Source organism: Sinohyriopsis cumingii, unplaced genomic scaffold, assembly GCF_028554795.1.
Source record: "Sinohyriopsis cumingii isolate HCF-2022 unplaced genomic scaffold, ASM2855479v2 utg001621l, whole genome shotgun sequence".
Classification (NCBI taxonomy): domain Eukaryota; kingdom Metazoa; phylum Mollusca; class Bivalvia; order Unionida; family Unionidae; genus Sinohyriopsis; species Sinohyriopsis cumingii.
In genome coordinates, this window is record NW_028316027.1 from 193,406 (window position 1) to 265,494 (window position 72,089).

General features: G+C 34.9%; 1 long non-coding RNA gene across 1 annotated transcript; it reads right to left on the minus strand.

Moving 5' to 3' along the window:
* Positions 1-4,024: 4,024 nt before the first annotated feature.
* Positions 4,025-29,887, minus strand: LOC149771862 (uncharacterized). Its single transcript, XR_016418156.1, has 7 exons — positions 29,328-29,887; positions 28,693-28,814; positions 23,676-23,790; positions 6,333-6,893; positions 5,285-5,481; positions 4,627-4,784; positions 4,025-4,431 (listed from the first exon to the last, which is right to left on the minus strand). It is a non-coding gene; the product is annotated as an uncharacterized LOC149771862 (long non-coding RNA).
* Between the last annotated feature and the right edge of the window lie 42,202 nt (positions 29,888-72,089).

Consider the following 72,089-nt stretch of genomic DNA (forward strand, 5'->3'; position numbering starts at 1 on the left):
TCTCTCTGAAAACTGTACCATGTGAGAAAGAATTTTATAAAGAAACTGGACATAAGTATTGCTAGACATATACTCAGACCTGAGACTTCATAAAAGACTGCCTACTTGTGAGGCATTATTAGTGCTAGGGTTTGAGGTAATAACTTGCTATATGTTTGGTAAGGCAAAATAAGGGGCCTTATGACTTAAATTGAAACTGTGAAAAAACAAAAGGTTCAAATGCAATAAACTTTTGTTTTTCCTCATTTGTTATATTACAGTGCCATGAAAGGTCATTTCTTTTATCTTTTTAATCCCTTGCCAATTTTAAGTCATCATCACTAACCAAGTCTCTAAATCAATTCTTGGCATATTTAGCTAAAATGGTGTCTACTGTTCCATTATATCATTGATTGTTTAGCTTGCTTGTATGGAGCTTAACACCATTTTTCAGGACATCATAGACTTTACATGGCAGCCAACATATTTATTGGAAGAAATGAACACACATAACGCTACTGGCAAACTTTCCCATATACACACATTGGTTGGACTAGAGAGAGTTGATTAGTGATGTGTATGCCTAGACCATTCTATAATCCAGGGCCCCATGATTGAATACAGCTTAAAGAAATTAACCCTAATTCAATTTCCTTGTTGCATTTAAATCATAACACCCACCATGCAAAGTGACACGTCTCAAGATTTTCAAATTTGTATATGTTTTGCAACTTTTAATTCTGAGTTGATGCATGTGGATGTGGAAATTCAGTTACTGAATACTTAGCTACTTATATAAGGAGCTCTCACACTGGTAAAAGCATGCAGTTGGGATTTTATTTGCAAGAGGGCAATTAATTGTTCAAAATACTGTTTTTGCTAACTACATATGCGAAGGGTTGATGTATAAAAAAGAGGATCAAGAAATCCTAGCTAGTAAAGATAATTGTATCCAACTTGATAGAAAGTCAGAAGGCCTTTTAATTTTGTACAGCAGTTTCATTAAGGAACCAACTATAATACCATTAGAAGTTTATGAGCAGCAAAAACCACATTTAGGACCAACTAGACATCAAAACCATATGCATAGTTCCATTTACGGCCAACCAGACATCAAATAGGTCATCTAGTGAAAGCACAATGTCAAAATGACCAGCCATCTAGGAGAAGTAGCAAGGAAGGGGTTTTCCAGATGCCCATTAAAACAGCCATATTGGAGGTTAGATTGGCACTATTTTCATTTACGTCCAACTAGACATAAGAAGTCTTTCACTGATATGACGATTCATTCAGGAGAAGTAGTTATAACAGGATTTTCAGGATGGCCACATTGGTGGCCTTATAGGATGTCTGTACAGCACCATAATTCTCATTCAGGACCTGCTAGACATCAACATAAGTATTTTGTACACATGTTGACACGCTGACACAATTATCCATTCAGAAGTAGCGATAAAAAGTTTCTTAATATGGCTACTGTGGCAACCACATTGTATGTGTGAGTGGCACCATCTTGTTTTTTCTTCCAGATATTTTCACACAAATATCATATTTAAAGATAACATGAATTCATACAAGATCTTGTCGGTTTATTTCATAACAGATTTTTCCCTCATATTAATATAATCTTTTGAAAACATTTATACATTATAGTTCTAGAAATTTTTCATGCTCTCAGAAACTATTAAAATCACAGCAGAAAGTGTTATGTTATATCTTTATTCAGCACTGAAAAATATTTATGAACTCTTAAAGTTTTTTCCCCTATATTAACTTAATTTAATGAAGATGTTCAGACTATAACCTTTCCATTGGATTTATTTTTTCAAACATGGCGTAAAAAGTATGTTATAGTAACCAATTTTTACATTGCCTTCACCATCGCAGAAATCTCTATAATCAATTTCCTAGTAAAGAAAAGCCAAGAAAATAAATGGACAGTTAATATTCACTTCAGGATCACAGACCTGAGGCAAATATGTCATTGTTAAATCAAACATTTTTATTGTGTTTCCTTAGACCTAAATATATATATATACTTGCTGTTACTCTAAACGAAGGCTGGTGATCCAGTTGATAACCTTTTGGGGATTTTAAGGATGTCTTTAAAATTAAGGCCTTAAAAATGTTGAGATCTTATATTAAAAATGACAATTTGAGCCTTGCAGATTCATGTCCACAGGTGCCCAAATAAAAAAAAAGGGAGGGGGGTGCAAGGGGCAAGCTTGTTGGTGTGTTATAAAATAACTGACTTATCATCGGTGTGCTGACAGGTAATGTGTAATTAAATCACTGTTGTAATATTAATAATGAGCGAGTCTGCACAAAGGAATTTCATACAGCTAAACTAACTCAACAACTAGAGGCAATTAAGAAATATATCCACATTCGTGATTCTGTCAAATGGCAGATACAACAGCATCAGGAAGCTCAAGTGGCATTTACAGAAGGTAAAGAGCCGCTATACTTTTTATCTTTTTAGGGATGTGCTTGGATTTTGCCCTCAAGCTGGAGCAGTCATAGGATATATAATAAATCGCCACGGTCGGAATTTATCCCCAAGCTGGGGTAATCGATGGGTAAAGTCTTATCCACAGTCGGGGATTTATTCAAGCTTCAGGTGCAAGTTTTTGTGCATCTCCATGCCCTTGCATAAAACACAGTTACACGTTTTTTTATATAGATATTTTTCAGTTGTAGACAGGAATAATATGTATTTGCGAGTGTTTGAAATGAATGGGTTCATTATGAATTGAGTGGCACTACATTTCAAAAGCAAAATTGGATTGAAATGCAAGAACTGTAGTACGGAATTAGTGTTGGTTCTGGATCGTAGAATGGAATTGTGTGTGTGTGATTGGATTTTTAAGGTAGCTTGAATAATTTTTCAGTCATATTGCTACGATGTCTGCAGTGTGGCAGTTTATAGTGATGTATAGCACTGGGGCATCATGCTGCAAACATGTAGTATGATGTTGCACCCAGTCACATTATCCTGACACCAGGCCGATCAGTCCTAACACTAACCTCTTAATGCTGAGCGTCTAGCGAGGTAGCTGTTAATACCATTTTTGTAAGTCTTTGGTATGACTTGGCTGGGGTTTGAACCCATGACCTCCCGCTTCTGAGGCGGACACTCTAACCACTAGGACACTGGAGTGGTCAGAATGGAATTGTAACAATTACAATGGAAGCAATTTGTATTATGCTTGTTGGGGCATTCCTCACTGATGGCTGTCAGTGACATCATCATGGGAATGTGTAACAGCCACATTTTGTAAGAACAAGGTGTAGTTGGTGAACAATACAGACACTTTTCTGCCATTTCCACTGGCATCATCTCATATGATGTTATTTAAAAAAACTTCCTACAACATACTCACAACATATAAAACCTTTATGCAAATCTGATGAAAGCTGCTTGTGTTTCTGAAACACATATTCCATACTGGTGGCAAGAATGTCCAAATCTACATTACAAAAATGAAAACATTACCATCCACCTAGGAGTTGCAAATGTATGAAATCCTCTTGTTGGGTAGTTTTACTAACAGGCTTTACAGCAGGGCCTTCCATTAGATTTAAATGTGGCAGGTAAGTTGACAAAGTAGGGTGGGGGGTTGGGGGGACCTACCCCAATGGGGATAATTCATTTTTTTTTTAAAGTAGCATGGTGTAAAGTAAAAGTAGATGGGCTGATAAGGAATCCACTGAATTTACAGACTAAAGGTTCAGACATTTGTTTTTAAGAGAAAAATGAAAGAAGGAAACAATACAACAGATATTATAATATGACTTTAATGTTTATTTTCTAGATTTAATTAAGATTATGAATCAGAATCAGTCTCCAACTCCACTGTAATGTTTATCTATTACTTCTTCTGCTCAGGCACCTGCAAATTAAAACAAAATTGTAATGCTTAAATAAAGTCATATCATCTCAGCACTAGTTACATATGCAGAAGTCATGTTAATCAGCATTATAAAACTGTATGAAATTTTCTTCACTGCACTTGTGCTTCCCTTACTATCCTTAAGCCATGATACAAGATAACTTTGCACTTACTTATCATTTCTGGCAAGTGGATGGTGCAATCAATTTGCACAAAGATGAATTTATTTCATCCAAATATTTCATGTGAATAAAAATTCCAAATGGAGGCACTTGTCCGATCAGACAAGATATATGCATATTGTAGTTAGCTGGACTCTAGCTTTGATAGTCCTGGGCAATAGGATAAGCTGATTTTGTTATCAGTTTAGAAATGCATCCGCTTTGCAAATACTATGCTTTAAAAGACGAAACTGAATCCAATATTGATGAAATAAGAGTCATTTGGATTACCTTGTTTTTTATCATTCTGCGTTGGTTGGATGCATATTTGAGGGTCTCTGATATGGTCTCTTCCATTCCATTTGCCTTTGCTTTGCCATTAGTTTTCAAGCAGGCTTCTGCAAGAGTAATACAATGTTTTAAAAAAGTTTCACAACAAAGGATGCATTGCATTTTTCTAAATGCCAGCAATAATCAATGGAATATTTTTAAAACATGTACTTTGAAATGTGGTCTCAAGTTACTTTATCAATTCATTTAAAAATCTCTGGCAAGTCACATGAAAAACACAATTTAAATCAAGCCATACTTACTTATCAAAACCTGACATATCACAAGCTCTTGAAATGCTTTTTTCCCTTTACGTCCCTTTGGACTATACTCTGGCCAGTCTTTTTGTTTTAAGCTTTTTCATCATCCTGCAGACACTATCCCCAATTGTAAACCTGCCAAGGGAGCTCAAGTAGCATATCTGAAAATAATAATAATAATAATATTACTATTTTTTGATTTTGATATTATTATTAGTAGTAGTATTTCATGATCGATGTGACAAAATATGCTTGTATATAGTTATTTTTTGCCATGGTTTTGCAAGCAAATTTAATTTCTCTAACTTGAAAAAAATTTGATAACATTAACTATGCAACACAATGTACTAATAGCAATTATAAACCAAATTAACCACCGTGAATCTATTAACTTCATAAATGACATTCACTCAAGGATTGAATTAAAGTAGCCACATAATATGTAATAGTGTATATGTAGTAAAATACCTGTTACATGTTCATCTCTAAACATGTTTTGGCCTACATCCGTAAGACAAAACAGCCGACCACTACATGTTCACCCCACCCCCAAAAATAATTATACAGGCACTGCAGAACTTGCATAAATTATTTTGAGGTTCACAACAGCAAATAAAGGTTATAACAGTTTTTTTAAATAGAAAATAAAGCCCCAATTTACCATCTTCTTGGAGAGTTTGGGATTCTCCTCCAACCTCTGGCAAAGGCCCTCTAGTTCCTCCACTGAATCACATGGCATTGCAAGAATTTCTTCTCTATATTCTGTGTCTGGGCCTTTTGTATGAACTTGGAGGGCCAGCTGCTCCAACAAATTCTCAATATTTGTGTCCAGTTTCATAAGTACATTGAACTGGAAATCTGTAACAGATTTGTGATGAAATTAGTTTTGAAAGATCAAGATCATTATTATAAACTCCTTAAAAAGATCTGTACAGTGAACGTGGGTTTAACAATGAAATATATTTATGGAATGAAATACATGGTTTTTGTACAGTTTATATGAAAACTTTTCCCATAATCCTTTATTTTTTTATTCCCTGGATATGTTGTTTCACTGCTGGTATCTTTAAAGTCTGCATTCAATGTAGATGGTTTAGGCGTCTGACTTACACAAGACAATGGTATACATCAGAAAGAAAAATAAAAAAAACCAATGGAATGATGAACAGTCGACACATCAATGAAAAACAATTCATTGTTTATTTGCACAAATAAGTCTTGAACAGTATGTTTTATGACCTATAATTTAATTAATTAACATCTCACAATGTTCTGAAATAACAGTATCTAAGCTACAAGAGCTTGTGCTTTCATGTCATAATCTTCCATTTTGCAAACAAATTTTGATGTTGAATCAATGTATATGACCTTAGCATTGAACACTAACATTCAAAATGTCTGCAAGATGACAAGACTATTATCAACTGAAGTGACAACAAACCAATGAGTTTTACGTGCATTGAACATAAGCATTTTTAAATGCTATAAAATGTGTTTTTAGTGTATGGCCACAAATTACCCAACATTTTGTCAAACATAAAACAGTTCTACTACCTTAGATGAGAATTAAATTCATAAATACAGTGTATAATTGACCTACTCGTATTTAGAGAGCTGTACATGAAATAAGAGATTATATAAAAGTCAACACCTGTAGTATTTGTTTCATTATTCTATAATGTACATTTTTTTCCATCCTCAATACTTACTACTTGCAGAGGAACTGGCAGAGAGAAATCTTTATATTCTCCACTCCAGAGTGGATGGGGATGGTGATGGTGTTGTCCTTCTGGATGCAGCTAAGAGTATAAAGATTATCACTACTCCTTAATTGCAGTAAAAAAGAAACAAAGAAATCAGACTGGATTTTTTGGCATGTAAACAAAATGCATACTGGTTGCAATGACCACTGTATATAAAGCAGTGATACAATATATCACAAAATGCATTCTTTTTTAACAAAACATCTAATCTCATATATACAGCATCATGAGTAAGTAAGTACTCTTAAACACATCTTATTAAACAGACAGAAAAATGATGAAATTTATACATACTTTTGATAAAGAATTTCCAATTGTGGCATGGTATAAAAGCAATTGATAAAAAATAAAAAGAGACCAGATAAACTAAATAGAACATACCAGCAGGATAAGAGGAAATCCTGGAGTCTGCAAAATACTCTCCATTTCAGGAGGTTTTGGATGAGATGGCTGACCAGAAAGGTTTCCACTTGAGATTTTCATCTTTTTTCAGTTCTTCATTTTCATCTGAAATGTCAATGAGAACTTGTAAATACTGTATGAGTCCTTGAATACACTGACTCCTTGTGACATACAGGGTTTGCAGAACAATCGCTAGCAATATTCACCACTTTTAAATCCAGCTGGTGAATTTTCACCATGAAATGCATCCGAATGCAGTGAATAATCCTGGATTAAAGACAAAATAGTGTACAGAAATGTGCAATAAATTAGTCAAGCTCCAGACAAAACAAAGATATGATTTATCTCTGATTCATAATGACTTTTCTTGTGCTACACATTTTACCAATGCAAATTACATTGAATTTTGTAAATTAAATGGTACAATTAAGATATGTATGTCAAAAGATTACTAATCTTCAGCTTTCCAATTAATGCTAAACACAAGTATCAAGTCATGTATTTAGTCTCTCACCACCAATAAATGCATTTTTAAGTAATCATCCTAGAGTGCACCAAAGTCATGTGAACTTGATCCAATTCCAACATTACTGCTGCTTGAGTGCTTAGATCCAGTATTGCCTTCACTAACTGATGTTATTAATACCTCTCTCTCATCAGCATAATTTCCATCATTTTTCAAAACTCCCATTGTAAAACCTCTGCTGAAGAAACTAACACTACACCATAAGGATTTAAAGAACTACTGCCCGGTTTCTAATCTCCAATTCATATAAAAAATCTTACAAAAGGTTGTTCAATCCCAGCTTGCATCTTGTCTGAATTCAAACAGTCTTTTTAGCAATGCACAATCTGCATATCGCCCTTGCCACAGGACACAAATTGTGTCTGCAAATAGATTACACTCCAGCCCAGTTGATCTATGTTGTGGTGTTGCACAGGGGTCTGTTCTTGGACCTGTTCTCTACACTCTATACACTCAGCTGCTCTCAAGTGTCATAGATCATCATCCAGTGTCTCACCAGTTGTACACTGATGACACCCAAATATACAAATCTAGCCACCCAACTGAAGTTGATGCTACCATCCAAGGTGTAGAGATGTGCATTTCTGATGTGAAATCATGGATGACTTGTAACAAGCTGCAGATGAATGATGATAAAACTGAGGCCATTCTGATTACAACACAAAGACTTTCTCATTCACGTCCTTTACCTCACACAATAAATATCAGCAACACCAACATTAAATTCACACAATCAGTACAAAACCTAGGTGTTACTCTGGACAGTACTCTCACATTGCACCAACATGTCATGAACATATGCAAGGCTGCATATCTTGAGCTGAGACGCATCAGCTCCATTCTCAGATATCTTTCAGTTGATGCCACTAAAACACTTGTGTGTTCATTACTACTTTCAAGACTGGACTATGGTAACTCAATTCTGTCTGGTTCATCTTAATATCTACTGCAGAGACTTCAAAAAGTTCAAAACATAGCTGCTTGGATCATACTCAGAGTACCACAATCAGAGCACACCTCCCCGCTGCTCTGTACCCAACACTGGCTATCCATTCGATCCAGAATCAAACACAACATTAGTTCTCTGTGCTACGTTTCACTGACAGACTCTAGTCCAACATATCTATCCGACCTCACCTATGTGTACACACAAGCAAGATACTTACACTCCTCTTCCGACAATCATATACTCATTATTCTCACTATGAAAACAGAGTCACATGGACAGCATTCTTTTGCATACCAGGGCCCAGCAACATGGAATGAATTGCCCACTGAACTTAGACACAAAGACGCAGTGATCCCATTCAAGAGTGCTCTCAAAACTACTTATTCTGACTGCAAAAACAAACTTAATGACTTAATAATGTTAACTACCTTAAATATTCTCAGCATGTTTTTTATGTTTTCTAATTTCATGGTGTTTGTTTTTGTAATCATATCATTGTGTATGTTTTTATGTTGTCTAATGTTGCAAAGCGCTTAGAGCTTCTAAAGATTAGGCGCTATACAAAGTCCTCATTATTATTATTATTATTATATTTAGCTTGGATGAATATTTTTTAAATCAGTGGCCATAACTAAAACAATGGGATTTTGTTTTATGATGATAAAAGTATGTTGGACACCATCCATGATGTACAATGCTGTCTGACATTTCTATGCACCTAAGGTTTCCATCTCAAATATTAAAGCAAAATGCATACCAAATTTGACAGATTGACGAAAATAAAAAAAAGCAATGCTTACCATTTGAAAAGAGGCAATTGTCACTAGAATATTCTATTCAAAATGATATTAATTTTGGACACAGGGGATACCACCCCCATGTTTTCCTGACTCGTGATATGTCGGCCTATTCTGTGCACAGCTTTAAAAGATGTAATGTTTATCCATCGAGCTATAGAAATGAAATACATTTACTGTAGACTGTTTCTGTCAGCAGTTAAGTTGAGTAATTAGGTCAGGTTTATAGCTAGTTTACAAAATTCAATGTAGAATGCCAATAAATGACAAGATATATTTTTGCAAACTAAAGTGATCTTGAAAAAAGATTAGTAAAGTTTAACATTTTATAAAAAATAAGCTATTATATGGAAGAGAAACAACAATGAAATAGGATGCAATGTGTTTGCGTCTTGTTGATGGGGGAAAATTACTAAAGAATTTAGAAACAGACTATACGCTGGGGAATTTTTTGAGAATTTATGTTCTGGCGACAAGTTTACATATTGGGTAGCAGATGATTTTGCATGTGCGGGACAACTTCTTGCAAAATTGGAAACTTGGATTAAAATGCAGTATTGTTTTAAGGTATACATTACCATATTTTATATAATGTATTGTATGATTCTAAAAGATGCATAGTTAATCGGAATTTCTGGGTTACAGATTCAAGAAGGTCATGGAGTGGGTCTACATGTTGACTAATAAATTACTATTTGATCCCCTAGGTGATATTTCAATTCTAAATTAAAACTAATAATACTTAATGTATAACCAAAAATGCGACAACCTGGTGGAGAGGCGAAAATGGATATAAAAAACTTCCATATAGCCTCAGCAAATTTAAACTGAATAAATAGGGAAAAAATAATTAAACTAAACAACAAGACAAATTATGATATGATTTTCATACAAGAAACACATAATAAGTTGACTAAAGAACTAATAACCTCATATGAGGAAAAATTAAATGGGGTTATAATTGTGAATGATTATAAGGAGATGTAAGGGGAGGGGTAGCTACTTTTATTAAGAATAAAATGGGAGTAACTTGGGAGCAAAAAAACAAGGGAAACTTTTTTTGCAGGAAGATTGATACATATTGTGATACAGGACACTCATTTTATAAATGTATAAATACCTGCTAATAAAACAAAAAGCAACAATTCATTGAAAACCTGTTTAAATATGTAGAAACAATTTCAAAGGCCCCCCTCCAATCTGTGTTGATATTGATGGAAATATTGTGGATCTGATGTGCAATCTTACTGCATGCAAATCTTTCCAGAAAGCACCTATGTACTGTTTAGACACCGGTATTTGGTAACAGCCATATCTAGCGCAAAATTCAAAATGGTCATAGGACAGAAGGTTGAGTAGCTACAATGTCATAGCCTCAATGTCTCCACGAAGTAGGGATAGTAATATTTGTGCTAGGGTTGTGCTATTCCATGTCGATTTACAAGTAACCAAACAGGATTTGATTTGGAAATATTTTTCGCAAAAAGATCTCTTCTGCCAATGGTAGCTCAATGGCTGGGAGAAATACTGGCAAGTCAGATGTGTATAAAATGTACAGCAATGTGTGCAGATAAAATTGTCAAAAATGTTTGCAGGTTTTAATGAAAGGGCTATATCAGCCTTGAAAGTGCCAGAAATTATCATTATAGATGTGGCTTGAGTCTACATGTTTTCAGTTAACAAAAACAGAGTATCAAAGCTAGTAACTGGCATCCTTGTTAATTTGACTAATAACTATTTTTAATTAACCATTTCAGATTTATAAATATATACTCAATAGTAGTGAAGTGGGATGATATAGCATCAATGGGACTTACCATTAAAAACCACCCTGGGACGATATAGCGTCAATGGGAAATTTAACATTATGGAAACCCTTGGGACGATATAGCGTCAAGGGGAATTTAACATGGGAATATGGGACTGTTTAGCGTCAAGGGGAATTGAACAGGGTGGGACTGTACAGCGTCAAGGGGAATTTAACATGGGCAAAAAAAAAAAAAAAAAAAATCTTGGGCCTGTTGAGCATCAAGGGGAAATGGAACAGGGTCAGGACCCTATTTTAATAAGGTCCCGACCTGATGGGTCTATGGAAATGGAACAGGCGAATATTGAAACAGGGAGGGGTCTCTATTTTTTATTTTTTTTAAAACAAAAAAAAAAAGAAAAAAAAAAGGGTAGGCAATGAAAGTCAAGATCTTTTTGAGACCTATGAGTGGCCCTGAAAAGGGCCTTTGGGTTTCTTCTTCTTCTAACTCTTCCACTTCTTCAACCATCTTCTAACTTTTACCAATATTCCTGTCATCTTCTTCTTTATTTCTGACTCAGGCATCCAGTCAGAATGACCTATCACTCGGAATTTCTCCTGTATTCTTATCCAGTTATTGTTGAGTTTCTCAAAGCTTTTTTTTTCTCTTTCTATTTTCTTCTTCTTTTCTTTCCTTAGACCACTTTTCTTTGATGTTCTTTACCTCTTCCGTCAGCACTTTCCTCATTACTTCTTCCATTTTTGTCAACTGGTCGAACCCCCATTTTACGTATCACCACTCCATCCAATACAATACTTTTTCCAGGAAGCACCCGACTTGGATGACATGGTCCAGTGCTTCCTTCAAACTTCCCACTCTGACATAAGGTGGGTCAGTAAATCCGCTTGACTTGTTGACTTCTTCTTCTATCATCCCTGCGATGAGATCTCCGGCCACCTTTAGTCCTTTGACTTGAATAGTTAACAAGTCTTGCCTATTTCCATCACTCCATTCCTTTTCTATTCTTCCTACAACATATTCAACATCCATTATCCAAAAATAGATATCTCTTAATAGATTGAATAATTCTGTCACCTCCATCTTCTTTGTTTATTCCGTGGAATGGTCTGAACGATTGTTGTTGTTGTTGAGTTGAATTATAGTGGCGTGCGCTTCGCATTGAGCATGTACCACTGGTTTATGATGCCACAGGCACCTAACTGATTACTCCTTGGAGGAAGGAATGGAGCCACTTCCTGCAGGCATATCTGTGTTCACAGAACACTACTTGATTGGGCCGTCAGGTCAAGGTACTTTTGTGTACACATCGATCTGATTGTAAGGCCTATGTTTTGTTTGAGTGGGATTGGATCCAGCACACACTCTGTCATTCATTTGCATTGATTAGCGACTAGTGGGATTGGACCCGATCTAGTCCGTATTTTTAATTTATGATGCGTGCACTGCACGTATGTGTTTTGATGTCTGTCCGTCGCAAAGGGCGAAAGTGGTCAGGCTCGGGCGGAGTTGTCTTGCCACAGGTTAGCAGGGTTTTTCCGATCCAGGGTATTTTTGTTCTAAATTTCCGTCTTTGGAATTTTGAATCATAAAAACTCTGTGCTGTTTTTAAGAGAGATAGAGTCTATTGAGGTCGATGTTAGCTTTTAGGTGACAGTATTTGTTGATTGGTTTTGCAGCCTTGTGCTGCTGGCCCTGGATGGAGTTGGTGTTTTTTCCATCTTACTGAGTAATTGTTTTTGGGTCCTAATTATCTAGTTGTAAATTTTGGTTGCAGCCTTGTGCTGCTGGCCCTATAGTCACTGGTTTTTTTTGACTACCTTATACAAGTAATTTTTGGGGTGGTATTCTATATATTTGTTATATTTGCAGCATTGTGCCGCCGGGCCCGATAGTCGTTGGTTTTTTTTGACTACCTTATATGTGTAAGTTTAGGGTCTTAATACGGGGGATCCCTGATGGTCTATTCTTGCGACCACCTTTTACGTTCTATTTTGGGACTATATGGTTATACCTAGTTTTTGTCTTAGCTGTCACCTATGTAGAAGATAGACTTTTGGAGCTGTTAGTTAGGGTGTTAGGCGAGTATTAAGTTAGGAGAAGTGGAGAAGGTTTGTTTTGTTTTTCCCACCACCCACCCCCTGTATATTTCTTCCTGGTATTTGAACTAGGTGTTTTTTAATTTAATGATATTTGTTTGTAGAGTTTTATCAGTCAGTGGGCTAGTTTTAATAAAATGAGTTTTTCTATTGTTCAGAATTTGGTACTTGTTTTGTGAGTGTATTTATTTTGTAATACTTTTGGCTAGATTCGGATTAGATTCCCTCGTCGATCACACTCGCCTCTCATAAATGGAGAGTTCGGGGAGACCGAATCCTTGTCTTCGCCATTGGTCCAAATTTGATACATATATATTTTATGTAAGTATTTATTAGTGTAATTTAGATAATTTCATTGCTTAGCCGGTTTCGGATTAGATTCTCTCGTCGATCACACGGTCTGAATGACGAATACTGTAGGTTCTTATAGTTAAAACGCAGACCTGAAGGAAAACATCCCCCTAAGACTAAAATCTTATATTACCAAGATCATCACTTAAAACGTACAATTCACAATCTTCTCCTAGAGCAAAAGTAATCCACATAGTAAGTAATTTCAGACCACTGCCATTCAGGGTAACGTTCAAGAATCTCATTGAACTCTTTTGATGTAAACGGTCTAAAGCGATATAATAGTATGAATGCACCCTTGACCCAGAGAAATCTAACACACTGGTTGACTTTTTTCACTTATCTCTTGTGAATTTCTCGGAATAAAAGTTCTACAGTTATCCATTGAGATTTCACTCTGGCAAGACCCTGCCAAACGTCCTTGTAAATCTTCCCTTGCAGTTCTTTAGGTAATGATTCAATATCGTTTTTGAAATGAAGTTTAAATACTGGTCTCGATGATGTCCAACATTTGACTCCTAACCAATCTGGTTTCTTCTTTAACGACATGGTAAGTTACTTCAATTTCTCGGTCCCACTAAGGGTAAGTAATGACAATTCGGTGACCAACGAGCATGTTCTAGATAGGCCGAATCTTGTGGTTCCCAGTGGTGAAGTGACACACCGCAACTGAAGCACTTGACTTTATCCCCTTCGTGCAAGTAGAAAAATCTGGCTCTGGCTAATTCTTTGGGGATCGGTCCTCCCAGATACTTAGGCCATTTTCCTTTGAATGATTGAAGACGATTTTCAAAGTCGCAGTATTCCGACAAACACACAGGGAACGAATATTCGTCTTTCACAGGTTCGTTTCGATGAGGGCTGGGTGACATGGACAGGAGTTTGCTCAAGTCTGGATGACATCCGTAGGGGGGTAGACGTGAAGGTGAACATCCACATTTAAAATGAAACCCAATAAAGTGTCCAAGAGGACGAGCAGCATCGCTTTCGCATCCCTCAGGTTTGACACGCACAGCATCACTTTCCATGAGAGGGGTAGTGAGAACAAAGTTCTCATGATGCTTTACGGCATCGCTAAGGTCACAGCGTACAGCATCGTTCCCATCGCAAGGCTCACAATCACATTCCACTTCAGAAGCCCCAAACTTGAATTGTGCCTTTCTGAACTTGTTTTGTGTTTCTCTGAAAGGATTCATCTTGTTCGCTTGGTCTTGGTAGTCACAATGAACTATCGATCTTGACCATAGCCCCTTTTTATACTAGTCATAATGCAGTCTCAAGCTTGTACATCGTTCCTTTTTTATATCTAGTTTTTGAAGGTACTGTCTCTAAGGTACCGTCATAATTGTACCGTAGTGTAATGGGTGGAAAGGCCATAGAAAGGTAAGGGCAGTGCAAAGACCATCGAGTGTGTTCCAGAATAGCTGAACCTTTATAGATACATAGATCCATTCGTAACTTCAGTCCACAAGCGAAACACTGTACTTCGTATCCCAATCCTGACTCAGGTCCCAAGTAGACAAATCCTGTTCTAGCTAAAACATGCGAAGAAGGTAATCCTTCCCTATCCGTAAACTATTTCTGAAATGTGTCCAATCGACGGGCACAATCACAATAGTCAGGTAAGAAGACTGGAAAATGGTAGGGTTTGAACTTGGAGTTCTCATCAGGTTTCTCACTTGATTCTTGCTGTGGCGTAGTCATGCTTCTGGTGAGTGGCTATCCACTTACAACCAATGTTTTATACCGACATGTCCATATGGCAATATAAAGTGATTGGGAAGCCGCACTCGCTTCTGATACACGATTTGACAGACTTTTTCCAAGGGTCGACTGACGATGTGGTGAGTGGGTAAACGTACAATCTTGTTCGGTTGATAGGTGGTCACTTTAAAGTGTTCATCTTCTCTAGACTGCAAAGCTTCTTTCAATACGCCAAAGTTCACCACTCGACTGGTACGATAATTCAGAGTCAATCCTTTCACTTTACACTTCGTGTGCACTTCTCCTTGTTTGTCCCAGTATTCGTAGCCGTAATTTTTAAGACCGCCACTGGCGAAACTTAGAATCTTGTCGTCAGAATGCTCGTCTGTCCAGGCTCCTAAACGGTCTCCTTCGATGTTAGAGTGCTGTTGACTCGGGTGATCGATGTAGATGCAACTATCCGTGTCAAAGTACAGGACGCGTTCCCCTAACAGTTCTAAAGCTTCGTACAGTTTTAAGCGAGCATGAGCTGTCACGTAAGCTGCAATGATGACATTTCCAAAAGGATCGGCTTCTACAAAGTCCAGATCTTCTTCGTAATTGACTAAGATCAAATCTTCGCGAACGACGTCCACGTGTTTGATGAATTTAGTTTTGTTGTGAATCATCTGGAAGTAGCAGGAAGGTTCTGTCAAATATTCTTGGGTAAACACGGTCGTTGTGCCATTTTACCCCACAAGCAATTTAACATCACTTTGGCAAACGATCGCCTGCCTTTGTTTTTCTCGATGTGATCTAAAGTAATGCCTTCTTGTGCCCAGTATTTCTCTTTGAATGTCTTTTGGTCTTCGGGAGTGTGATACCAGGACGGATAACCACTGGCTTCTTGCTTTAGTTTCAAAAAGGCATCCACGTAGTCTGCCAAAATGCCTTTCTGAGTGGGGTCACCCTTGTTGTATTGTTCTGTCTTGGGAAAGTGACAAATTTCATACACTTCTAACAGTTGGTATCCCATGTCCAGAGCTTTGAACAATTCTACGCTGACCCACGTCCCCGTCAAGGCCCGTTCTTCCTGGGTGTGCTGACAAGGCTGGTCTTGGTTGCACGTTTCAGCACAAGTACGGCACAAAGGAAACATCAGTTTGTCTTGACAATGGTGAGGTAGAACGGGATGGTACAAGTCAGTGGGAGCCAAAACTTTACATTTGATCAAGCCTTCATATTGTCGAATGTTTTTCAAATCGATGTGTTCCGTCAACAATTGTGGGTGCCCTGCAGGAAAGCGACAATATTTGCACACGTAGGGATACAGTGAACACACGTCCAAGTATTTGATTTCTTCTCCTTTCTCTTCGTCGGCTTGTACAGCAAACTGGTGGCATTGGTCCTTCCTCCGTACAAACTATCCCTCGTGTTCAGGGGGTCCATGAACTGGTAACTTTCCACGAGGTGTTTAAACTCTGGATCGGTTTTCAAACGGTGATGGTACTCGTGTTCCCACATTTCCACCACTTAGTATCCTTCCTGTTCTAACTTTAGGCGTTGCTGACATGTGGCCTGGTACAAGTCTTCCATGGTTCATTGTAAAAACTGATTTTTAGTGCCACGGTCAGGGTAACAGACGGGGCATCCGTGAAATAAGCAACCTTTAAACTCGTACACAATCTTGGGGTTTTCTAAGTCCCAACCATCGACCGAATGCATTCTGATGGTCTTTTCACCCCCTCCGTTGCGGGCATGCTGAATCCATTTGTCTTCCTTGTCACACAAGTAATGTAACCAGCGTAGGGCTTTGACCGAGTATTGACGTTTGACATAGTTGCTCATTTGAGGACTGATGACAGCCACGGTGTTTTCAGGCATGAATCATTGCCGGTACACTAAGGAACATGCTTTGGCAATGGTGCAAGCTTCTTTGAAAGGATCGACCCCTCCGTGTTCCATGAACAGTTCTCGAAATTTTCCACAGCAACACCGTAAAATGTCCACGTCGGAACGACAATACTTTAGCATTTCTTCCTGAAAGTCGAAAGGGTCAGAGGCGTGAGCCTGGTACCAAGCGTAGAAAGCTTCTCGTTGTTCGGTACGCATGTTGTCAGGGTCGTAATAGTGAGCCTCAGGCAAATGGGGTAGAACGGTGTGTTGATTGGCTTCCGTATTGAAAAAGTGTGGAAAGCACCCTTTAGCCATTTCTGTCATTCCAAACGTTTTAGGCATTCGACTCAAAGGCATGGCTAAGTAACTCATCGAATCTTTAAACTGTACTTGTCCCACTTGCATGAAAATGATTTTGGCTCCATTCAAAGTGACTTTAGGACGTTCGATGCCATGTTCTGTATAGTATCTGTGAAGAAACTGTCCATCGTATCCGGAGAAATTGTGAGCCATCACTGTGGCATGACGATGACAATCTCCGTAACGTTCAATGTCCTCTTGGATCCACGTCTTGTCGATGGGGTGTAAGACCCATCGAGCGAAATCAGCTAGCGTGTTCGGTCCTCGAAAGATTTTTTCACGTCCTCCAGAAATCTTGCTGCAGTGAAGGCAATGACTGAAAATAGGTTCTTGAATGCACTTCTCGCACGCTCGATGAGCCACGCAGAAATTAGGAATGTGAATACCAGTCTCTTGCATGCATTCAAAATCGAAAAAGATGAAATTGCCTTTCTTCTTGTGACCGATCTCTTTCTCTGGTTGGGGTTGGTATTTTTGCACATAGCATTCGTGTTCCAAGTCCACGATGTGGCAGCAAATGTGACATTTTTTCTTTCCTCGACACAGGTGTGCCTTGGCATTATTGGTAAGTATGCCTTGTCCACAGGTAGGGCACAATCTCAGCAGCTGACAAGCACATTTCTTCTGTGAACCTTGCATCTTCAAATGTTGTTGGTAACAGGCAGGGCTGACAAACGTGCGCAGACCAGTTGAACAATGCACTCGTTCTTGTCCTTCGCTCAGACAGGGTGGAGAGGCCAAACATGCTGAGCATTTCAATCCACATCTCGGTGATGAACCCTTCTGCTTTCTCTAACAGTACTTCGGACTTGAAATCTTTAAACTTCACCGTGTATTTGTAAGCTGTAGTTCTAAATTTTCTAGAGGGATGCTCTTCCGTCTCTTGAATGGAATAGTACTTTTCACGGTTGACTAAGGGTGGTGAACTTTGTTTAGAGGGTTTGGATTCTGGTTCACTCATGTCCTCTTCAAAATCACTGGCATGAATTTGTGCCAAGACTTCAGCCCTGGTACGAGGCGATAAAGCACGTTTCTGCCTCTTACTTTCTTCTTCCTTCTTCTCAAATGAATAGGATCGTTTCATCTTGATAGCAAAAAGTCAAATGACTAAAGTTTAAACACCATGGACTAATTTATAGTCATAGCAGACCAGCGTATATAAAAGGGTATGTGTCTTGTCCTTTCACTATTCATTTCACTCTCAAACCGAGCACAACGATGGAAGAGACTACCCAGATCGAACGTTTCATCAGAGCTTTGCGAGGGGTCATCCAAAAATTCTCTTCAGACCAGCCGAGGGACTACTCTCCTTCCTTTCAAGATAAAAGTCAAGATACTTGCTATATCTGTCAGAAGAAAGGGCATTGGTCTTCAGAGTGTCCAGACCGTCAAAAAAGAAAAAAAGGGGCTAGAAAAGACAAAAGTCAAGATACCTGTTATTATTGTCAAGAAAAAGGACACTGGTCTCCAGATTGCCCAAAAAAGAAACAAGGAGTCAGAAGAAGAGAGGGATTCTTCAGAGGAAGAAGAGGAAGAAAACAGGTGAAGAAAAAGAAACAGGAGAAGAAAAGAAGAAGAGAAGAAAGTGAGGAGGAATAGGAGGAAAAGACTGTGGTGGTGAAGAAATTCAAAAAACTCAGAGAGTGAACAATGAGACAGAAGAAGTTTATGAACTTTTTAAAGTGCTCTGTTGTGAATTGTGAATTGGATTGTAAATATTTATAAAAGAATAAATTAGGTATTAAAAGGTAAGTGTCTTTGGGTTTTGATTTTAAAATAAGAACCTACACTCACACACTCATACACACGTACTACAGAGGTAAAATGTTTTTTTTTTATAGTTTGAATGGATGTTGGCAATTGAAAGTCTATCTCTTTTCGACAGACGTGGGTGGCCCTGAAAAGGGCCTTTTTTGGTGTAGGGGTGAGTTTAAGCAATCAACTTTAACTGCCTTAAGCCTTTGCCACGGCCAAGGCCTACTTCTGGACTGCGTAGTGTTGATGATGATGATTTGGTTGAAATCACTAAGGGTGGCACGGGAGGCTTAGTCACAGGGTTGGAGTGTTTAGCTCGGGAAGGTCGTATTCTCTTTGGTCGTAATAAAGAAGTCTGATAACATTTGTTTCAGACTTCTTAACTCCGCTAAAATGTCTAACAGTACCGTGACCATTTGATTTTCACACCCTTGTTTCTTTGCTGCTGCTTCTTCTTCTTCTTGTTTTTTTCTTACCTCTTCTTTTTGCTGCTGTTGCTGTAGGAGAAAAGCTTGTTCCGCTTCCTTTTGCTGTTGTATAAATTTCTCCAATTCTTCTTTCTGTCTCTGTCTAAATTTCTCCACGTGTGGTAATGAAGGAGAAGGTGACGAAGGTTCCGGAACAAATTCTTGCGAGGTAAGAAAATCCACAAAATCCCAATTCACCTCTTCTGAAAGTAAGTCCGGTTTCCCTTGGGTAGTCTCCACAGCTGGTGCACCCCAATTTATCGTTTTCTGAGTTTCCGTCATGTTGAAAAACTGTCGCATGAATTGACTGCACACAGGTGCTAGCAAATCTATATAGACCACATGACGTCACAGACTGCTCTCTTCGGATTGGATGTGGGCGTGTTTGGATTGGTCAGTGAACTCCGTTTCAATCCTTCCTCTCCCTATAAATAAGTGTAGTTCACTGCATTCCTTCACCTGTTCTCGGCGCCTCAACATGTGGACCAACGTTCAATCTTCTATGCTTGTGTCTTCGATGATGTTCAGGACAGACATACCGATGTACGTCCGATCCAAGTGGACAGTTGTCCATAGGACAGATACCAGCCTATGGATACGTAGGATCTATGTGGAGAGGCAAGGATGTCTCAAAAGAGTTTTAGTCTATGGTCCTGCAGTCAGGCGAAGCCTAAGGACAAGAAGAAGTCACAGATGCCCTTTATGTTAAGGGCATATTAACATAAACCCAAAGGCCCTTTTCAGGGCCACTCATAGGTCTCGAAAAGATCTTGACTTTCACTGCCTACCCTTTTTTAATTTTTTTTTTGTTTTAAAAAAAATAAAAAATAGAGACCCCTCCCTGTTTCAATTTTCGCCTGTTCCATTTCCATAGACCCATCAGGTCGGGACCTTATTAAAATAGGGTCCCGACCTTGCTCCATTTCCCCTTGACGCTCAACAGGCCCAAGATATTTTTTTTTTTTGCCCATGTTAAATTCCCCTTGACGCTATACAGTCCCACCCTGTTCAATTCCCCTTGACGCTAAACAGTCCCATATTCCCATGTTAAATTCCCCTTGATGCTATATCATCCCAGGGGTTTCCACAATGTTAAATTTCCCATTGACGCTATATCGTCCCAGGGTGGTTTTTAATGGTAAGTCCCATTGACGCTATATCGTCCCACTTCACTACTCTCAATGTGTTTATACCAATATTAAGTTTCTGTATGTCACTGTGTTTAAGTTTTGATTTTCTCTGTTTTATTTCACTTGATACAAACACATGCTGACTAATCTTGTCATGTGGTGTATCTCGATCATACTGTAAAAGTGCATAGCTTAACACAGGTTTCGAACTCTTGCTATGAGCAGCAGCAGTAAACATGGCATGTACCACTAGAAATCAACTTTTTTTCTTCTTGGCTATAAAATCATTAGGTACTAATGTGTAAACTATTAAGTTGGTAATTTTTTAAATATAATTATTGTGCAGATTTACTAAATGTACTTTTGCGATACTAAGTCCCATGTTTGTTTAAAGGTTCTAACAAGCTGGGGTTTTTATGCAATATGTCATAAGTATAAAAGGTGTTGTGGGCTGCATGTATGAAGACAGCTCAGCAGCTTTCTAACTAATATTGCAATTACTATGAGCTTTTTCAAAAGCTATTTATTTTTTTTAAGTTGTTTCTTACTGTTCTGTATATAGTTTAGAAACTTTAAGCAATATTTTGGACTAGTCCGATAACATAAGACACATCACCCAATATATTTGTTGGGGGGCTGATGGGTCTTACTGCCTAACGAAGGGTGCTGTGTGGAGCGTTTTGATGTCGACTAACAGTGTAATGAAAGTCAAATTTTCTGAAATATCACACACAACTGGTAACCAATAACAATGCATTTCTACAAAGTAAAGTTATAATGTTTTTGTCAGACTTCACTTATCCTGATGTCTTTTCTCTAATAAATTCAAATTCTCACAAAAGAACCGGACCTGTTTTCAAGTTTTGTTGGCCCACATTTCAGTTGGCTGGAAAGCAATGAAAGTCAGGAATGCCAAAATCGGGTTAAGCTGAAACATTATTCTTTAAGGAAACAAATAAAAATATGTTTTGCCTATTGAAACTGTAAGCAATGTTTTGTTTCATTCAAGAAACATATTCCCCACATGAACCTACTTAAACAAACTTTGGCGTACCTCGACTACCATTGCATTGCAACAAATTCAAATGTATGTCAATGGAACATGAAAATGTGTCCATTTGCTAGTGTCATATTTTCACTCCACCAGGATAAAGACAGCACTGTAAGTATATTAATTACACATAAATTAGTGGAAGAGTGTCGATATAGGCTGCCAAGTGTGTGAGCTATTCCTGAAACTTGGACTACTCATTCCGATGACAATTGACATTGGAACACATATACATGGCCGTTATTTGGGTAGTAAGACATAGCACTAAAACAAAATATTTTGGACTTGTACATTTTTGTTTAAGATTTTATTTAAGCACAAAATATTTATTGATGGAATTTAATGTGCTTTTCTCTATTCTAAATTATATAATTAATATTCATTCCTAACTTATTTTACAAGCAAACTACATATAGTTATATCATTTGTTATAAGAACTTGGCTATATTGTCAAGTGAGTGTTATCTTCACATACCAACACGTGTATGTACTGATTTTCTGTATTTAAGACTCTAATTCCATGCCTGAGAAATTTTTCTTATGCTGCAATACATGATTCAATTTCTTATACAGTATAGGTCCAAAAATGTTCTTAGGGATATAGAATACCCAAGTCATTGTGAGTGTTATCCTTGCTGATTTGATCTTTGCAATACAATTTAATCATTACTTAATCCATGATATGATTGAGGTTTTTTTAAACTAGTAATTTTTTAAATTACATTACATTTTTTTGTAATGTAACAAATCCAAATCACACACACACACTTAATCTAGCACTTCACACACATAATTCCAATGTCTTCACAAAAAGCTCAAAATGTCAAAGTCACTGTGAGTGTTATCTTAACTGACATAATATTCTAACTTCAAGTCAACAATAACTTATTAATCTAGCAATCCAGAAAAGCATAATTTAATGACATTTTTTTTTCATAATTTACTAGTTGTCTAAGTCTGAGGTGGGCAAACTATTTTTCAATGTAGCCACAGGTGTGGCGAATGAGAAGTGAAAAACATCATACGATGCCACAACTGAGCCAAACTTACATGGCCAATTTGCCACTTGTGGCAATTGGTCACAAGGTTGCCCACCCTGGGTCTAAGTCAGTGTGACCATTGTCATTACCAGCCTGAAACCCAATTTAATGCCATTTGTATAAATTCATTTCAAATAAATATTATGATATAGTTGAAGTGTAAAGTCAAGCGAGTATTCTGTTTGCAGATTTTACATTTTAGATATTACAGTAAAGTCATATTTTCTCTTGTGTAGTGAACTTTATTGCAACTGGTTCCAAAATAGTAAAACTTATTCAGTTTTCATTCACCAGAATAGGTATTAATACAATCCTGAACTAACTGTATGGTACTAAAATATACTCTGATCTTGTGTGAGATTGTAATATACAGAACTATACCTCAAGACAACAATAATATATTGAATTTATATTATATCAAGACTGTCATGGTTATGAACTCCAACTTTATTCAGGTTTTTTCATAATAAATGATCATCTTGTGTTATGGCTGAAAAGAAATCAGAGTTCATTTTAACTCCATTCTCTCCACATTTGTCAGTTGTTATGAGGCATACTCATCATCAGTGTTATAGTAAAATGTAATCTTATCTGGATCAATCTTGCTGGTGTAATATATGAATGGAGAAAGAATATTATCATCCAGATTAAAATATTTTTTATGCAGACTCTACTGAAAATTTTAGCTGGATATGGGATACGGAGCCTGATGTGTACGAACAAAGCAATGTGTACCATGACCTTTTTAATTTAACATTTTAAACTCCTGCAGAAGAAAGAGATTTTTAGATCCATTAAATTGTATTAACAAAAACATTTCTTCAGTATGATTTTCCTTTACTTAGTAGTGACACAACTCATATTTTAAAGTTGTTGTTTTGTGTTTGGTTTGGCTTTTTATGGTAAAGCAACACAAGTAAGTTATTTAGTGCCAAGGCACTTTAAGTATAGTGCCTTGCCCAAGGACGCACCATGGCAGCTAACCCAGGTTGGTCCGATGGTAGAATTTGAACCTACCTTATTTCACAGGTCCAGAAAGCTAACCACTGAGCAACTACAGCTCCCCATCTTATAGTGGAATGCTGGTATACTTTATGATCAAGAAGGATGGGTTGGGGTATGCATGTTGCATCTGAAAAAAGTGATGGAATTTTTGTTTACATAATATTTTAGTCATACAATATGAATCATTTTCTATAGATTTAAGATGTATCAGATCAAGTTAAGAAAAATTATATATTCTGTTTCCTGGGAATGTACTAAAATTCACTGTTAATGTTTGATTTTTTTGGTAGTAAGCTTACTTGGTATTTTTTTCTTTTTAACTTGAATACCTAATTTGTTAACATCCTGTCCTAAATCTTCATGGTTCTGTCTATAAAGTGACAACTGTTGATACATGTAGGGAAGTTTTTGTTTATATCTTTTGATTTTTGTGGTTCTGGAAGTTGCAGTATTTGTTGTTGTATTATTAACCATTTCAGTAATTTAATGAATGCAGAGTATACTGCTCTATAAATGAAATTTATGGGAAGATAATGTAAAAGTATGTTTCACTGCAAATATAAATTGTTTAAAATAATAATATATCATTTATCATATGACTATTCAATTGTGGTAACTAGTATTCCATCCAATATCTATATATTAAAATATGTCTTTTCATACAGCTGGTGATCATTTAGATACAAGTCCAATTGAACATAATCAAATTATCAGTGCAGGTGTTTTTATTAGTAGTAGTATTGCAAGTATAAGTGTTAGTATTAAGATTTCATATACAGGTATGATAAGTGTATCATAATGTTTAAATGATGCTCCTTGTTACAACATAAAATATGTTCATTGAAACAAATGGTTCACTGGTAAATTGGCAGTAAAGGTCTTCACTGAATTATGTTGCATAAACTATTTTACAATAAAACATATATGATGCATCTCAATTATGATGATGTGGAGGAGGAGGATTAATAATAATGCAGTTTAAGTTATCTTCATCACATAAGTTCTAGCAGATGTGTCATTTTTATGTGGCTCATTATCAGTTTGAAACTGGTCTATGATTCCTGGATCTGGACATATCTGGCCCCCTGCTGTTGTGCTGCTATGGTCTTTACAGTTCATTAGGATATCAGTTACACTTGGTTTACATTTAGAACCCCATGGGATGGAATGCCCAGTTTGAAACTGAGAGAATGGTTAATTATCCATAATATAACTCCTGCAGTTATTATTAGGTTTGATATCAAGGTCTTTCATTAAAAGCTTTTCAACTCATGTTCTGTTCTACCATACAGATAAATAAAGTCAAATTCAAGGCTTTCAGAATTGTCCAGTTTGTTTCATGTGTTGTCAGTTTAATGGACAGGTAACTAAATGTGCAGCAGACGGACTGTATATTGCCACTGTACCACATAAATATCAGTGCTTAGTCTGCTCTCAGTGGCTGTGGTTTGATTAGTTACAAGTATCATCACATGTGACTAATTATTAACCAATGTAATGAAACTTATATAATTAGAAGGCTGTATTTAAAAACTCTAAAGATCTTAAATGTGTGCTAGAGGGTAGGGTTAGCAGTTATAATCCCAATTATGTTGTGACGAGCAAAAAGCACTGCACACATTTGAGCTTTTAGTTTGGTTCTGGTAGGGTCAAAACATGCAGGTACATTTTGATCTTTAAAAATTAACATAATTCCCATGTAATACTTTCCAAACCTAAGTATGCAATTGATCTGATAAAAGTTTTGAGATTACTGTTTAGGCTCTGTTCTTACAATACTAGATATACCTGACTACTCCACAGTGAAATGGCCAACTGTTAAGTTATATAAGCCAGATGAGTAATGTTAGCCATTTGTTTAAGTGTTTTCTCATTAATTTCATTTGTGTCACAGAGTTGCATGCAATATTTCTTTCTAGAATAAATTTATTTTATTTTCTAATTGTGTATTTTATGGTCTCATTGGACAGTTTATCTGGTGAATTTTCATCCGACAATGACCAATTACAGAAAAATGAGAATAATTTTACACTGAAGATACTAACAAAAACAAACTAATGATTTTTGTAGAAAGCATACATGTGAGATTTTGACTGCAGTAATCAGGTTAATTCCTGAGGCAGCTATTGATTTCTATACTGAACCATCACTGCCACCATCTCCTAAATTTTACATTCATTTTTGACAAGAAATAGCTATTTTCAATATTTTTCTGTGACAAGGCAGCTAAAAGAATCAGTATGTGGCTTATGCATGAATAAAGTTCACTAGTACTATAACAAATTAGCATACTTTTTTCATCGACCCTCAACCATCTAGATTTTTTTATATTTGCCTCTGTAGCAGACACACATCAAGGTCAGCAGCTCATTTGCAGATCAAGCATTTGATCTCCAATGCTCATCTAACTGTGACAGGCAGTCACTAACAAGCCAACCTATTTCCATGCCTAACTCAAAGTAAATCTAAACCACATTATAGATTTAGCTTATGTGTGAATTTAGAAATGCTAGGCTTGTGATAATTAGGTTCATGCCTTCTACCTTAAAAATTAGGTGTATGTCAAAATACAAAATTATCCAGTGAGACCTATGATGTTAATTTTAATCCCTATGGGATTTGTGACATAAAAAACCCAAATGCTTTATGTATTAAAAGGTAACTAATGGGGGCAGGAACTGCAGTGAATCAATGGTATGTATGATAGACTCCTGATAAAAATGTTTGTGTTACAATCCTGTTATCAAGTCAACCAGGTTACCTACTACAATGTACCCTTGCCTTACTCCAATTCCCTCAGTACTCAGTAAACAACTAGTGTTGCTGTACATAACAAAACCAGTCCATATTGATTTTACCTATTTTACTAAATCCTGACAAAAATAATTCTCTAAATAAAGCATGATTAATATGTGAAGGTCTCGCATGTAATCAAACTCTTCCAAGCTTTTAATGATATGAACCGATTTATCAATGTTTATCAAATTTACATGAAAAACTATTTCTTATTTGTTATCAAATATGTTAGATGTTTTGATCATATAAGCATTTCTGCTACATTAGATCAAAATAATCTTTTTGTCAGAAATAGAGCCCTTATAGTATTTGCAAGGTCAACCAATCAGATGCAGAATTTGAGTTTAATATGAATGAATATTTTTTTTACAAAATTGCTCCTTTGCTATATCTTGATGAGATAAATCTATTTACCTAGTCTGATAAAATTAATGAGAAATAGTTTTAAGAGCAGTAGCAAGAATGGCGAGTGAGATGTAGAACCACCACATTATTTGCATAGAATTTGCTTACAGCCTCAGACATACAAGCAAATAATTAAACAAGTCAGATCTAAATTTGACCATAAACACTGTTGTGCAAGTCGTAAGAAACTCTGCCAATCAGATGCAAGGTCACTTCATTAACATACCTTTATCACACTCATAATAAGCATCATTGTGAAGCTTGACTATAGAAGCCCAATGGCCAAGTATGATCAAACTTGAATCAGCAGTAGTGGTTATAACCTCGTGTATTTGTATGCATCTTCACTTCTTCAATCTAGATCTCATTTATATAAGCATGTATTCTAAATTTAGTAAAAACTGCACTATATGCATAAATACTGCATGCGGTGGTAACATGCTCAGTCAGGTGAAAGATCACTTTATTATTATTAATGGTTAACACTCATCAAACTTCGAGGACAACTTAATGATTTTAGTCTATATTGTGGAAGTATGGCTTTTAGGTTGGTTAAAAGAACTCAACTAATCTTATACATGATCACCTCGTGTATATACTTGGATTTTGCTGAATTCCTAAAGCATGGAAAGATGCCATAAAAAACCACCTAGTACATAATAATTTTGATAAGCAGGATGATAAAATAACGAACTTGCGAAAACAAGATTCACTCAAGTTTATTTACAAAGATCTTTGACAGGAAGCTAAAAGGCAACACACTGCGAAGCAAGAAACTTGGATGCAAGTATTAAATAAAAATATAAGTAGTGAGGAGTGGTCTGATATATATAGCCGGGCAAAATGCTGTACCAAGGATACCAAGTTGATCTCTTTTAACTTTAAATTAATCCATAGAATAATTGCTACTAATGATATTCTTAAAAGAATTAACATATTTGATGACAACAAATGTACTTTCTGTAAGAGTGAAACTGAAAGTATTGAGCATCTCTTTTATGACTGCAGTATTACTTCACAGTTTTGGTACCGTTTTAATGAAGTTTTTGCACCTTTTTGCCCAAATATTGTACATCTGTCCAAAAAAGAAATATTTTTAGGAAGTGAACAACTGGACAGTTTGGATAATTTTCTGCCTATTTTGGCAAAATATTATATTTATACTTGCAGATTCAATATGAAAAATCCTTCTATTTTTGCTTTTAAGCAAATAGTTGCAATGCATAAGAACATTGAAAATTACACTGCCAAGGTAAATAAAAAAGAGGACCAATTTCTTCAAAAATGGACCTCAACAATGAACATTTAACTTGTCTCTGACTTGAGGGTAAACAGGAACAAAATACTGTAATATCACAAAAGCCATGTCACCTAGATTTTGGCCATATGCATGTGTATATGCGTGTGTGTGTGTGTGTTTTTCTTTTTTACTTTCTCTGTAGATTATATTTATTATCCCTAGATTATCTGATAACCAGAAATGTTTGATTGTAAGGTGATCCTGGGATGGTTCCCCGACCCAGTGATCAACCTATTACGGGGTTAATAAAAAAAAAAAAAAAAAAAAAAAAAAAAACTTGGATTTTGCTCATTATTAGATTTATCCAAGATGTTGATTTAAGCCCAAAACCAAGTTTTATATAAACAAATTGATCAGAACTATGGACTCCAAAGTAGCTAATTTCTTACTGTTGAAAGACAGAAGGGATGTGAAATAAATAACACACTCTGGACCATTACATAAACCCACTTAGCCTTTTGACCAGTTGAGATAAAATAGCAACAATAATGTTAATTCAGATTGATAAATTATGTTTTCTCACATTACCTCTAGCCCTTTTCAACATGGATGGTATTTTTCTTCCACATATGTCAGCTCTTAATTAGTGGCCCTTTTCCATCATGAATGTTGTAGGTGAAACTCTCAGAATTAAGCTTTTTAATTTGTATCTGAAAAAGAAAAAAAATATTGGTCTGCATATATCAATGTCACCTTTTCTGTATTAAATTAAAATACCATGTGTGTGTGTGTGTGTGTGTGTGTGTGTGTGTTCATTTTAGAATTTAAGCATACTTGTCTCCATGTGTTTATTTTACAATTGATGATGATAACACATAACTGGTTCAATTGATAAAATGTTATTTCTGACTTCTTACAACTGCTCATTATATCTGAATTTACATTCAATGTTTGTTTTAATTAACATATTTTGGATAATGGGCAAATTATTTATTTTGTAGTTTATCATTATATCATTTATCAGTAATTTATCATTCAAATATTTAAAATATAGTACAATTATACTGACTTCATATTCTATATGATATCCCAGCAATACATGTTAAGCAGATAAGTGCAAATAAAAATGTTTAGAATGTAAAAGCTACTCCAAGCTCAAAGAAGATCTGCAAAAGATGATCTCCAACATATTACCAAACAAAAAGCGAAGTTAACGCAGTTACCTTTTTTATGATGTCTCAAACACCAACGGTACTGTACAGCTACGTCTTCTGAGTTTTACCGTCATCTTGTCTTTCAAACCAGAATTAATTTCTTGAGCTCTTACAAAATGAAGAAAATTTTAAATACTATAATTTAAGCAGCTTCTTTACATGACATAAGATAAATTATGGCACAGTGTTATGTCTTTCAGCACGACGCAACTTCCCATTTGGACGGCGTGCTGTGTGGGCATCCCTGACACAGCAACTGACATGAATCCTTTATTAGCAGACAATAATTCGGAATAAATCCTCCGCAAATCTAACATTCTCGATTTTTCATAGTTCCACTTTTTCACTGTTGCATTTGTTTGATTGTGCTCATGAAGTTCAATGAATCAAGTTCATCTGCTGTCTGAAATCCCGGTTCAGTTGGTATTTTCTTCCGCGCATGATGCCGTGTAAATACAAGTTACGGTCGACATTCAAAGTGGTTTAGGTTAATTTATTATTTTCCTTTATTAAGGTCATTTGCAGAAAGTGTTTCGCTAGGATGAGATAATTTAAAAAAAAATATATCAAAAATAAAACTTTCTTTTCCAACGCTAATACTGGATATATTTCAATTTGTGATTGATACTATAAATAAATATTTAAAAAAACATTTTAGCCCGTGGCTTCGGCGCGCCACTCGTTTTTGTGAGTTTTTTAAAATGTTGTTGGTGTTGTTTTGGTTTTTGTGTGTGTGTATCACACTAAGAAACATACCAGGTATTAGGCCTAACGTAGGAAAAGAAATTATCCTCTATTTGTTACTATTCTTACTGTAAAATGACGCAAAAGTGATCAAATTGCTATTAAGATTTTGTTTTATATAACACTTACCGCTCGTTTTCCTCGAGATAAAGCAGCCACTTCAAAATGATTATAAAATATGTGACAGATGAAGAATGTGGTTTAAATAATTCGTAATCGCCTGCCTTAAATACTGTAGGGATTTGCTAATGTATTTCATGGCCCTCGTTTGAATAGATAACAACGATCATGTATATCGACCAAAATTTGTATATTCCTGCCCACGATCATGTATTTTGTATTAAACCGTATATTACACGAGCGCTCTGTGGCGAACTCGGCGGGGGGGGGGGGCTCTATTATACCCGCTATATCAGTTGAGAAATATATTGAACTGATCAGGCCCCAATACTCTCGCTCTGACAAACATTAAAATAATTATATGCAGAATATCGGTATGTCTCCCTCTTGCCGAAAATGTCAGCACCATATATATTTTGCAAGTAATGTAATGGGTATAGTAACACACACACGCACACACAAACACACTTTTTTTGGGGGGGGGGCGCCGGAAATATGCCCCCCCCCATTTCCAAAAAATTAAAAAGTATTTTATGTTTGTGTCTTTCCCCCTCAGATGTGTTGTATGTTTTATTTAAAACAAAATTTTATATAAAAAAATTTAGTTTGTAGATATTTTGATGGGGTATTTATGTTTCCATAGTGTTATCTAAAGGGTTGTTCGTCCGAGTCTGGTTTCCCTCACCTTGCTCGAAGTTCCTTCCCTTGAAATATTTTGTGACCTTTGCTATATGTCGCCTAGGTCTCAGTGTTTGCTATATGTAATGGTGCTATATTGTATGCATGCTATATTTTCTTTATGTTTGAGACAGCAAGTATAGATCAACTATCTTTCCCAGTTGTATTTCTTCCTTTATGATGTTATATTGTATCTTTTAATTTGTTTTATGGTTTTCTAATTTTGACGATGGAATGGTGTACTATTTAGATTTTGTTTAAAAAAAAAATAATTTCTCATTTTATTATTCGAGTGATAATATGATCGTTCCTCATAATAGGTTTTAAAGATGTTGATAGGTAGGTTACGCTCGATCCAAGGTTCACGCTTCTTTATTCTTTATGTGTTTCTCCTGGGTCGCATTAGGCTTCCTTCATTTAGTTTATCTGATTATGCTTGATTGAAAGATCCAAACGTATGTATGAGACCACATTATTGTGCAGTGGTCAATCATGCAGTGCGGGAGCTGTATGGATTTTAAGATATAGAAGTTAGTAGGGTTTTAAACTAAGTGTTATACAGTATGTATTTGTGTCTCTGTTTTGTCTGTTTATGTTCTACATGGCGTGTTTTCAAAGACTTTTGATGGGCCTGTCCACTTCGCTTAGCGCCATGTGACTTAGCCCCATGATGTCATCGCTATTTACTTCCCCCTTATATTTTCCCTGTATCCCTTACTATATATGTCTTTAGAATTTTTTTTTCATAGAAAGAAAAAAAAAAATAAATTACAAAATTCTTTTATTGTTTTCTTTCTTCCTTTCTTCCCTTTTCTCTTTTAAAAAAAAGTTATATGGGTTTCTTTGAAATATTTGAAATATAATTTGAAATTTTCTTTAAAATATGGCTGTTGTGGGGTGCGAGGAGGGGGTATGGGTATGGCATCAGCTCGCAATTGCGCTACGCGACCCTTCGGTCTGTCATACCTATTCCTCTCTCCCCCAATTCCAACATAAATTGCGTTATATCAGCCTGACGGTAAGTATCTGTTCGTCGTAAGACGTACTGAGTTCGTATTGTGGTTAATATTCTTATTTTTACGGCGTATCCTATTTAAAAATCTTTATCACCTGTTCACAGGATATCATCGTAGTTACTATATAGTCTATACATTTTTAGAACGATTTTGTTTTCGTAGTCTACATCTATGAATAAAATGTTATTTTTGTTATACTTATATTTTTTTTGCAAATTTCCATTATTAACTTTATCCTATTATGTTTAGTTTTTTTACATTGGGCAATCGTATGTAGTTTGGTGAAGTTCGCTGTTTTACATAAAGGGCATTTCGGCATTATCCTGAGCATACGACGTTTGATTGCTTCTTCGTCTGTTAGCCAGGTGTTGTGCAGGTATTTAAAAAATTATACTTTGTGTTTGACAGATCTTATTTTCACCAATTTTTCCAAGTGTTTGTCCAATTTACCCCCCAGTTGTCCTGCTCTAATCTACATTTTATATTTTTGGTTACCTCCTCTCTAATCCAAGCGTCACTTTTACTTATTTCTATTTTCCATAAATCTGTTTTGTCTCTATATTTTAAAATTAGTTCTCTTATATATTTAAATTTGCGTGGCACTTCAATTTTTTATATTAATTTGTTATTTTTGTATATCTCTGGTCGGTTTCTCAAGGTGAAGCCGAACCAGTAGATGTACAGTGCTTCCCACGCTGTAGCCGGGTCTGATTGCAATTTTTTAATCTATTGATTATGTTAGTTAATTATAGTAGTAGGGGGCTCGGCAACCCCAAGCCCCCTTTACTTTTGGCCCTATATAATGTCTCTTTTTTACATAATGCATTTTATGATTCCATATATAATCTATTATTTCCTTGTCTGTTTTGTTTAAAATAGTATTATCCGTATATATGGATTTAATTATGTAGTTAATATTTGAGTATAAATAAGTCTTGGCCACTTGGGCCCGCTCCATGATACGTAATGGCGCCATGGCCAGATTTTCATATTTTCTCTTATTTTGTTGATAATATGTTCATAGTTTTCTACAGCTTCTTTTCTTTTTTACCAAAGTAAACCCTTAGAGCCTTTACCGTGTCTCTCAGTAGGTGTGTGTGTGTGTGTGTTGGGGGGGGGGGGGGGCAATCCAGGGTGGTTGCCCCTCCAGTTAACTATTTTTAAGATTTCGTGCTTGTTGTGGTTTATTTTGGAACCCGACGCTTTACCAAATTTTTCAAATTCTTCTACTAGATGCATATAGCATTTCCCCTCTCTTATAAAGTTGGTGCAATCATATGCATGTTAGAGCATTTTTTATTCTTTTTTAGGTTTGGTATTTGTATGCCTTGCATTCAGGGGCGGATTAAGGCTCACTGGTGCCCTAAGCACTGACAAATCTTGGTGACCCCCTCCTTTCAACGTACACCTGGGAAGATAACCCTAGGGTGTACCATGATCAAGAAACAGAACATTATGATCAATTGGCACTAGTTTTATCAATTTGTTTTTACAAATTTTCATTCGCTTTTTTTTTTCTTTTCACCCTTTTCTCAACTTTGTGGTGCCTCCTTTGGCCCTGGTGCCCTAAGCAAGTGCTTAGTCTGCCTAATGGTTAATACGCCCCTGCTTGTATTTCTGGGTTGTTTCTTATCGTGTGACTTAGGATTTCTATTGCCATTACGTATTGTAGCATTGATAGTGGACATCCTTGTCTCACTGATCGTTTTATTTCAAATTATTTCGTGCATTTCCCGTTTAATTGTACACATGAACTTATCCCAGTTTGTAGGATTTTGGTCCATTTCAGAAACTGGGTCTGAAACCAAATTTTTTAAAAACATTCTTTATATAGTTTTGTTCAAATCGGTCGAAAGCTTTCTTCTGGTCGAAGAGTACCGTAACACTCATCATACATGTTTCATTTATGTAGTTAATTATAGTTTTAATGTTTAAAATTTTGTTTTGTATATCCCTCCCCCACAAGTTTGATTTACAATAATTATTTTGTTTATCCTACCCGTTACTCTATTTGTTAAAATACTACTTAAAATCTTATAGTCCGTGTTTAAAAGTGATATGGGCCTCCAGTTTTTAATCTCGTCTCTATCCCCTTTCCCTTTGTATATAAGTGTGATAACTCCCTCCCTCATAGATTTAGTCATTTTATTTTTACTTAAAAATATATTGTTATACAAAGCGTTTAAGATCGGGGTCAGTTCACCGTGGAACTTTTGATAGAATTCCACGGTGAGTCCATCGTTCCCTGGCGATTGTTGTGAGTGTAGATATACTTTTTGTGATTTCTTGATCTGAGATGACGTCATCACATTGGTCTCTATGTTCTGTTGATGTCATCTCACAGTCGACATTTTTTAAGTAGCTGTCGATTGTGCTGAAGTATATGTTCTGTGTGGTGTATAGTTCTTTATAATATTGGGAAATATTATTTAGGATATCTTCTTTTACAGTATGGGTTACATTGTTTATTTTGATTTTGTTTAAAATTGTATCACCCCCTTTTCTAAATTCTTCTCGTTTATATAAGTTTTTTGCCTTGTTGTAGATCTCTATAAATTTTCCCGCCCTTATTATTCCCCCCTGATTTTCGTCTTCTTCAACGATTATAATTTTGTCTGTCAATCGTTTTTTTTCTCCATCGTCGTTTGTTGTTTTGCTTAGTTCAAATTTGAGTTTGTGTTTGTCTTTTTTCTGTTTTTCCGCCCTCTATTTGAGTACTGAATATATATTCTTTTCATTATGTTTTTCAAAAACATCCCAATCAATTATTATATTAATATTTTCTTCATTTTTGAAGGTTTCAATTTCTTTTTTTATTTTATTATTTGGCCCATATTTTTCTATTATTTTTTTTTTCATTTTTAGGTCTATAGTGAACATGAAATGGTCTGATAGTTTTTGGTTGGTTATTGCAGCATTAATATATATTAATGGATCATAAAAATTCCCGTAAAATTTATAAAACCTGCTAGACTGGTTTTATTTATAGTAAAAGGTAAATTCTCTTCTTAAAATGTTCAGTTTTCTATGAATGTCATGTAAATTGTGTTTATTTAATAAATTTACCATTTCAGTTCGGTATATTTTGTTACTTGTTAGGTCAGCCGTTCTGTCAATTTCGTCCCCTACCCAGTTGAAATCTTCCCCTATGATTAGATTTTCCATCGAATATTGTTGTAGGTAGGTATGTAAGTTTTCTTTAAAATTAGTTTCTTATTTTTATTAGCTGGCATGTACACATTTATAATATGGCAATTCAACATTTTAACATGTAGCAACCGTCCCTTAAAAAAATTCCCCCACCTCAAACCTTTACTAGCTTACTGCCTGTTTTATTAAAAAATATTATTGTTGCAACCCACTCTAATATCATTGTTTGTAAAATTGTTGCATATCTTTATTGCGTTAAGTTTGTCTTCTACTAAAATTTTGAATTCTGGCTTAATTCCATAGTGTGTTTCTTGTATCATTATTATCTCAAAGTTTGTTTCTTTGGCTATTTTGTCTGCTTTCGCTTTGTATATCCCCTTGCTGTTGATAGTAGCGATCCGGAAGTTTGTTTCTTCCATTTTTGCTTTACTCCCAGGTGCCGCATCACTTTTAAATATAATTTAATTGTATATATTTCAGTTAAAGTTATTATATTTACACACACACCAGCACGCTCGACAAAGAGCGCTTGAGTAATATACAGTTTGATACATCCTACATGGTAGTGGGCAGGAATATATATATAGGTCGCTATCCTTCTGGACCGAAGTAGTAATATTGTTCCAATGTTACCACTCGACGTCCTCGATTTGTGCTTCATCGTATTTGCAGTCTATACACTTAAAGTTACAATGGAAAAGTGTACATGAACATATTTATACCATAGACAGAGCCTTGAAGTACTACTTATTTCGGTTTAGAAATGTAAATTAAAAAAAAAAAAAAAAAAAAAAAAAAATTATAAAAATAAAATAAAAACCCGGCTTGTGATAGTTCATTTCGATACATTTGCACAAGAGCACATGGCGTTCATTTTGATGTCAATATTATTTATATCGACTAAGTGCGATTTGTTTTCAAAGTTACTTTATTGCTGGTAGTGCTTCTGTTTTCAAGTTCGATATATAATAAAACCATGGAGCAGTAGTAATAAAACAAATCATGAACAGCAACCATCATCATCATCATCGGTATTATTATTATCGTATATGTTGGTCACAGCTATGATCATTAATAAAAAGCGGTTGAAATATGAAAAAGATTCCATCTCTTTAAATAGCAAATACCCTAGTAAAGTGTGTGTGTGTGTAATTTTTTACGTAGCTTTAAAAAAATGCAATCATATCGCTACCATGTCTGCATTGTGACAGTTTATAATGATGTGTAGCAATGTGGCATCATGCCACAAACATACAGCATTTTGTCCCACCCAATCCCATTATCCTGACACCTGTCCGACCAATCCGAACACTAACCTCTTAATGATGGGCGCCAAAAGAGGCAGCTGCTAGTGCCATTTTTACAAGTCTTTAGTATGATTCGGCCGGGGTTTAAATCCGCGACCTCTTGCATCCAAGGCGGACGCTCTGTAGAGACACTGCACCACCGGAGCGATCGCTTAACAAAGAATGTACGATATTGGTTCCTGTTGTTCTTGACAACTCGACCTGGAGACCTACCTGAGGGAAAATGAAGGCGCATTATAAGGTTATAATATACGAATCCAGAATTTTTTTGATAATTATAATTTTCAAGAAAGTTAGTGCCTGTTAGAATTTGACAAAGTGTGCTTGCAGTAGCGTACTAAGGGGAGGGGGAGTTTACAATGTTAATAGTATAGATTTGAAGCATATAGGGAAAGCTATACAACAGTATATAATATGTGTATGCATCTTATAAAGTACATCTTTATGTGTCTGTATGTCAGCTCAATGTCTTTCTCAATGTGCGTTGTCCATATAAGCAAATAAGTTACAACATTAGTAATTTTTTTAAAAACGCGATTTAGACGAATTTGATATCAATTGATAAGTTTCTCATCAATCTAAATTGATCTGTGAAATATATAAATGTGTGAAAATGCAAGTAAAAAAGTTGATATTTTTTACTCGGTGTCGCTTGCGATATTACGGATCATCAACGGATCATCATATTCTACCTACGTGCCTCTACCCTTGCCGCTTTGAGATGGTACCATATAGTTCGATGATAATCATTTGAATGTTAGTGCTCCTAGATCTTTACAACACGAACGTTTATCTTAGAGTCGAATAAGTCATACCAATCGTAAGCACACAAAGATTTTGACAATCTGGTATTATTTGATAGGTTTCTCATCAGTCTAAATTGATATATGCCTACAGAAATGTGTGAAAATGCAACCTAGAAAAGTTAATATATTTTACCCATTATCCTTTGCGACTTTACTATTACCAATCTTATATTCTTGTTACGTGCCTCTACCATTGATGTTTTGCGATGGTATCACATATCTCGATGCTGATACTAATGAAATGAAGCATATACTTAAGCAATAAAACAGTAAAAGTTATGTGTATGTATCTTAAGTACATCTTCATCTTCATTTCTCTGTCCGTGCGCCTATATCCTTGCAACATGATCGTTTTCTATAAGGCTAAATATGTCATGTTAATCGTAAAAAAACCCCAAAGATTTGGACATATTTGATATCCATTTATTGGTTTCTCATTAGTCTAAAACGACCCGTGTCAATATAAATGTGTGAAAATGCTACCTTGAAAGTTGCCTTTTTTGTCTCGGTATTGCTTGAGACTTACCGATCTTCATATCTTTGCCACTCGCTTCTACCCTTGCCGTTTTTTGACGGTTTGTATATAATCAAATAAGTCATGCCAATTGTAAAGAACCACCGATGTTAACACATTTGATATCAATTTATAGGTTTCTCATCCTCCAAATCTTTCTGTTTTTAAGAAACGTTTTTCTAATTCAACTAACGGGTCATCACGCTAAAATTATGCTACTGACAAATGTCATCTTAATATCCTACATACTAAACTTAGATAAGCAGGTAGTCTCCTGAATTCCGACCTTTACATGGTGAATTTAGTTAACTCTTTCACGTGTGCATGTGCTTATGATAATGAAGAAGTTGAGCACTTTGTCTATTGCCCCTTACCTAATGCCAAAGATCCCAGCTCTTTCGCTCTACCTTTCAACACACTTCTTGGTTAAGTCTAGATTTATCATTGAAAAGTGACGTGACTACCCAGCTACAATAAGATGTCTTTCTGCTTGTGTGATGATCCGTTAGTTAAATTAGAGAAACGTTTCTTAAAAATAGAAAGATTTGGAGGATTTCGGATAGCATCAGGGAGAGAGTTCTAAAGACGAATCGTATATGGTAAAAGGTCGTGTGAAAATATAAAGTTTGGTAGAGATTGGTGTGATACTTTGAGAGTAACGTAGACGATAATTAGATGCCTCATATCTCCTTTGTGGAAGAAGTTCGCTTAAATAGTTAGGTACTTGAGTATTTATAATCGAATACATAATGCATAATCTCTTCCTTTTCCTTCGTTGTGCAAACCAAAGAGTTTCCGCATAAAGAGACTATCTAGAAGAATTAATGGGTATAGATCTGGAACGATCCGTGCATCTTCCATCTGATTTCCCCCCCTTTATTCTGATCTTTCCGAATCTTCAATAGAGCAATTATCTCAGACTCCAGAAGTGTATTCTAAGGTTGGACTTATGAATAGTGTATATAATTTAGCCGAAGTCAACAATTAGTCTGTATTTAGACGGTAGTGTTTTATCTCCTTTCTTATACATCGGTATGTCATACGCTAGCTTGCACTATGTTAGGAACACGCTGGCTGGGAGTGATTTATTTAAAAGTATTTGCAATGGAACATACATTTCTTCAACTATACTTGTACAAGTTTATTACTTATTGGATTGGTTCCAGCGGTTTTGTTTAGGTCAAGACTAGTTACTACATCAATAATTTCTTGTTTATATATAATGATGGCAGAAATAAAAGTTTGATTTCTAACTTCAAAATGCGGTAACTGTTTATCATAATTTTTTAAACGTGTAACATATCAAACTTGCGAGTTCAACAGATCGCACTTCTCCTGATCACTTTTTGCAAATTTAGATGATCATTTCGTACGTTTCAGTGGAAGTAATAGGTTCCATGTCTTTGTAGAATGTACTTGTTATCTCATTATTTTCCAATAAGGTCGAGGATTTGATCCGATGGCAGGGGTTGAACCTGCATCCTTTCGGTCGCAGGTCTGAGACGCTAACCACTGAGCCAATGTGGCTCCTCTTAAGATTAATATACCCATATGATATTTTCCAGTATCATACGTAACTATATGATACGTTTAATAACACCCAATAACTCAGCAAATGCCGGCATGACGACATATGAATTGAAGGTGTAATGACGAATGTAATTTAAAGTCAATTATGTAACCTATTTTTATGCTTTTTATTGAATATCATTTCTGTCATGTGATACACATAACATAATCTTACATTTAAGATTATTTAAAATGAAATTTATGAAATTCATTAAATAGTTTCAATCTTTTGCGACTCTCGTAAAAGATCCTTCATTGTTGTTCATGTAATTTTACATGTCATTATATTCCTTTATTGATTTGCACTTTGGTTATACAAAAGAGACAACTTTGTTACAAAAGAGACAACTTTGTTACAAAAGAGACAACTTTTGCAATTTAAAACTTATTTCATCTATACTACACTAGTTTAGCTCATGAAATGAAGGCAGTTTACTTGGCCTCTAATTCATCTATAGGGAATGATACCTGCGGGAGACTGCTCTATCTGATCAGTGTGTAACTATGGAAACGGTAATTTAGTGACCTCTTCTCCAGCATCGAGCTTTAGGTTAAGACTGAAATTCGTTGTCTTATGTAATGTTCTGTCTCTGCAGTTTAAAGCTGGGAGAATTATACAAAGAGAAAAGCAAGTAAACCCTTCTGTAAACGGAGCAAACTCGCACTTTTACATTGTAAAACTAATTTCTCTTACAATCATTTATGAATAATTAAAAATTACTGAGTAGTAACTAAGAATATATAAATTCTTTAGATGGAGACCCAAATTTCATTTTTTAAATTATCGTATTTTTTTATGTTTACTTTCCAGATACATTTTTAAAAAATTTCTCAAGAAAATATGAAATCTAACAAAAGATGAACGAAAGTCTTATTATTTTGATTTTTTGTAAAGAGCAAAGAAAGAAAACTATTGATGACATAACCTTTCATCATGACATATACACACTAGCCTCCACAGAAGTACTTTTATGACAGTACGGTTAAAATAGAAATAAATATGCATATCCAGTTGTAAACTTTCCCGATTTATGACTAAACATTTATACTGTGATAGTGTATTCTTAGTAAGTAAAATGTGCATTATACAATAAATGAATAGGAGGTATTCGATGAATGGACTGCATGCATTTCAGGTGCAGTGGCTACTCAAGATTATTTACTGATGCACAAACTAGTTATAGTTGTCATACTGGTTGTCATTCCAGGGATACTGACAGTCAGTGATTTCCACCTTGTAAAATCTTTCCTCTAGGGCGGACAATAATAATAGTTTCTGAAGCTGATTTTATTAGCAATGGTTTGCAAAACAACAACAAATATCCTTGTGTTTTATCAACTCATTATGGTTCCGCTGCTTTGATAGAACAAAAAGGAATGCTCTTTATTGTTTTATGAATGTTATGCCCTGTGACAATGGCCAACATTATGCAGGTCACGATCACTTTGGCATAAACTTATTTTATGCATGGCAGTTGGAAACTACGAAAATCTTCTTAGAGGCGAGCTGTATAATCGGCAATTACATTGTTATTCTGAAAGAGTTCTGATAACTAAATAAAAAAGTAGATAAATAAAAACACCAACTTTTATCATTAAAAGTTGCCAAGTGTTGTTTATACATTGTACGTGGCGTAATTCCTAAGTTTACTCGGCATCTTTTCAACTCAGTAACGCCTGGTAACGGTCATAATTTTACCTAAATATGTGGGTCCTTTGAGAGCATCGTAAATGTATGGAGGAAAAGAAATTGTCTTTTATGCTCATCTCAAAAGATTTGTTTGTATTTCTGCGAAATAGTCATGCCTAACCAAAGAATAGCAAAGAAAATCCCCCCCCCATTGTAACTACAAAACCTTGAACAAGTGCGAAGTTACCAGTTAATTTTATTGTTTGTTTCTATTTTTCAAGTTGTCTTCGTGTGTGTAAATTGAAAGCTTGTTATTACTAGTCAATATCGTCAATCATATTTGCTCCATTATTCCATGCAGATAAGAAAGGAACTAATTTTGTGTTGAATTTGTGCCCCCACCCCCCACCCCACCCCGGCACGGTACAATAAACAAACACTTGATTGAAAATAAAATAAAAGAAACTAACCTTGCATTGTTATAATGTATTCCTTCTTTTTTCATCATGCGAAATTTAGAGAACAAAATATATCAACGAACTCCGTAAATGTAGCGGATGCCGGCATGCGTATGCATCCTTACTGTGTGTGTATCGCTAATGTCAAATAAAAAAAAAATATCGCAAAAGAAACGAAAATATCACCAGATTGCTTGAAGGCGCCTGCCATTCACGTATGATAAGTTACAAGGTGCAAACGGACCAAGATTGTATTGTATCCAGGTTAACTATACGACGATATCTCGCAAATAAAAAAAAAATCATTATTTTAAAGAACATACAATGTGACTGCAAATGATAATCTTTCGCTAGTATGGGTTACGAAAGTATTATTATTTATTTATTTTTTTTTTTTGGGGGGGGACGCACCAGACAGATGCACCCCCCACCACAAAAAATAAAGTGTTTTCATGTACTCTTGTATACCCCAAGATGTGTGTGCTTGTTTAAAGTTTTAAAAAAGGAATTTTGATCAAACGTTTAGTTTATAATTAGTCCCAGTGTTTTCTAAAGGGTAGTAGTCTGAAACATGGGTCTTATTCCCATTTTCAGATTTCATATCCTTGATTTTTAGTGATCTTTGCCAAGGATTTCCTATGTTCCGTGTATGCTATGTGTATCAATGCTATGGTGTGTGTATGCTACATAGTCTGTGTATAGGGACAGCAATACTATGTCAAATTTGTCCCTGTTGTCTTAATATATCTTTTTCTATGGACTTTTCAAATTTATTTGTTTGTCCTGGTATAAATTTAGTTGCTTTTGAATTAATTTCAATTTAGAATTCCGGCGAGATGAACGGTATACTACCAGTTGAAATTAAAATAAAACTTTTTGTTTTATGTGAGTGACTATGGTGTGGCGTTTCTCACATTAAAGTCTATTTTCAAAATGAGGCAGGTTGTATTCGAGTCAGGGTCCGCACTTTCTTTAATTATTTGTGTTTCTCCCAATTCGAGTTAGGCCTCCTCTCTAGTATTTCATTTATAATGTAAAAGAAGTAAATATCCAACCCAAAACCCCTTAGGAAGCTTTATACATTTACGGGTTTGGTTTTAGCATGAAAAACGTAAGTGACATCTACAAAAATAATAAACTGGTAAAAAGACTAGAAAAACCAAGGACCTTTAGAAGTATAAAGGAACTTTTATGTAAATATAGGGAAAATGAGGAACTTTGGGGAATTGAAACTAAGGAAACATATAATTGGATAAGGGAAAACTTAACCTCTAAAATTAAAAATAAAGTAGAGGAGGAAATATCTCGGTTAATTGGGACAGACCTTGGAGGTACTGGACCAACATCGGCTCTCCAAAAATACAAAGCTTGATATTCAAATATCTACACGACATATGGCTGACTGGTAAAGTGGCACTCCGAAGGAGAATGATACGCATACATGTAAAATATCTCATGTGCAAATGTGCGAACTCCACAAAATATCATGCGATAGCACAGTGCGAGTTTAGGAAACAAGACAGGATACAATTATTATGGAGATATCCAAGAAATAAGAATACAGAAGAAACCAAATTTTATATCAAGATGGCAACTTTAACAAAAATTTAATAGGAAAATAACAGATTACATAACTAAAACCATGATGGCATGTGACCAAGTCATAAACATAAAAAAATGAATAGGCCAATTTTTTTGTAATCCTTTCAAATTAATTAGAAAAAAAGACCTTCTAGGAAGATTTGTGAATGGGAGGGACGGGGCTGCAAAGGGTGAAAAGAAGGGGAGGGAGATGGGGCAATGGATAGTCTCCCCTTAAAGGGGACCACCACAAAGTGAACCCTTGCCCCCATACCCCCACCCCGGATTGGAATCTGCTGTAGCCGCCACCCTTTTAATTTTCTTATAAATTTTCCTAAAAAGCTTCAGTTTCTTTTTATTATCCATTAAAATTAAAATTAAATAATTAAATAGACTTTAATTATATTACGCAACCTATCACAAATCTTAATTATCGGGACAGAGAAACTATATGGGAAAAGTACGAGATAATGACGTCATGGGCTATGAAAGAGTCGGGGAAAACACCCCATATAGGAAACTTTACATACAAACACGAAAACAAAGGATCTAATAAGTCTCTCTTCTAATTATATTCGCTCTAAATGTGCAGCTCTCGCACTGCACGTAAATCCCCACTGTGTGTGTGTGTGTGGGGGGGGGAAGAACAACCATTTTTAGAGATTTTGGCAGAAATCCAATGAATAATTTGAGACGGCCTAACTCTAGGTGGGAGAAATACAAGCAAATAAAAACGTGTATGGACTCCAACTCGAGTACAGCGGATTTCAATTTACAAATTCAATATGTGAATAATGACACAATATATTTGCACACAGAACACATTAAGGTTTTTTTTTCTTAATTAAATTATAATACACCGTTACTTCGCCAAAATTCCAAAATATATTTAAATAAATAAAAATAAACCTTTTCTTGATCCGATTATAAGGTCCTAAGATTACTGGGGAGATTTGGGGAAAAAAAAATATAGGATATCCCAACATGGAAGCAAAATATAGCATACACAAACTATAGCATATATACATATAGCACACACGGGATATAGGCGACCTCTAGCCAAGGTCAACCAAGAGTATAGGGAAGGGATTTCAAGTCAGGTGATGGAAAGATGGAAACCTAACTCGGAAAAACAACCCTATTGATAAAACTAAGTTTAAAAAAAAAATACCCTGTTAAAAATTAGAATTAAATGTTTTTTACCTAAATTCTTTTGCATAATATAAAACATACAACACATGGGGGGGGGGAATAAATACACATAAAACACCATAATTTTTTGGAAAAGTGGGGGTGGATCTGTCTGGTGCCCCTCACCCCCCACCCACCCCAGTACTTCGTCTTGTGGGGATAAATGTACGTCATTTCCTGCTGGCGTCCTCTATAGGTGGAAAATCGTAACTAAGTAACAGTGATGTATACTTTTATTTCGAGAAATTAATTATTTTTTCTGTACACTTGATAGTTTTTTTTTTTGGTTCTTTTTGTTCAAGTATAACTACTTTTAATCATGTTATGCAAATCTGATGCAAAAAGAAAAATGTTGGTGCATGGCCGGTAACTTTTATTCGTCATGGCAACGGAAATTAAATTCCGCGCATGCGCATTTTGTGTGGGAGCACAAAAAACCACACACAAAAACAAAGAAGTGAATGCAAACATCTACTAAAACAAGCCATTATGTGAGAACTTGGCCTGAAAAGAGCAAATATAGGTACTATAAAATGTTGTCTAGTCTCGGATTTGACAATCCCTTATTTTTTTATGCTGATGAAACATTTTTCAGTAGAATTTTTTATCCTACAGTTTAAATGCCTATATTTACTGTTTATAATCATACCTGTTCAAATTACTGGTCACATATAATAATATCGTCGAAATATTAACTAATACCATGCTGGATTTAAATAGAATGTCTAAATGATCATAAAACTAAAGGTGTAATTGATTATAACCAATATATATTTTTTGCAATAACAAGATAATGAGATCCGAACATTGACCAAACAGTACTTAGAGAAATTCAATATCGATTAGTTCATCCTCAACCTCCAACTGATATACTTTATTGCAAGGGGTAAATGGTACCCTATTGAAATGGAACCGTATTGAAAGACGTGTTAGGATAAAAGATACCATTGTTAAAGAATATTCTGACCGACTGAGATCTCAACATCGTACATCATAGCTGAAAACAGTGCAAGCCAGTATACATATTTGCATTATGCTCACGCAAGAAATATTGTATCAACCAAAGGGGTTTCTTGACCGAGCGATGTCAAGCCCTTGCGCGAATCCCGCTACGAGTCATAAGTTTCCCCTGATTCAAAGGAATCCTGTACAACTACTTCTGCAAACTGGAAAGTCCAACGCGTCCATTCTATCAATAATGTTACTCTAATTAATACATGACCACAAATCCCAATTTCCCAATTGAATGTCAAGGTCACAACTGCAAAGCTTCTCTTCGTTAACTTTCCGTAACTTACCGCCAGTATTTCACGCCGTGAAACTATACAACTCAACAACCTAATACAGGGAACCGTTTTTTACTACGCCACCTTAGGCCATTTAATCATGATTTTTTTGCTTAATTACGCCTGTAACTTTGTAATATATTTACCACCATAGCAACAATAAATGGCGCCTGCCGACGGCGGAACAGTCCTTTCCTGTTGATTCCATTGTATAATTTACCAATCTCCAGTCATAAATACTGCACCTGGAGTCACACGATCAATTCACGCAACTAGATTTGAATAGGGACTACTGAGTGACAGGGACACTCATGCGGCTCTGACCTGAATTCACCAAAAAGTAAACCATGTCATCTTGAACTCACTTACACTTCACTCCGTAACGTTTGCCCCTAGTAACTGGCTAATTATTTCGGTCTAAAGACTATAATCCCAGCACCGACTTCCCATATTCAAGCAAGTATATAATGAATCCTTAAAATGGAGAGCTGTAAACAAATGCGCATACTCCAAAATATATTACAATATTATACATACTTTGGAATTTTATTAACTATTTTTGTTTATATATATTTTCATTGTACTCGTGAATGGGCAATGTGATTTTGCGTTCTGCCTTGCTTATAAAAATGTATTGTCTTTGGTCAACAAAAGTTGATTTAGAGTGGATAAGAAAAGAAGTCTTGTTAAACGATGATGGAATTAAATAAACACTGGGGACAATATCGTACGTTGCATCAAAATGATAAACACATAAATCGCAGAGATTAACTGAGATTTTGCTTAACGGTCAATCAGTCCGCACTCGCAGTAGGGAAAATAAGTGAATAATGCAAAAGCCGACCATTGTCTGATAATCGACGTACATCTGCCACTGCCATATATTGTAAAAATCCCATTACTACAGGGAAAAAAGAATTAACTACAACTGCTTCTTTGGGGCGTCATGTGTGACCAGTGTATATTAGTATTGTGTTAGAAAAATATTGCGACAAACCAAAGTAAAGAAAACAGTCACTTTTATCAATCAGTCCATATCGTTTTACAAATTATACTGAATAATTGACTTCAGTAGAACTCAGAAGAATGTATTCCTGTAAGCACATCACGATTGCGGTGTTTGTACATTTATATAAAGTGGGATCATTTTACAAGCAAAGTATACATTTAAAAATTAATACTACAAATGAGACAACACATAAGTACATACGGATTATAATCGTGAGATGGCAAAGAATGGTTCATATGTTGAGAGGTAACCAATACACCAACAAAATAAGAGTTCGTAAGAACATCTTATTTCCTTCTAAGATATAATTAGCCATAATGCAAATTGTTTCATAATATGAAACATTTAAACATATTCCGACCATGCTGGAAACAAAAATAGTAAATTTAATTTAGTTTAGAGTAAACTGTAAGTTAGTTCTTTCCTTTTGGCATGGTGTCTGAATAAAAAAGTATATTTCTCAAATTTGCTAACCACTACACTGTCATTATGTAATTAGATACCTAATTGTTGTACCATGGTTGTATACATATATCTATAAATATATATAGTTTTGTGGACATGTACGGTTGAATAATACCATCCCGTGTTTGTGTAGGACAATGCGTACATCACAATCGCACTCATAAATTTGAATCAATACCATCTCATGAATGGTTAGGGGCCGTCCATTTAGTATGTACGCATAGAGGGGGGAGGGGGGTAACCCAAATGCATAGGCTTGCGTATGGAGGTATGCTGATAATAAATGTACGCATTTAAGGGGGGGGGGGCGCTGAAACGTCGAAAATAAGTTGTATAATACGTATCCTGTTCGACTTGGTTCAGTAGGCTTTTGCATTTTAGCGGACACAAGACAAACTTGTCCCACCCAGTCACACTATCCTGACAACAGGCCGGCTAATCCGAACACTAACCTCTTAATGATCGGCACCAAAAGTGGCAGCTGCTAGTACCATTTTTTATGTCTTTAGTATGATTCGGCCGGGGTTTGAATACGCGACCACTCGCATCCGAGGCGGACGCTCTATAGACACATTGCACCATCGGAGAAGTCGCTTAGAAAAGAATGTACGATACTGGTTCCTGTTTTTCATGACAACTCGACCTGGAGACCTACCTGATGGAAAATGAAGGCGCATTATAAGGTTATAATATACGAGTCCACAAAATTATTAAAATTATAATTTTCCAGCAAGTTAGTGTCTCTTAGCATTTGACAAAGTCTGCTTGCAGTAGCGTACTAAGGGGAGGGGGTTACAACATACTTCGATGCTAATACTACTGATTTCAAGCATAAAATTTGGACATGAGGATGTTGATGACAAAAATGAGAATGTTGTATTTGAAGGTGTAGTTAGACGTAGAACAAGGCGCTTTTATGTGGGTGGCATTGGCGTCAAATCTACTGCTGAAGGCCTCGGTAAATTCTTGAAAGAATACGATATAGATCCGTTATCCATAAAGTTTATCCACAGTAGACGTAATTGTCTATCGGCCAAGCTGACTGTATATAATTCAGACTGCGACACTGTTGAAAATGATGTAACATGGCCAAAAGGTGTTTATGTAAGAAGGTGGTATGGGAATCAATCTTGGCGAGACAGGTTTAGCAATCGCGATCAGGAGGCAAATGAAGGTGCAGGATGCGATATTCTGTGACTAGGGTGACAGTTAATTGTTCATAAATTTGCCATTATGTTCTGTCGTAAGTTAATGTGTTTTGTCATCTTTGTCATTTTAGTCCTGCTTTCACGATGCATAAGTATTAATATGCCTATATTGCAAGTTAATATGAATCTTAATATACTGACCTGGAATGTTAGAGGAATTATGTCCTCTGCTCTTAGCTTTAGTGCAATGCTGGATAAATATAATGTTGACGTAGCTTGCGTAACTGAACATAAACTATTACAGCACATACTTCCATTTTGCGATACTATTCGTTCTGATTATAAATGCACTGCTAAGGCAGAGGATATTTCCTCTAATTGTATGTTAATAAAATGTGGTAAAGGAGGAGTTGCAATCTTCTGCAAAACTTCTCTCATGAGATATGCTAACTTTATAGATGAAGTTAATAGTGACAGAGTTGTTGGCATAGAATTCAAATTTCCTGATATGCAAAATGTATATATTTTTTGTGTATATATGCCGACCCTATTATATGGCATAGATTGTTACAAAGCGCAAACTGAGTTGATTTAAAATCTCTATGATCAGTACTCACAGCTGGGGGACGTGTATTTTACTGGTGATTTCAATGCAGTAGCTGAACCAGCCACTTTCAGAGATTACAAAGATAGAGTATTTCATGAGTTCTTGCGATATAATAATCTAGTGAGTGCTGGACATTTAATAATATGCACTGGTTCCCGCTATACGTTCACCCCAGCAAGAACGATGATTGATCATTTTGTACTGTCGGATCAATGCATAGGTAGATTACGAAGTGTGCACATTGTTTCAGACTACGAAGAGCACGCGATATCTGACCACCTCCCTATCCTTACTTCCCTTCGTACAGTGACCTGTGGGAGAGACTTCAGACAGTCTATGAAAAGAAACAACATAGCCTGGAATAAATTAAACGCTGATATCTTGAAAAACTATCAATCTGAGCTGGACCTTCGCCTGAAAACTTTAGATATAGATACTATTTCGGACAATGTTGATAGCTTTTACCGGCACATTGTTAATGCAATACAGCAGTCAAGCGACATCGCGCTTCCAAAGTCTAAATTCAATTATCATGCCAAACCATATTGGTCAAATGAACTCAAAGAAGCACATAAACTTCAAAGACAAGCTAGGTATACTTGGATAAATGAGGGAAGACCGAGGGGTAGTCAATTTAATTCTTACAGAGAATATAAAGATAAGAAGAGAGACTTTAGAAACGTTCAAAAACTGGCTGTGGAAAAATATATGGGGGAGGTGTATGAAGAAATTGAAAAAGCACATGAATGCGATGTAAGACACTTTTGGAAAATGATCAACATTAAGAGAGGGAACAATACAAATTTTTGTCAGGAACTATCAACTGATGGAGTTTGTGTCCGTGATGATGATTCCATCGCAAATGGCTTTGCTAGATACTATGAGGACATTCACACGCCGAATTTAAACCATAGTTTTGACGGAAACTTTTATGAATTTATAGAGAGAGAATTAAATCGGGGTCTACAGGACGAAGTAAGCCATATCGAGGCCTTACAGACCAGTATCAGTTTAAATGAAGTAAGAGAAATCATTAAAGGTCTAAAGAAATCAAAAGCATCGGGCCATGATCAAATTTGCAATGAACATTTGATCTATGGCAGCGACTACCTCATCGAGTGTATGACAATTTTATTTACTCGGATGATTGGTCAATCTTACATACCTGTAGATTGCAAAAAAGAGTTAGTAATACCACTGTACAAAGGTAACAGAAAATCAAAGAACTCCCTCGAAAGTTACAGGCCTGTTACTTTACTGCCTGTTATCTACAAAACCTTTGAGAAAATTATTCATGAACGTTTGGTAACTTGGCTCAAAGATACTAATTCTAGTATACCCAGTTCACAACAACATGGTTACCAAAAAGGTTTAGGCTGCACAACAGCGAGTTTTGTGCTGTTGCAATCAGTACAATATAATGTAAACATGGGTTCACGGGTTTTTGCTGCTTTTCTTGATACAAAAAAGGCATTTGATGCCGTGTGGCACGAAGGACTGCTTTTTAAATTATTCACGTTGGGAATTACGGGTAAATCCCTTTTGATATTTTTTAACATGTATACAAATTTACAGAGTAAAGTTCTTGTAAATGGGCAATTTTCAGATTGGTTCTCAATTGGCCAAGGAGTGAGACAAGGGGGTGTTTTGTCAACCTTGATGTACACAATATTTATAAATGACTTGCTGCTACAGTTAGAAAATAGTGGATTTGGAGCAAAGATTGGATCCTTAGCTGTGGGAAATCCAACCCTAACTGATGATATTTCACTTTTGGCTATATATCCTAGCAATCTACAAAAGCTGTTAGATATAGCATACGACTACAGTAATAAGTGGCGATTCGAGCTTAGTGTTACAAAGTCATACATTATCATTTTCGGACCCCAATACAAGAATTTTATCAATATGAAATGGTATCTTGGCCCGTCATGTTTGCCGGTCACCGATTCGGCAACACACCTGGGTCACCGGATTAACTCAAAGCTGACGTCGCATGACGCAATACTCGATGCATGCAAGAAAGGGAAAAAATCTTTTCACGGTCTGTTTGGTATTGGCATTAAACCGAATGGTTTAAATCCTTTGGTTGCTGCAAATGTAATTAAAAAGGTAATTTTCCCTTCAATGTTTTATGGAAGTGAATTATGGTGTAACATTTCAAAAAGTGACCTCGCTTTATTGGATAAAACTTTGAGGTATTTTGCCAAACATTTACAAGGTTTTCCAATACATACAAGATCAGACATTGCCCTGGGAATGCTAGGATGGACATCAGCGCAGTCCGAAATTGATAGAAGAAAATTGATGTTTTTACACAGATTGTGTTTGATGCCTAACAATGTACATACTAAACGTGTGTTTAACGTTGCGTTATTTCACTTCATTCTGAGCGGATGCATGTCAAGCTGCGGGTTAATTTCAAATTTATATTATACCTCAAAGAAGTTTGACTTGCTCGGGTATCTAACTGATTATTTACATTATTCTGAAATTCCAGATAAACATAATTGGAAAGAAATTGTAAGGTCAAAAATTGTTGGTCTTGAAAATAGCCTCTGGAGAGTTCGTATGTCTAATCAAGCAGATTTTGATAGATTCTCTTCGATACACGAATACTTACGACCTGCCTCAGTGTGGCCCTGGGCTAAAACTAGACAACACACTAAGGTATTTACATATGTAGCTAAACTATGGGCTGCTGTTCCACAAACACAGCTTGATATGTGTATTAGATGTGGGAATGTTTATACAGACTTGATACTTCATTGTTGTGTTAGTTGTCCTTATATGTCGAACTTTCGAAATTCTTTCTGGGATTTCCTTACTGATAAATTTCCCCTGAGCCTGCACATTACGTTATTTAATGCAGAAGATGAGCTGCAACTACAATATCTTTTAGGTAAAAGGTTACCATCAGGAGTAATCGACAAAGAAAACTCCAAGCTATTCGTCCTGTATGCAGCATACTTTGTCATGCAGTGTGCAGCTATCTTCTGTAAATAAGGTACTAAAACTTGCAACTTATGAGTTGACGAACACTTTGTTGATTGATATTGTGTAAGAATTTGTATTCCAATATAGAATATTTTTTTTTATTTTTTTTTTTATATATTTATTGATTGTATTCAGATGATTTATTCTTATATCATGTAATCTTCCATGGAAGGAAATAAAGATGATGATGATGATGATGATGATGATGAAGCATAAAATTTAAGCTAAACAACAGTATATAACATGTTTACATATATTATTAAGTACGTCTTCATTTGGCTTTCCGTGTGCCAAATGCCTTCCAACACAAACATTTTCCATATAGGTAAATTAGTTGTACCAATCTTAAACAACCATATATTTCGACATATATAATATCAATGTATAGGTTTCTCATCAGTTTAAATCGATCTGTCCCCCAAAAAAGTCGAGAAAATTAATAATAAAAAAGTTGGTATTTATGACTCATTATGGCTTGCGACTTTACCGATCTTCATACTTGATATGTGCATCTACCCTTCCCGTTTAGCCATAGTATCACATACTTGGATACTAATACTATAGATTTGAATGATATAACTAAAGATGTACAACATTAAATAATATGTGTATGTATATTATTAAGTACGGTTTCATATGTCTGTTTGTGCACCCGATGCCTTCCTATCCGAACGGTTTCCATATAGGTGAATAATTTATACCAATAGTAAACAAACACAGCTTTTGACAAATTTCATATTAATATATAGGTTCTCATCTACCTACATCGATTTGTGCCAATAGACGTGTGTGAAAATACAAAATAAAAAAGTTCCACTTTTTACGGAATATCGGGTGCGACTTTACCGGTCTTCATATCCTTGCTACTTTAATACACCCTTCCCGTTTTGTGATTGTAGCACATACTTCGATGCTAATATTAGAGATCTGAAGTATAGAATTAAAACTATACAATATTATAAAATGTGTGTATATATTTTAATAAGCACGTCTTTATTTGTCTGTCCGTGCGCCTAGATCCGATCTATACGAAAGTTTTTCATATGGGCGAATAAGTCATAACAATCGCAAAAACAAGGTTTTGACACATTTGATATCAGATAAAAAATTTGATTTTAATTGATATGTTTCTAATCATACTAAATCGATCGGTGCCAATAGACATGTGTGAAAATGCAAAATAGAAGGTTTTGCTCTTTTTACTGAATATCGGGTGCGACTTTACCGATCTTCATATCCTTGCTACGTGAATCTACCATTGCCGTTTTGCGATCGTACTACATATTTCGATGCTATTGCTATATAGCTAAAGCATATAATTAAAGCCGTACAACTGTAAATAGTATGTGTATGTATCTTATTAAGTATGTCTTCCTTTGTCTGTCATTTCGCCTAATGTCTTCCTATACGATCGTTTTCCATACAGGTGAATAACTCGTAACAATAGTAAATAAACCCCGATTTTGACAAATTTGATATAAATTGATAGGTTTCGCATCAGTCTAAATCGATCTGTGATAGTAGAAATGTAAGAAAATGCAATATGAAATTTTTGGTATTTTTGACTCTGTATCGGTTGTGAATTTAACGATCTTTATATCCTTGATACGTGCATCTACCATTGCCGTTTGCCTCGGTACCACAAACTTCAATGTTAATAGTATAAATCTGAAGCATACAAGGACAGCTATACAACAGTATATAATATGTGTATGAATCTTATTAAGTACATCTTGATGTGTCTGTATGTCCGCCCAATGTCTTCCAAAGCGAGCGTTTTCCATATTGTGTATTGTTCCACTTCCTATTTTTACACTACCTAATTTTGACCTAGTTTAATAAACACCCATTTCTACAGAGGACACATCTGTCGCAGCCTCGACATTTGTTTTACACATATCAGCATTGAGTCACGCAGACTAAAAGATTTGTCAAAAGTCATATAATTATTATCAATGAAGTGAAACAAGGACACATACGATGAAAAAAATAATACATTTCTCAAATTCACTTTTTTCCAACCAGGAAGTCCTCTTACAATCTTTACCAACTATTCTGACAAGGCAAATACAATTCCTACCATACCAAGCATCCAGTCTGCTACTCAACATGTGTTAGCTATGTGACTCACAGCTGATAACTGCATCTCCAACACTTTTTTAGAATTGTGTTTTGTGTTTTACATGAATATGTCATTACTGATTTTCTGAGGTGGTTCTTGGATATTTTACTTTGGAGTAATGAACATGAAACACACGTTTATGGTATATTTCATAAATAAATCAGCATCCTCTACATTACTGTTAATTTAAATAAAGTACATGTATTACTATTAGGATTTTTCTCTCAAAAATAGGCAATTTTACTTTAATACTAAATTTTCAAACGTCCATTAAACTAATCTTGATATTTAACTTATTTTGACAAATTAATTCTTTCTAACTGTCTTCTGTCTCATATTATTTGCACTATTAGATAAATAAGTTATGAAGTATGCAAAACAGTTTTGTACCTTAAACAGTACATGTACATTACTAATTAGCATTATTGAAAACTTCTTAGATATCATAATAAATAGTATATATGTAATTATGTATGGTGCTTTTTGGCGACATTGGCAGATTATTCACTCCACATCCTGGTTCCCGGGCAGTTGTGATCTCTCACAATAATAATCACGGGCACAGCGGCTCGTTACAAAGAAAATCAACAGATGTGGGTTCTAACCTGTAACAATATTAACATATTATATTGTTACAGGTTAGAACCCCATCCCTTGATTTTCTTTGTAACGACCCCCTGTCATCATGGGCAGTAAATTTGAAACATACTACTTCCGGGTCAATCTATTTTTACCATGTAAGAAATGCTTGTACATAATGGGAGGTAACTCAAGTTGTGCTATTCAATTCAATTCATTAATGAAAAAATGGAAATAAATAGGTAAAAAGGCAATTATTTATTTTGCAGATGAATATTTATCGAATATTTAACATTCAGCAGCGTAAATATGCATTTATTTTATTTATATTTGTGGCAAGAGTGCAGAAAAGGACGACGTGCTTCATGGGCAGATTTCCATCTGCCCACGAAGCTTTCATCTGCCCACGATACCAGTCCGAGGACGACAAAACTGCCCACGACCCACCTTAAATAATAGTATATATATATATATATATATATATATATATATATATATATATATATATATATATATATATATATATATATATATATATATATATATAAGTGTGAGTATGGAGCCGTGGTCTGTTGTACAAGATCTGTGCGACTATGGCCAAATATTTCTTTAACCAATCAAAATTGACCTATCTTATATGCAGCCACTATATAAGTCTCAGTCATCCCATTATTGCCGCAGATTACCAATGGTAGCTGCGTAACAGATAAATCAGCAGCACCACTGTATTCAAGGTTTATCATAGAAGAAAAATACTTTGAAGAAAAATACTAAAATTCAATTTATATACGTGAAACAGGTTTCGCTGGGGTTTGGAGTTTGGTATTCTATTCTGAATCGCTAAAGAATGATATTTGAAAAGAAGGCACTTAGTTTTACAGTTATTGCACTATGGTATCTAAAATGGTAGTTTTCGAAATTTTATATAAGAAGAAAAGACAATTTATTCTATAATACATTCGTTCAATTTGAGCACGTACATTCAAAGTACAATGTTTACAGCACTGCTATATGCTTGATCTCGTCTGACGCGACCCATACTATGTATGTATGTATGTATGTATGTAGGTAGGTAGGTAGGTAGGTAGGTAGGTATTTATGTATGTATGTATGTATGTATGTATGTATTCTCGGTATCAATATGTAGACTGTTTTAATGCACATGATTTCAAAAATTGCCTAAGTTCGTACGTTATTGTCAGTGTAAATAAAACTAGTTCCTGGTCTGCATAATGCGCTTCTACATTCTTGTCTATGTTGTTAGCTTTGTTGATTATTAATAACCAACTTTTATGTTGTTAGTTTTGTTGATTTTTAATAACCAACTTCATTGACGCTAATCTTCTTTCACATAATGCACCGGCATTTCTGGCTCAATGCAGTTTGCAGTCGAACGTGACTCATAGAACATCACATACTCAAATATTTATTAGTTGGGAACAATTGAAACGATGTGAATCTAACAGCTTCCTCTAGGGGGAAAGCTAATTATATAATTTGATTCGATCTACAGTGGCTAATATTCTCTATGGATGTGTTGATATTTTCCACTATCGGTCACATATGTTACCTTAATGCATCCGAAGATTAAATATCCAGCAGATAAATTTGGCTCTTATCAAAGCCTCTATTCGTATACTGACCAGACTGGACATGACCTTTACGTTGCTGTGTTTTACATATGAATGCGATGTTAATGCGCTCGATATCCAAAATGACTTATCTAAATCGGACCAGCGATGAAAGTATTTGTATCAAATAGTATTAAAATCTTCGCTGCGGAAATTTATTTCACATTGATAGTAGCTTAAATTCCGGTTAGTGTGACATTAAGAGATTATCCTTGCCCAGATTATGATATCAACACTTTTCATAGTAATTCACAAATAGCAAAGCAAAAATTAATAATAATAAAAATAATAATAATAATAATAAAAACAATACTAATAATTATAATAATAACAGGAATGTTAACACTGTTGAAATGTTATTTACACTGTTTTCTAAAAAGGAATACCTCTTGCCTTTAAGTATTTGATTAAAGTGATTGAAGGAAGAGTGAATGTCTTTGGATCGAACATCTCTTAATTTTTGTTTCACTATGTAGAGATGCGTACCTAAGTTAAATGTTTAATCTGGCTCATTCCAGTCCTTTACTCGCTGAAAATAATATCTTGTACTCTGTGCAGTACAATTATACAATAATTGATTTTCAGCGAGTTTCTACTTTCTCCGGGATAACACATTTCCTCAGAGATTTTCCATTGCATTGCGATTAAAGCCTAGGAGCACTATTAGACTAAACCTAGATTGCCACTCGCTCATCCCTTAAGCAATGATGGTTATATTCAACAAGATAAAAATACAAAACTTGCAGACAAAAAACTTTAATCTTGACCTTCTTATCCCATTTTTGATAATTTTTTTAACTTTCATTAAATTGTATCTAATGCTTCACCGTAAATTTCCTTCACAAATAAATTTGTAAAAAGAGAAACCATTCCATTATAATGGCTGAAATGATTATGGGTACCTATTTGCACCCAAAAGGTAGGAGTAAGATATTATACACAAAACTAGCTTCAGAGTAAAACACTTATTTAGAGTTACTTGAAAATAATAAGATCCCTATAGGAACATGTATTTATTTCTTTTGAAACAAAGTCTGCAACCGGTCTACCGTTTAACCTACATTTTGATATTTCCCGCATTTAAAAAAGTGCAATAATGATGAAATCGTCAGAATGTTGAATATCGGAAGTTTAATCAAACACATCGCTGCAGGTAAATAAGTTCGTGTGAATTAGAACTAAGTTCAAAAATCGACGTACATAAATGACCCGAATAACCTGAATGACAATCTTCAACTGTGTATTAACTTTTTTAGTTCAATTATAGAAATGTTTTGGGACCACATCACAGTGTGATAGATATTGTTATGTCTTTTACTACGTATCATGGGTGGATGTATCTCTGCAAGAACTTAATATATAGAAGTTACAATATTAATTAAACTTACAATAAGATAATCCTTTTCTCACAAAAAATAAAATGGAATGATTCACTGACGGATTCAAAGTATTGGCCTGGGGCATTAACCACTATACCACAGAAACATCCCACAATATGCCAATGTTATCCGGACATTAGTACTGGAACAGTTGCTCATCTAGTGCATAAAAACAAAACTCTGTCATGCTCCTAAAGATTCCTACTAAAACAGTACCTGTCTCTATAATTTTTACCAATAACTTTAATGGTGTAGAAAATATACCACAACTGTGGTATTTAAAAATCAGAAGACAAATAAATTCAAAATGTATTACACAAAACAAATTATGAAGCAAAGCTACATTGTGATTAAAACTAGACTTTAAAGACTGTCTGAAACACCTCAACGCGGTTTAAGTTCCTTGGTATTCTAATCAAACAATAAAATCTGCAAAATGCTAGTTTTTGAAAGCTATCATGGCTACACAATAGTATGTACACTATTTCATATAGTACCTAGTCAATATATGCATCGATAAAGAGAGAGGCAGTGGAAAAGGTTGAATAATATCATTTATTGGATAATAACCTGTTTTTTTTATCTCACATACAGCTAACTATTTTACAAACTGCAGAGAAATTTTAAATACCACATTTAATTAATTAGCATTTAAATTAATATAAATCGCTGATAGACTGAAAACAGTTACTGAAATCACAGAGTCTCTTTCAGAAGACGTCTATGTACAAATGGGTGTACAAAGCGTGATTTCATCATCGACCATGGCCAACTTAAATGTGATTCTTAAAATCGAGCCTGATGTCACATATTTTATTCCCCCTCTTATCACGAAACAATAAGAATTTTGCAAAATATTATAATTATGGTCCATGGGAATTAAATAAGTTTTCTATCTGATGACTAGTAATTTCTAATTGGACTATTGTAAACCCCCATCCCGCAATACATTGCAATTTAACTTAGCAATTACCTGGTTATATATATATATATATATATATATATATATATATATATATATATATATATATATATATATATATATATATATAGATATAGATATATCTGTGTGTGAGTATTGAGCCGTTCTCTGTTGTAGAAGATCTCTGGGACTATGGCCAAATATTTCTTTAACCAATCAAAATTGACCTATCTTATATGCAGCCACTATATAAGTCACTGTCAGCAGCACCACTGTATTCAAGGTTTATCATAGAAGAAAAATACTTTGAAGAGAAATACTGAAATTCAATTTATGTATGTGAAACAAGTTTCGCTGGGGTTTGGAGTTTGGTATTCTATTCTGTATCGCTGAAAAAATGATATTCCAGAAGAAGACACTTATTTTTACAGTTATTGCAATATGGTGCCAGAAAATGGTGGTTACATCACGTGAGTAATGCTTTTATTGCTCTGCAGTCATATATATATATATATATATATATATATATATATATATATATATATATATATATAACAGTGTAATTTCACAATTTATGTATGTATATATGTATGTATTTATATATGTATCCATGTATCCTTGTAGGTATCAATGTATCCACCTTCTGTGGTATTTTAAATTACCAAATTACCATATGATTTAAGGTTTTTATATGTTTAGCTTTTTCTTTTTTTATACAACTTGCACAGAATTTTAACGTCTTCAAAAAATGCAATGCTACTAAATGTAAAATCCTTGGAACATATGAACTACTAATTTGACCGAGATAATGTTCACCCTAGATACAAGAAAATCTTTTTAATTTTCACTCGTGGAAAATAAATTTTGATTTGTAGCTTGCACCGAAAATGTACATAATTTGATTTTCTGAATAGAGGCAAATCCTCTTCGGATTCTATATATCTGGAGACAGTTAATACTATACGTCTACTAAGCCAAAAACGTGTTGTAGCCCGAAGATAGATGTTAATGTAGATTACTGATACATTTCAAACTGACTGTGTGGATACATGTTTGCAATTATTTGATTTGGTTACTTGTACGTACAAAATACGTACTATTCATCATATACATCATGACAATAATGCAATGTCTGCAGACAAAAGGCATTCAATCTCGTTATGTAGGCTAACAATTTCCTTCTTTTTTCAACCTTTGAGAAATGTATGATGTTTCCGTGAAATAATTATTTTCCAGGTAGGGGTGAAAAAAGATGTTGCTCTGCTATATCGGCGTATTTATGAATGAGTTCGTAAAAAAACAATACCTAGAAATTAGCTGAGGAAACCTTTTACTTGTGATCTGCGTCAACATTAAACAAATAGCTCTCGTATTAGTGTAGTTTTCCTACTTTTTAATAGATCCCTATTACAACAGTGTGTACGTATACACTTGACACCTCTGTGTGAGTGTGTGTGTGTGTGTCAGTGTGTGTGTGTGTGTGACAATAAAGGAAGAACATATCAACAATGAATATAATATTTAATTTCTACGAATGTCTAATTTCGAGAGAGAGAGAGAGAGAGAGAGAGAGAATACAAAACCAAAATGCATTATGTGATACAATTCTGCGCCCTTAGGTCAGCGTAACAAAATAGAAATATTACATAATGGGTTTTGGATATTTTATATACGAAGAAAAGACAATTTGTTCTATAATACATTCGTTTAAATTGGAGCACGTACATTCAAAGGTACAATGCTTACAGCAATGCAATAAGCTTGAACCCGTCAGACATGACCGTTACTACCAGCATACTTTTCGTGTAAATGTGCTGATTTCGAAGAAAGAATCTAGAAGTCATTACCCAACTATGTATTAAAGTAACACTATTTTTTGAAACACAAGTCAAACTGTTCAAGTTCTGTAAATATGTGGATGAGGACAAGTTAGTCCTTGTAAAGGAAAATAAAAATAGATAAAAATCTGAACCAGATTTTGAAAGAAAATAACTCGACGATAGATTATGACAAATTACCCTATTAATTCCATTTCGAACACAAGAAAAATAACTACTTTGTTCTGTTTTAACTAACTTCGGACACACGTGGATTCTACTTATGCAGTAGAGACGTACCGAAAGACTACAATGTTCACTTAATATTTGCATCTTTACAAATAAGAGGCAAATATATTGAAAAAAATGAATATATGCACCTGGTAATTTGATATGTTACTACACCCCACCACCAAAACTAAAAAGTGAGATACAGCCACACTGTATTGGTTTGGTTTGTTTGTGATTAAGCTAAAAAGAGGCTATTAGAATAGCAGAGTATGAAAGACATATATATGTGAATATTTACGAAACAGGTGAACCATGCTACATAAATCACCTTACAAAAACTCAGAGAAACAAGGACATGTTAAATATACTTCAAATGGCGATACTAATGGCTATTAAAGATGGAAAGTGATACAATCAAGTTATATATACAAATATATGTTTATTTACATCTACGATGTACTCAGTAAAACAAAACTCTTTCAAAACCGAAAATCAAAATTTAGTCGCAAAGGTTTTCGGGTCTGAGACTTTCCTCTGAATTTTGAACAAACAAAGTTTTAATTTGCTGAAACTTAACTGCTTAAAGTATTATTGTATGTCATCATGACGCAAATAAAATCTATTCAGCTAAAAAAAATCATTCAGCCGTTTGAAAGTGGGGTAGTGATCACGGTCCTATAAACTTTGCCTTTGGATTATGTTTGAAGCGTTGTTTATATTCCGTTTGGTATATTCACTATATACATGGAATTCACGATTGTGTATAAAAGGTAATTCCATGCTGTGACAAATACTCCTCCTTTGCCCCAGAATTATTATTTGTAGATCTGATAGGTTAATCTAGAGCAAACGTTTCTTGTGTAATTTTACTGGGGCTATTATGATTAATATTCTCGATGGGATGTGTTAAATATTTGTTAGTATCGATCATATTAAATTTGAATTAAAAGGGAACATTCTAAAACGTAAAGGCTGTTAACGAAGTAATGTTCACTTTTTGAAACAACAACTCAAGACAATACTGACGATTGCTTTTAAAGACTCATTATGCAATAAAAAAGACTGAAAGTATGACAGTCGAACCTTTGTATTCATACTATACACAATTATTTAAGATGCAAGATTCAAATAAAGTAACAGCAATAAAATCAATTTTCAGCAGTCACCTAGATTCACTAAAATATGGCACGGTGTTGTAGATGGCATCAGATAAGACATTCGGGTATATTTCTTTAACAGTTGGTTTGTGTACTTGCTTGAATTCACTGAGATGTAGGAGAAAATATCGCAAAATTGATCTATCTGTGTGACTTGACTCCTAATTTATTATTGTTTATTATTGTGTACTGATTGTGGAAAGGGGGAGGGGCTCTATAGAGAAGATTATCTTTATTTATATAATGTACATTCTTTGTCAGAAAAGGACTTCATGACTTAGAATTATCGTAGATAATGTTGGTTGGAGTCTATCGGACTTCAATATAATTGGGGAGACAACTTGTCCCATGACTGTTTCCTAAACCATAAAAGAGTTGTGACGCTTAGACAGCGTCGTAACCGACGACTACTTGAAGTTGGGTGTGGCATCAGGGGAAATAGTATGTTTGCCCGACGAAGGCAAATAAGTTGATCAGATAGAGAATTTAGTGTAAGAAAGTGTGATATTTGAAGATAAATATACACATTCAATGAACACATATGCACTAATATAATTGTAAAATTGTGATATGAGGAGACAATTATTTTTGTCCAATGATCACACAATGTTTACTAGTAAAAGCGTGGTATGTGAAAAGAAACCTGTCACATTCAATGACCACACACAATTAATACGAAGGAGGTGGTATATAGTGAGAAAACATCACCAATGATTACCCAAACGAAGTTTTATAGCTGCAGTTTATATGGACGTCAAGGCGAACTCAGTTTCATTTATTTAGCTGGAACTTGCAAAATAAATTTTCTCAAAGAACAGGATCTAAATGCCACATATATAAATATCTCAAACTCATGAAATGGATCCAAGATTTAAAATAATAGAAGTGAAGAAATTGTTATTTGATAATAATACGAGAAACTGAAGTTCTAATTTAAATACCGAAATTACAGCATTCGCTATATATATCTAAACACTTTTTAACTAGAGAAATTGTTAATGAGACAAAATTGATTGTGAAATAAATGTTAAGTAAATTATAGAAGTAACTTAAATCTAGAATTAATGTAGACACCCATGTATTGCTATATTGACTCTTAATCCTGACTGTTTCATGCTGCTGTACATATCCAGTGAATATGGGCTTCACTCGCTCTGTTGTGAAATTTCCTTCTGGCTTTTCTCGCAGCCGACTCTAACTTTTCCTGGCCTTAAATACCGTATAGTTGGAATTTCGCTGGAAAACCGTTGAAAGCTGGAAGGCTGTTGGAAAAGTGCTGGATGTAGAATTTGGAAAATTGTCGGCAAAACCTAGCTCATCTTGAGACTATAAATCGACGCAAACATAATTATATTTCCAACTACTAAAAATATGTATTTATTAAAATTATCACCAGGGGAAAACACTTTATTGAAAATTTATCCCAAACCTATTGCTGAACCGCAGTTTGGTTACTCACATCGCCTTCCGTACAATACTAGAGCTATCTAGCGTATTGTCAGTGAGCAATAAACAGCAATGCAGCGACCTACGAAGGCTACACATAATGATGGATCAAATGAAATCCAGTATTTTCTATAATCATCGATAACATCTATTAAATATCACCCCCGTAATGGAATATGATCTCCGCAATCACCCCCAATCTGTAAAACGTCTCCTTTTCATATCAAATTTGTAAATGCGTTTTTCGAAATCGTCAGTAGGTCAGACGTACGTGTACACATTAGTACTTCTATGTGCCGTAATCAGCTAATAGTTCCTGTGATCATTATTATTTTTAACTGTAACTAATGTTCTTCCTATTTGAAAAACGTACTTGCAGAGAAACAAATCGGTTGTGTAGTGTAGTGTAGTAATTGTAATGTTTTTATAAGTCGTTGAGTATAGTGTTCCGCGAACTTTCATCAATTACCACATATATATATATATATATATATATATATATATATATATATATATATATATATATATATATATATATATATATATATATATACATATATATATATATATATATAATCAACATGATTTCCAACACGATTTATCAATATATATCCGTAGGGATGGTGGGTTGTTGCCTTTATAAACGGAACATAACAAAACATGCATTTTTATCAAACAGTATTAAATTCGCCGCTGTAGAACTCTTTTTTCACACTTGTAGCAACATTAGTGTGACATTAAAACACGTTTTACCCTATCCTGATATCAACAATTTCTTAGTGATCAATACGTAACAATGTTACTATTATTATTATTATTATTATTATTATTATTATCATTAAGTAATTGACAAAATATTGTTTGCACTTCCTGCTAAAAATGAATTTCTATTTGCATAAAATGTTTGATAGAAATGATAGTAGGAAATAGCAGTACAACGTTTCGAATGTGTACGTTTGAAATTTCATTTCATTACAAGAAATAAAGACAGAGTTTAATAGTTCGAGAATACTTCTTTTCAGTCCTGTGTGCATTAGAATTGTACAATGTACGATTTTCTTCGTGGAGGCTACCTAGCCTCGGATAGCATATATCCGTAGAGACCGAGATTATAGTCGATCATCACGATATACGACACCTGCATTGAAATAAGATACAAAACAAGCAATATTAATAATATTCATCAAGTCAATAAGAAAACATTGTTTAGAAACAAATGCAGTAAAATTTAAGTGTAACCTTCATCCTCCACCATTGATAAATTTATCAACTGTCATTACTTCACGTCTAACGCTTCGCCAGGTATTTCCTTCGGAGAGATATGTGTACAATGGACGCCCTTGGTTGTTTCTGTTATAACTACATTCGTCGGCTCGCCATGCGGTTTTGAGATTTGGGATCAGGGTTTAAACGTTGTAAACCTAAATATCGGAAATATTCTTCTAAACATTGAAAACATTAATCAACAATTGTCATATTTAGCATTATCGATATATCTGGTCAATGTGAAACAGTTTAAGACAATACTACGATGATTACTTAATTAATATTGAAGTTTACAGAGTGGGCGAGAAAGTTCACCATATCGGGGGTGAGATTGTTATTTACGTTCCCATTCTATTAAAGTCCAGGTGTAGATTAAATCTTGAAAGTGATACCGTATAATCTCTATAGGTAGAAATTATCCTTTATAAAAAAAACCTTCTTCTTTTGTAAATTTGTACCGTCCTTTAAACTCACATGCTAGTTGTATAGGCATATCGAACGTGAAATTGAACATGTCACTCTACCCTCGTGTTATATGGATTTAATCATCATTGGCGATTTTAAAATATATATGTTGAATCAAAATCATAACAAGTGGTTAGATATGATGAACTTTCATAATCTTCCTTAATTTCATATAAACCATCATGAGTAACCTAGGCAGCATCTAATTCGATTAACGACATTGACATCACGTTCTCCCACACCAGAAACCATTGTACAATAATAGCCTGTCAGTGACCATTAGCAGGTCTGCTTTTCGCAAAACCAGTGCATCATATACAGTACAGATCATTAAATCATTTTGGTCATTAACATCTGTGAGTCAACTATTTTTAGTACTCGATACGGACAAGGTATTAGAAGTTTGGTATGTCGGCTAGTTGTCCCTATAACAAGAGACAAAACAGCACTATGTCCCTTATCAAGCAATAATGAAGAAAATAATACCGTAGTTTAGTGTCTGGCGAAAAGGACATACAATTGATGTGGAAGCATTTAAAAAAAATTAACACATCAAAGCTTTTCTCTACACCGCCCGGAATGAACACGATGAACACGAAGCTGAAAATAGAAGAAATTAATTTTTCGTATCAATCAGCAATCACTGGAATACAAATGTTATTAAAACCCAACATGACCTTTCCTCATATTTTAATTTTTAGGCGAAAAACAGTGTGTTCGATTTAAAAAGGAAGACATAAAGAATAATCCATCAAATTATAAAGATTTTTTTTTATCCTGCCCATTATTTTAAAACAAATTGAGTACCATATTTCTACATATTTCTCTTTCCTAAAACAAATATAATATTCTGCATCGATCGAAATCGGGATTAAGACAAAATCACCCTTTCAAATCACACTGGTGGGAGTAATAGACAAACGCCTCTTTAATTAACCCCGGTAAGATAACTTGTATTGTCTATATGGAATTCGAGAAGACCTTAGCTATTATTCACCATGGTATTGGTTTGAAGAAACTAGCATCTTGAACTGTTACACAATTTGCTCAAGTGTTACCGATCAAACAGGACTCAAATATTCCATAATGGAACACACTCATCAACATTAAAACCAGTAAAATATGGCTTCCATATCTGGACCACTTGTTTGTCCTAAATGCTCTAATTCCGACATTTTCACTTATGATACAGTATGCACCGTTCGGGCAGCTCTACGTCCGGTTTACCCTATTATTTACATTACCGAAGAGACGCTTGTTTCGACATATATTATTTGCCAAATATTATCTCGTTATTCCATGATCTATTCTGAAAAGATCTCTTTCTGTATCGAGTCCAAACTTCTGCAATACTGTTCGCATTGATACTAGAAATTTAAGTTCTTAAAGTAAATTCTAGTCCTTGAATAACGAGTACGTGTTGGTTTAAAACTAATGTTCCCCTGAATTATATTCAGATTTGACTGTATACACATATCTTCCTATTCTTTAATTTTTGTCAATTAACGAACCATTCTCTGTTATTTCCTGTGACATTCTTGTCGGCTCTTTCAGTAGGATTAGGTGACTTAATGCGATGTACATAGAGCGTCCGCATCGGATGCGAGAGATCTTGGGTTCGAACCCCGGCTGAGTCCTACCAAAGATTTATAAAAATGACACTAACAGCTGCCTCGCTAGGCGCTCAGCAGTAAAAGATTAGTGTTAGGACTGGTTGGTCTGGCGTCAGACTTATGTGACTGGGTGGAACATCATGCAACGTGTCTGCAGCATGACGTCCCAGTGCAAGACATCAACATAAACTGCCACAGGGCAGACATAGTAGCGATATGAATGCAATTGTTTTAAAGCTACGTTAACAATCCAAACCACGCACGCACACACACACATACATACACACACACACAATGTGTATAAGTTTGCTGTTTCGTATACGATAACCTTATCAGATATTCGCGTTGATACTATACATATCATCCTCTTAATTTAAAGACAATAATAATAATAATAATAATAATAATAACAACAATAATAATAATGATAATTTTAATAATAATAATAATAATAATAATAATAATAATAATATTATTATTATTATTATTATTATTATTATTATTATTATTATTATCATTATTATTATCATTATTATTAATTTGACAAGATCTGCATTGTGGAATGTTGGCAATGTGTAATCAAAAGTCAATAGTCATGTAACGTCCAATACGCGCGTAGGGGAAGCAAGATGCAATTCTGCTAACCTGTCATATTACAGTCTTACATAACCTTAAGAATTCAGTCTCTGACAAATATATAAGTTATATACTTAAGAAATAGGAAAAAGGTATTAAAATTTCTTTCTTATCTCAGTGTGCAAATTTGTAACGCATATATGCATGTATGTATGTATGTATGTATGTATGTACAGAGTTTCACCACACTTTAGCACAATACTCGCAATGTGGTGCCGATTAATAAATTGAAATGTTTCACCATAAAAAAAATCCATACAAACAAGATACTAGCAGTGAAATCGTACACCACTTTATTGAAAAAAACCAACATTCATTATTGAATAGCCAGTCAGGTGCTAATGCCGCTAAAAAATCATATTAATACACGCTAAACATGAACATATTTATAAACGCATAACGTCATTCCTTGCTTTGTCGCACGCTTTAAAACAAAACAAGCTATGATTTATTTTATGTATGGCATTTATTGAGAGCCATCAGCAAAACACAATGATTGCGTCCGATCAAACGCGCACGTATATGATTGTAGTTACATTGAGAAATGTACCCCTTAAGTGGTAAACCAAAACGTGCACTGTTATTTCAAAATAAAAGTAATTTTTTTGTCATGGCTATACGATCACATGACAGAAATATCCAACCTTCAAATTACTCCACACCTGCCTAACAGGAAAACCATTATTCTTGATTCAAAAGTATTAAATCGCAAACTCCTTATGCAAAATGCCAGTATCATTTGCTGTTGAAGTGTTTCTCTTTCCAAACCAAAAAATAAAGTAAACACTGCAGAGTCTTCAATCTTTCATTAGCAGCATTACTTGTACTTAACACAATCGTTTTCTCTTCAAACATTAATAAGTTGCAACGATTTGAAATGATATGAAATACAAAACTTCCTCCTGAGCACTACGTGTGTAATGGAACAACAATGACTAATCTTCTCTATGCGATGCTCTGAAAATTCTTCTGTATTGATCATACTGAATATTACTGAGCTGGGAACATTATATCTCTTGAATTTTTGGTACGAAGCGCAAGCGAATTCCATGACACACTCAAAGATGAAATATTTAGTGGTGTGCTTAATTTTTTTGTCCTTGATTGAGGGTAGAGGTTTGTCTTACCTGGTTTTTGTCGTGATTCGAAGAAATAACAAAGTTGTTAACTTGAATATGAGTTTAAGACCTGACCTTGTTTTACAGTTCAACTAGGTTTGTCCCGGGAAATATATTACGGGACACGTCAAGATTGGCTTGAATATAAAAAGGTATGCTAAACAGTTATTCACTCCTGTGTCCTGATCAGTCATTGGAATCACTTATACTTGGGTTCAGATACAGTTTGAAAGGAGTTACTTTTTAAATTACACTCTGGAAATGCAAGTGATCATTGACTTTCTACAGTAAAACACTACCTTGGAATTATGGTTGACTCATAAAAGGACATTCTAGATTATTCCAATGTGGTAAGTAGGAAACCGTTCAGAACATTTAGTTTTTGGATAGTTTGGAGTTTGGTCCGAAATGCTTTAAACGTGTCATGGGATTTAACGCTGTAACGTTGAGAAATAGATTGTGTGTTTTAATAATGATTTCGATTTCGCTCTTTCTTTTACATAGTTCAGGACCTTAAGGATTAACATAAATTTGGGCTCGTCGTGGATTTGACTTTCATTAAAACATTTTGAAGATATTAAAAATTGTCTTTAAAACTTAAATTAGCTTTCGTTCGGAATTTTCATTATCTCTGGTAAATATTTTAATTTCACACATTTTATAAGTTTTACTGAAACCAGCAGATATTCACAATGACATCTAATGTAGTGGTCTTTGTTTCATATCCTACCTAGAAGGGGTCAGAGTATATAAAAAGAAGAGCTGTTTGAACTTGCATTATGATCTCTTTGAAGAGAAAGCATGATTAAGAAAACCGGAGCTGGAGATAAAGACTATTATGATTCAGTATTTGGTGGGAAAGGAAATTTTGGATGATAATGCTTTGGGATTGATTGATAAGTCTGTCTTTAGTTTTCATAGGAAATTAGAGGACCAGATATAATTAGAATTAACAAAGATCCAGTTTCAGAAGGAAATGCAAATTCAGAAAGAGGAAAAGGAGAATCATATCAGATGGAAATAGAGATATATGAAAGAGAACTACAAATGCAGAGGAGGAAAAGTAGAGGAAGAGAAAAGAAATACAGAGAAAAAAGCAAATGCAAAGAGTACAATGTATGAGGCAGAATAAAAAAATAGTGGGAAGTACAATTGTAGATGCTGAGAGAAGAGACGCAAATGCTGATGCAGAGAGAAGAAAAGTAAAATCAATATAGATTTAAACAAATTAGAAACTGCAAATGGAACACTTTTTTCCCTTTGCACACATATTCATTTTTTAATGTTATCAGAAATATTAGGTTATTATTCGTTTAAAGGAAAAAGAAGATAAAACTATAAGAAAATGTTGAAAACTTGAAATGGACAAGAGAGAATTTTTCTTTGTTTCTTCAATGTGTACTTATTGGCAGGGACCATGATATTTATATTTCATTTTCTGCACAACAATGTGCTGATAATAATGTGGTTAAGGAACATATCTTGAGGAGCTTTGGGTTTGTTACCTTAGACATATCGACAAGGGTTTAGGAATTGAAGAAGAGAAACTGGACAAACCGATGTCGAAATTGCATGGGAAAAAAACAACAACTATTTGATAGGTGGTGCTCATCCAAGAAGGTTGATAAATATTACGATAACCTCCGAAAGCTCTTTGCAATTGAAGAGTTCAATTATTGCATGGATAGTGACGCCAATACCTATCTTGATGAGCACAGAGGTAAAAATATAGCAAAATGCTGCTCAGCAGCTGATGATTATTCCTTGACTCACACAATTTTAAATGTCAATAAATCTTCCTCTCAGCAATTTCTAAGTCTCATAATTACTTCCAAATCTCGATCTGGCATACATTTCAGAAATCATGTATATGATATGATTGATCAAAGTTCTTTATCTCTTCCTATGTGCACTTATTTGAGAACGTCATTTCTGATGTATTAAAGTCGAAATATTATCAAAAGACTATAGAAAGATCTATTCGAAAAGTTCTTATTTCGAATATGTCAAGGTCACGGTCTTTTATTGAATGCAATTCATTGGTTGGGTCAAACAAGCTAGTTTGATTTTATTTAGGAGAATGATGAACCAACCCTTCATGTCAAAATGTTCTATATCTCTTAACTGAGATTCTGCCAAGCCTATCCCAATTGAAATATTGAGGCGCAGGAGCTTCTCAGAGTCTTTTGTTATCAGCTACTTTGCCTTTGCCTGGAAAGTCTTCATCTAGTGAAAGTGGTGTTATTAAGGGAGTAGATTTAATGTTCTTCTCCACTGTGTCAATTTGGCAATAGACTTATCCTTAGGGCCCGTAACACTTGGAACAGTCCCTTATTTATCTATCGATGGTATTCGTTTATTACTAGGCAATGACGTAGCTGGATATAAGATTATGGTTAATCCATTTGTTACTGACCGGCCTCGATTGGATAAAAAGAGGTATTCAATATAGAGTCAAATCCCTATCATATGTAATGCTTGTGCAGTTACAAGAGCTGTTGGAAAACGAGCACCTGAGAATGATGTTAATCAGGACATTATTCATTCAGCTGATACAATTGCTGGTCAGTATTGCAATGAAGTATCGTTTGCTCCTAGTATCTGTCAAACAATATATTGGGTCCTCATAAAGTTGAACATAAAGTGAATGACTTAAATTGCATCATTAAACCCGTAGTAGGTAGAAAGTGAAATAACGTTGTAATATAAAAATGGTCAAACAGTATTTGGTAGAGGAAGCAAAGTTAATTATTCAATCAATTAAGTTGTACCTGTACCACACAGTGAGGATGTAAACAACGGCATATAATTTATACGGTATTGACCTTGGTTTAACCAGCCCTCGATGCTGAAACAACCTAGACCAGAAACGTTCCCATCTACAACCACAAGAAAGGAGTGAATTGAAACGGATATTATGTGAATACGAGTACTTATTTCTGATGTTCCTCCACAAACACATAAAATCAATCATGATGCTGAGATTGTAGAACTTGTACCTTAGGAAAAGCTTCATAACAGACTCAAAGTTCTCAAGCAGTAATACTTGAAAGAAGAAATTCAATGTATGCCGAAGAATGGTTTCATATAGCCAAGTAAATGTAATTGGAGTTCACCATTTTTTCTTGTGCCTAAACCAGATAATACATTCCGCTTATTTCTTTATTATAACAAAGTCATCAGTGTCATCAAAACGGATTAATTTCCCATACCATGATAAGAGGACTGCATTTGCAAATTTCTTGATCGACACATTAATACAAATTTGACAATTTATTTTGGCAACTTTGAGTTTTGCAGTGTTGTGTTAAATGTTTGGGACATAGTGTGGTACACGGTAGAGTGAAATAGTTAAAATCAATGCTATCTCCAAGAGCCTGTTAGTAAGACGCAACTAATGCCATATTTAGGTCGTATTGTATCAGAAATTTTGTTCAGATTTCTAAAGAAGAGACTCTGAAAACTGTGTTGGGTACAAAATCCAAGTTTCATTGTTCTGACAAGTGACATCAATCTTTGACAAATTAAAGGTCTCGCTTAAAAAAGTGTATCAGGTCTTTAAGCTCCACATTTCAATAAATTAAATCAATTGTGATGCAAAGTGTGTAGGGATTTGAGGGGTAATGATTGATGAAGATATAAATGTTGTGGATTATACAGTGTGCTATTTTCCGAAGAAAAAAAAGAAACACGCACCATATAACTTATGTCACACCCGAGAACGGACGGCAGGCTTTGATACTGACTTTGGAAGATTTTGAAGTATATGTTAGTATCACTTTGTCTCTGGTTATTGTATTCCGTGATCAAAACATACTCAATTTCATTAATAAAATATAAAAAAAACAAATATCAGAGATGACTGAGATGGAGTTTGTTACTGCCGTAATATAATATTTACGTCAGACTGTTCTGAAGAAAAGATAATGTGTTTGTAGATTCCTTCTCATGTCTATAACATTAATATATTGCTTTATCTTGTCTATATGTTTCGTCTTTCCTAAAACACCTTCCTATGCAATTGTAATTATCATAGAATTATAAGTTATAAGTTTATTTGACTCATATGTGAAAGAAAGCTTTATTTTGTTCATCTTTATTTTCCTGTAGGAG